The sequence below is a fragment of the Patiria miniata genome, unplaced genomic scaffold (assembly GCF_015706575.1).
Source record: "Patiria miniata isolate m_02_andy unplaced genomic scaffold, ASM1570657v1 HiC_scaffold_20, whole genome shotgun sequence".
In the NCBI taxonomy this organism is placed as follows: domain Eukaryota; kingdom Metazoa; phylum Echinodermata; class Asteroidea; order Valvatida; family Asterinidae; genus Patiria; species Patiria miniata.
The window spans coordinates 4,022,316-4,093,439 of record NW_024037059.1 but is presented as its reverse complement, the minus strand read 5'-3'; the positions used below and the strand labels follow the sequence as shown (position 1 = coordinate 4,093,439).

Genomic DNA, 71,124 nt, shown 5'->3' with positions numbered 1-71,124 from the left:
TGGTGCTGTTCTGATTTTTTCCTCCTGATTTTTAAGTTGCCTTAGTACATGTAACTGCTGTTTTGTTGTGTGCAACATGACAGAAAACATTGTAGCACAAAATAGAATGTTGAACTCTTTGGAGGCATTTGTTTCAGCCTGAGAAAATCTTGAAGAAAAAAAACCCTTATTCTCTCATGAGAAACGTTACAATTTCAGACCATATATTTAATAAATATTAGTCACAATATCACCTGTGACAGGTCTTAATCATTAACAGCAGCCATCCAGATACAGAAACAAATCAATCAAATGTTTATGAAAAAAAAAACCTGGGAAAAAAGCTAATCGTCTGACATTTAAAGTTCTACAAGAAACTGTCATGTTTGATTGGAAATCTTTGCTCTGATTGCCAAAAATCTTTTTACAGCTTCAAATTTATTGGAAGAAAAGATTTCAAATTATCTGAATTGTTACTTTTCAACAAATAAGGCTGATAAATAAGGCCAATTATACATACTGTGGATGATTAAGAAGTTACCCTCAACAATTACATTTTGTCATTGGTCAAGATAAACAGGAACTTTACTTTGCCACTACAAGAGTACCGGTACATGCACACAAAAACAAAACAATGCAAGTTTTTCTCAGAAACTTTTCGCATCATCATCAACTGTGGCGTTGGTCCCTGTTTTAATTACCCAATGGTTCCAGTATGCCATGTGGGTCAACAGAGGTGATGTAACAACTGGCCAACCCAACAGTCATCAACACCGACTCATGGGGGACTAAGCAAGCTGGCAAATGAGTAATATGTGTGCACAGGCCAGGAAGGATTATACACGTGTTGACACTACACCAGGGGCTAGTGTGCCATGATAATACCCTCCGTGTTTACCAACAAGTGTTGGCATAAGGGCTGGCGCTTACTGGCCAGAGGAAATTAAAAAAAGATAAGGGTGTTGGCGGACAATAGAGATGTCTGGTCCGCGTTGTGGTGTGAGGAATGCACTTTGCAATTAGACAGTGCATAGTTTGAGGGTTGACAAAGACAGAGTGATGATAAATAAAGACAACAATTGCCAAGTTTTTTGTTATTAGACCTAACGACTCCACCAAACATTAATTAAATCCAAATATTATCCAGCTTCTTCATTCGATGTTTGTTTCATAACATGATAAGTAATTTGTTGTTACTCATATGAAAAGTTATAACAGGCAGAAGGGACAGTTTGTTCTCTGCCAGAATTTTAGGGATGATCTTTCATAATATTACCAACAATGTTTTTTTTCATACCATTTTTAAAATCTTGGTGCAAAAGTGGAATTGAAGTTTTTTCCCCTATAATATGCCCTGCCCTATAAAAGTATAATGCAGCTAGTCCGCCTAGCAAGCGCAGTCAAGCTGCTGCTCCGGTACATGAAGATCACTAGATCATAGATTGCAGTGGTAGTGTGCAGGCCAGTAAATAGGCCCGAAACTGCCAACGCCGGCCAACTGAAATCATGCTTTGCATGCCCTAACATTTTTTGCTGTCAGCACATTTTGTGGGCCAGAAGGGTGGAAGCCAGGAACAGAACAGCAAGCTTGTATTTCTGTGAAATTCGGATGAAATTTGGCCCTAAAATTGCTCTATTTTGCAATGAAGCATACGTAGGCATGATTTTTCAAAATGGCGATGGGGATCAGGATTACTTTAAGGGGTGATCATCTTTGGATGGATTTTTCTCCCCAAAATCTTTGGTTAACCCCCACAAAGTTGTACAGAAAATGAAAGATGACGAAATAAGCTTTAACTTGACGTGTGTCTCAAAATACCTTGGACGGTGAGTATTTTTCCTGAATGTTTTTGAAGTGGGGGGAATTACCACAGGGGCCTTTGGAGTATGGTGAATTTATATTTACTGGTCTGAACATAAAAAACTCTACAACCATCAACAAGTTCCAGGGATTGGATTTATCTTGTTCATATAGCACCCTCTACTTGATGGACACTACCAAATACCAGGGACCGGCGGCAGGGGAATAAACTCAGTTCTCCGACCAAGACTGCCATGTTCAACTAAGTATTAAAGTTGAGGATGAAGGGAGGGCAGAGGGTGAAAGACCCCATACTTAAATCAGTATATTTTTCTACGACATGTATTTGCAATTAGGGATTGGTTTGTAGAGGCAAAGGGTTCAAAGGCCAGCACTGTTGCCCAGCATAATAAAACCACAAGTGACCACTAACAGTTTCAATAAAACAACCTGGCCATAACTACTGGCTTCTTGGCTGGGGATAATGAGCAGGGTGTTTTACTGCTTTGGGGGTCAAGGACTGACTGCCGAACTTTGTGCCTGGTGCCAGTGTTGTCACAGTCATCATCCCATGAGATGGCTGTGATGTCTCAAGAGCCACACTGATTTGCAGCATGACTTTCCTAAAAAAAATATTGTATAGTATTGTACATGTACAATTCAATGAATCTCTGTAGAAACATGCTGCACGACCAATTTTGTTTTCTTGGGGGGGGGGGGGGGGGGGGGGGGGCAGGAGAGGGGTTTGCAGGAACAATGGGAAGGGCTTATGAAATTTTTGAGTTGGAAATTAAGGCGATGAGTAGTTGTTTTATTCCACGTCTGAACTTTGACTTGAGATGTCTAAAATCACATTTTGCTAAAACCATATACTTTTGCTTCTGTAGTGGGTATAACATTTGCAGGGGCAGTTGAGATGAGGCACTGTAGAACAGGTTTCTTGCTCAACTTTGTTTATTACAAGGTGAATATATGGATTGGCATCATATCATGAGTGTCAAGTTTAGGGTATATTTTTTATAGTGGGGAGTTGATACTGATTCTCAAGCATACAATCTGACTGTTTTGTCAGAAAGGAGGTTGATATCTGGTGTCTGGTTTGCATAATTGCTTAGAGGTTCAACTGCCTAACCGAGCCCCTTCCCAACTTTTCATATGATTTATCTTTTACTAGAGCACATTCAGTTCTGAGAACAAGTAATGCCTAGACCAGGGCCCTGGAGCTACTACGCACAGAAAGTTAAGCCCCAGATATGCTTTGCAAACCCCACAAAAACCACAAATGGCACACTGTACGTTTCACATTGTGACAAGCTCTCACAGGATAGTGCTAAGCATGTAGGCCTAAATATGCAAATCAATAGACCTTATGCATAGCAGCCATCTTGGAGTGCAATACCTTTGTTTTGCTGGGATATACAATGTACATGAGTGAACCTTCTGTGCACTCACTGTTATTGAATCTCAGTAACAAAAGATGCCCTCTAAGATGGCCGCTACGCATACGGTCTATAATTTCTCTGCTTAGCAGCTCCACGAAATTCCTGCCCAGGTCCTAATTTCACAGTGCTGCTCAGCACAAAAAAAGTCTGGCTTATAAAAGCAGGTTACCAGCCAAAACTCCATGTAATTTTCATGCTAAGCAAACAACAGTTGAAAACTAATTCAGAGCAATATACATCACATGGAGTTTTGGCTGGTAACCTGCTGTTATAAGCCAGACTTTTTTTGTGCTAAGCAAATTTTTGTGCCGTGAAATTGGGCCCAGGACAGCTCACGGTCCTAGCAAGCACATCAAACTCAAAGCTCCGCCATCACTCACCACTTTGGTATGATGCGGGAGGTTTTACCTGTTTGTCATTCTGTCTGACTGCTCCACGGATCTTTCCTCCAGAGGACTAGCAGGAAACAAATGCAGCTTGACTCGGGCTTAACCGTGACTTACCTCAACAGCTTTACCATACACAATAGATATAAACTTACAGCTACGTGAAGCCCGACCCGTCATCGGTTGTGTTGGAATAACGGGGCTGTTACAGACATTATCTTCTAACTTTCTGATTTAACGACATGGACTTTTTTTTCTGTGTTCGATCTTACGTTAATAAAAGTACCGAGCAGGAAAAAAAACACGGCATGATACTGCCAGAAGAAATGATTTGCAAGTTTCTTCTCGGAATTACATATTTGTTAAGTTGAACAAAGGAAATTGACCGAAGCAATATTTGAATCTATCAACTTAACTATCCAGTCCAGCGGTCACTTTTTACAAGCCTATGGGTATCTGTGTCAAATTAAGGTTGCAAAACCAAGAAGCCATGATGTAAATTCGGTGACAAAATCTTATTTTTTGTATACATATTCAACACATCCAAACTGAAGACCAAGAAAGGCGCCAATTTCTTCAACATCATGAACAGATATCTACCTAAATGCCACAGTAACAAAAATTTGGTCACATTTTTAACAAGGCATTATGTTACTGTCCAAGCTTATTTATCAGTGAATACATCTAGAAAATTATCCTTAAGCCTATATTTTATTTGTCTATGTTTGAACAAAATGAAGGGCTTTCTCCATTATGGTACATTTTACCTGAAAAATAAAACAAGCCTGTACCTACTAAACGAGTATTTTGAACTTAAACCTGCAGTTGATGTGCAAAAAAAAGAGAAAAATTCGGAAAGTCGCACTCGTCAAGCATGCCATTTGGCCAGGGTTCTCCATCAGACATTCACAGCGCCCCTGATGCTGGAGAACGTGCAGCAGGATATGACATGCCCTTTCCACCTCGGCAAATTATTGAACAGATGACCCACAAATGAAATGATTCAATAAAACGTCACGCGAAGAGACACCAGGGAATTGTTGGCTGGTACTCCGCCTGAAATTGTCACTGTGTACTCGACTATCCTGGCTCCATTGCTCTATGCATTATCTGACTGTGAAGCGCGGACCAAGGGGTTTTTAGGTTCAATATTCCCCCTGGGGTCAACTTTTCAGGACAATTTCTTCTGAAGTCAAGATAAACAGATGTCATGTCTCCACATGGCTGGTTGAGATGATTGAAAGGTTTTAGTGAGAAGGGAAGAAATGGAAACAGAAAGTTTACATTAAAGTCCTTATTTGCTTAGGTCTTCACTGTAATGTTTTTTTTTCTTTTCTTTTTTCGCTAATCAGTTTTAAAAGGTTTTTGGACTGAAGAAAAAAACCCAGATGAAGGAAACAACTACAAGTAGCTACGTGTAACATGTTGATCAATTATCCCTACTATGTAAATTTCTTGTTTACAACTTTAAAATTTTATGAAATGGCAAACCTTCACTTCCGACACACCCAGGAATTGATATAAAACATTTCCAATCCAAGCATTTTCCTCAAAACCTTTCTACAGTACACTGTTGGAAAGCTCTTCACTACTCAACTAATTTCTTTTTATGTAAATCATGTACAATGTACATGTACCTGTTATTTTACTGTTGAATGTTACTTTTTATTATTTATGTATTCTTATACCTCTTACACAGTTTGTAATCTTGACTGCAGAAAGTTTAGATTGTTTAATACAGCTCTGTAAAGATCCCAAACTCACTCTCTACCCCATACTCCTCTTTCTCCAGAAACTGGTTTTTGATCAATGTCAAATACAAAAAACTTCATTTAATACAAGGGAAAACAAATTTACAAACGTCACAAAGTCACAGCATCATGTCCAACCCTTCAGAAGTAAACCCAAAAAAATCCCCTTTTCCTTTCCGAAATAACTGATCACGGTTACGTCAGGTGAACGGCATGATGATTGCACGCCACTTTTTTGAGTTCACACAATCGTGATCCCAGCATTGTCAACCTTGTTGTGTGCTGGCATCTGCTCCCGATAAATCCCATAAAAAAATGTGGAACTAACACTAACAGGTGGCATGCTTGCCAAAATAAAAGTAGCTTGCCTTTCTCCTGGGCTCGGCCACAGATGCATTTTGCACTCTGCCCCCAATAATTCACACAAAAATGGCTCCTTTCTTCCACTATACAGGTGTTTCTAAACTTTTAGGACGTCCCAGAAGTTGGAATTTATGGATGCTGTGTTTACGGACATATTTGGGGAGGTTACGCTCTTATTTATGGGTGCCATGCTTCACAATATTGTGTTTCAGTAATTTGATTACATCTGTTCTGTGCTGGAGATTATGCAATAAAATTGGTTCCCCAGATACTACAATCTCTCAGAAGTGGACATAATATGGTTTTCACTTTTCGAGTCAGGTGTCGCATTGGGTTAGATGTGAGGGCACATGATCCATAGCAAGCATTTCAGGATAGGTTTCTGATTGCTATTTTTGAACAGGAATCAGAGAGGGAAGGATGGAGGAATGACAATAATTGACAATTGAAGAAAAAAAATTAAAGATTGAAGATTTGTATACGTTTACTTCCCAATGTAACAATATTGTACGCAAATGAGGCATTTAAACCTTCACCAGTGAAATAATTTTCAAAAATTTATGAATTCTAGTAAAGATACCGGTAGCAATTTTGTTTTTCATTTTACCAGAAGGACTTTTATTTACATTCAATTCAATTCAATTCAAAATACTTTATTTATCCTATACTTTATGTAAAATATTCAATGAAACAACAGAAAATTACACTTCAAGAAAGATTTATAAGGCAAATCAAAGTATGTAGACAGGTACTGGTATCAGACCAAATGAGTGAGGTATAAACAAATTATTGATTGTTTGGGCATGTCAGAGTTCGCATCAGTCAACTTTGACATCAGTACCATTGTGTGCTGGCACCCGATGGCATACCACAGACAACCTGGCCGTAACTCAAAATATGACCATTTTATATGAGCCTTCAAAAAAAAGCTGCCCCTGAACCACGCACTATAAAATGCCCCATCACCAGAGACACTGGAGCCCATTGTATATGTTGACTCGGTGCCAAGAGAAATATACAGAGTTGTCAGTCTGGTGCACCTTTTAACTGCTTGGATCAGTTGTACCTGATCCGTTGTCATGGTAACTGACAAGTCCGACTTATAATGGAATCAAGTCAATTTTGTTCAAAATCAAAGTCAATGCACTTTGGTCTAAAAGGAACACATTAGGAAGAAAGAGCTCTAATGAAGTATTTCAACAAAAAGTTGCCTTTGACAAATTTTCTGTGGGGTCGAAGCGTTAGGCCGTCTAATTTTGTGTGATTTAACATTTTTGATTCCACAAACTTGGCAAAGGGAAAGACACATTCAGACACTTCAAAGCTCGTTACTTCACTTAATGTGTCAAATTGTCGAAAGCAACTAGTTATCAGTTGAAGTTATGATTGAAAAGGAAGAAAAACAACTGTAATTTTATGACTCATCTCTTCAACAATAACGTGTTTCTTCAGGAAATAGAGCGACACGCCTGCTGACATTCCCGATATTCGTATATACAATCAAAATCAATGAAATCCAGAAAAATTGCTCAACACAATTCAGGATATGTTATGCCACACAACAGATGATAGTTTCATTTCCTTGATAGATAAAACAGTCTCATGAAATACAAGACGACAAGACTTTTCTAAATGAAAGCGTTGCCGTTTCTGTAGTCTAGACCCCAGATATAAATTTACGGAAATTCCCAATTTATGCCTCAACTCGAAAGTTAGCTGTCTAGTCTAGAAACGGAAAAAAAATCTGGATCTCTTGCATCGCACTCACGAACCCACCAATCAACGTGAAGTCATAAGAGAATAACAAACTGTCAGTGTCAGATTAGAGTGAGATATCGCGCCGATCCTTGCGCTTTCTCTGATCTCAAACCAAGCACTCATTACCTCATCAGTGACGCATCCTCATCAAATTCGTTGCCGGTCGCAGTAATATTTATTCGCTCCGATGAAAATGAGAGAGGGGATAATCGGGCACATGCTAGAGTAATTAAGCTCCCTGTGTAGCTTGGGCCTGTTGATGTGTAACCTAAATACCAGAAGGGTGTGGGAACTCTGGAAGACGTAGACGAATTCTTTGGACCCTCCAAAGTAGAAACTCGTAGCTCAGCTCCCCCCCCCCTCCTTCAGTCTCTCTCTCACTCAGATGTGGATCTGCTGAGAGATGCAAGAGCAAGGATTTTCTGGGAGTAATTAGCCCGGGGTCTGCTCAAGCCAGATTCTTGGTGCCCCAGACAAGATTATTTTGGCAGACCGAGGGGACAGGACACGATCAAGAGAACTCGGATGCATAAGGTCCTCGATTTCATCAAAGGGTACACTGAAGGAGGACCGGGGAAGGGTGATCTGTATGAGACCATCAAGTGCGTCTCAAGATAAGCGCAATTACTGTACATCAAGTAAAGTTTGACAAAGTTAAAGTTGAATACTGCAGAGGTTCTCCAGCAACTTAATGAACGCCAACTTGTGTTTGCTGGGCTAATTTTCACCCATCTTTCAAAAACAAACACCCACTGAAATCCAGTGAATAAATGCGGGGGAAATTAGTTGTAAAGGGAGAAGTATAAAGATGATGACAGTTGGAGGTCGTCATAGTTTGAAAGTAGGCTGATCTTTACTTTGAAATTTGTTTTTCTCTAAAGGTTGCTTGCCATGCAAACTAAATTCAAGGTAAAACGTTCAAGAGACAGTAGCCTGTTGGCAAAACTTGCACAGTTATGTGCATTTTTAGCTTGCAGCAAGGACATCCACATCCAAACATGGTGTGATCTGTAATCTTACATGTATGGTCAACATAACTTGTTAGCATTTCCCGTTTTGATGTATAAACATAAAGTTGCTGTACCGGTACATCATTTTCGCCATTGAACTGTACGTTAGCGGTCTTTGAAATGCTTCCCAATTGTATGACCCCCCTACAAGATTCCCACCCCACCCTATGTAGCGTGCAAGTTATTTGCAGATCCCATGCAAATTATGGAGGCTTTAAATAAGCTTTTTCAGTTAAAAAATTTGGAAATAATGTAGATGCTTGAAAAGGCTTTGAAACTTGGGAGAAAACAAAACCCCAAATGCCTGTTGCTTGTAAACTTTCTACACATGTGTACATCACATGCACCTACACTACACATGAACTTGTACACATACTCACGTAGCATTCATTTTTGAGCCTGTCACCGCCCTAATAAGGAGGATTTGGCAAAGAAAATGCCAACTTGGAGGCTCAAGAGGAGAAGATGGATAAGACAAGAAGAAGACTGAATGACTATTTGAGGAGAGACGAAGAATGACCCCCTTCATAATTGCCCGAGATAGTGTTGAAAGAGGGAACGCAAAAGTTCTGAAGCAATCAGAGTTAGGCCACAGAGGTGGGGTCATACATACTTCATTTTAGTTTTTCCCCTTTTTCCTTAACGAATGAAACAGGAGGCACAAGACAAGACTACGTCCAGAAAAAAAAAAATTGTGAGCATTTTGGTAAACACTAAGCAAGATGTTTCTTATTTCTAGAACTATTATGAAACCTCTAGTTTCATCCACACAGAATTATGTACATTTCTGAGGGGGAAAAAAAAATCACTTACAGCACACCTTGTACATTGCCATGATGTAAGTGACAAAAAATCCTTCTTTTCCTACTTAACCTAAGGCCTGTATATTACATGTACGGCCGGGCAAGTTACGAGTCCTGCGGTATCAATAAAGACATATTTTTGCATTCGGCTCCCACAAGTCCCGTTTTCATTGCGACCCGTGACAGATTTACGCGCGCTCTAATTTGGCTTATTGGAACGTGAAACCAGGAACTAGCCCATAAAACACTACACTCTAACACCACATGCAGAAGACGGGGTACGAGACCTGGGCCGGAGATGTAATTGAATTTTGTCCCTCCCTTGTGATTGAGGAGTATATTGGTGACAGTTTCCTTTTTCTTTTCCTTCACTAAGTCTACATTTTCCTCCCCTCCCCAACTATGAGAATGACACTGGTAAGGTATCTGAAAACTAATAAACGGGAAATTTACGACTGTGTAAAAAGTATGGTATTTCGTCTGAAGACTGTTTATGCATTGCTGAGATAACATGGATTACGGACAAGGAAAATTTCCGCAAAAATAATTGCTATCAATAGTACATTAGGTTTTTTTTCCAATTTATAATGAAATACCATTTTTCTAACTTTTGTAGTATATTTAAAATTATCTTTAGGAGAAACTCCCTGACATTACTGAATCATCATCTTTAGTCCTTTACAAATCTTGACATCACATCAAAAGACAACAATTCAATTATTGCATTATCAAAAAGGAATGACAAGAAAATAACCTATAGGCCTAAAAATCCCAGAACAGAAATTTTTAATTTTCAGCTTTTAGGCCTATATACAAATCCATTAAGGACCAACAAATAAGAACACCCTTCATTTTACGATTGATCAAACCTTCTTTTTTTTTAGAAAATTACTGATCACGTTAAAGAAAGTTAAATAGAAACCAAAAACGTGGACATCACAATGTTCATCATTTGACTGTCAACCCAACAGCTACCAGCCACATTAACAAGGCCGCCATGAAGATATGCTGTCACAGCCTAAAAGGACCAAAGTAATTTAATACAGTCCATCATTTACTCTGTGTAAACACAATGTATTTATAATGGTGAATCAAATGTGAAAGTTGATACAAAGTAAGATAGGATTCATGAACAAAACTGAACAGCGATGGTAGTATTTCAATGTATGGGGACACCTCGCTTATCTCTTCAATCTTCCAAGCCAAAGTTGTCCCATGTTAATTACATGACCCTACCATTCCAGAAGTTCAAAGTTGTAATTCAAAATGCATATAGATTCATGACATACACACATTTTATACTCCCCTGAATGCCATATGGACACATTTTGGTAACATTGTGGTGGCCTGATCTACTGTCAGTGTGTTACAAAAAAAAACACCTTAGTCCATTTCTGCTGGCCACCACATATCGAGTGACCGTTAAATTCAGGCTTTCAGCCTAGTGTGTACTATATTTTCTTACATTGTTCTTTATTAACTGCCATATCAAATCAAATTTTGATCAACAAAAACAAAATGGTCAGGATTCTTTGTGAAGTTCAATGGGGTAAATTTTCAAACAACTACATCTTGAACAGAAACTAAAAGGGATACCGCCAAAAAGTCTTTTTGCTTTTTTTATTTACCTTTTTGAAGATGCACTGCCAAAACATCTGATGTGTAATACACAAAAAAAAGTAACGAAAATTCATCTTCTTTTACTATTCTGAAAATATGGCTAAGATACAAATGCACAGTATCGAAAGTCTTGGCACTAATTACTTAGGACCTAAAATATATAAGAAAACTTTTACAAATTGAAACCCTCTTTTTTCCAGACAAACCAATCAAGATACGAAACTTCACCAATAATGAAACTGAAGTGAAGGTTTTTTTCATCTACTCCTAAGCATTTTGATTTGGTTCTATAAAAAGCAGCAATTTCAGACCACAGACTACATAATGAGGCGAACAACTTCCCACTGAAAACCAATAATCCTGCCCGCAACTTCCCGGTTGCCCGCGGAGCGGTGCCCAGCGTGCGGCCCTATAGCGTGGCCATAACATTGGGGCCAGGGACAGAACGGAATGTCAAGACTGATTAGGGACGGAGAGGGTGGTAAGAAACATGGCCTAGTTTATTGTGCAAGAGAAAGTGTTCTTGCGTGTTACTTTTCATGTATATTTGTCTTGAGTTTTTTTGAGGGTAAAAAATTAAAGAGGTGTTTGTACAGCTAAAAGGTGATTTAGATTAAGGGAAAGTGCAAGGTCAGTTCAATGACTTACAGCGCGATTAAAAATTTACAGAAATTTTTTTCATCTGACCTTTGCGATGTAATTTACATACAATTCAATCAAATTTTGTTTATTTATCATATTGTAAAAGAAAAATTAGAAATCAATGACGTGATTTATCAAATATATACTAATAATATATACAAATAATACTGGGTACAGAACTAACAAGAAATCAAAAGTTGAATGCTTGGAATTCTGTAATGCTGTCCTTAAATTTTGCATCGTTTGTAATCTGTTGTTCAAGCAAAGGGGTTTGGCTAAAAATACCACAATGTGTTGAAAAAAGTCTTCCAAACATTTAATTTTTCTGAAAATGCGTAACAAATTTTACACATAGTACAGCACCATTAATGTCAGAATTAATATTTTCTTTACAATTTTTTTTATTCTTCTCAACTACTATGTTTATAGAAGAAGCTGTGCAGTCATATTTTGTAATACTTCTCGATTTCAACACTAAAATGCCTGGGATATCTCAAGGAATATTTCAGTTTTTCCTTGTGTTGCGATAGACAGTAATTACATTAAGTCACAAAAAAAGTTGTCCCAAAATGAAAAGAAAAACTTACCGCAACTTCAAAGTTTGACAGCCGCTGATCGGAAGATTTTGTTAACAAAAATTAGCAGCAAAATCCATTCGCACAAAACATCTTCATGAAGCAATCTTTGGTGACAACATCAGCAGTCTGCAGGACACTCCATATGGAAATACAGGCTACAGTGTTCTTGTGCTTTGCTCGCAGAATATGTCTGTCTCCTTTGACAAAAACCAAATGCCTCGGAGAGAAGTGTTGAGTGCTGAACTCTGTCCAAAAGTGTAGGGAAAATTTATGGCCGGGATGACCGTGATCGCAGTTCAGTTTCAGAGCGAAAAAACCACAAGTTCATTTAAGAAGAGGCCTTGTCGTTCTGTGTGAGGTCAATGTAGTCTTAAAAACGGCCATAAAAGATGGACAACAAAAACTGTACCACACAACAAGTACATGTATACACGGGCCAGTATGTACAAATACCTTCTAACCAATGTTGAAAAGCTGAAGTTGAAAGATCAGCGCAAATTTTGAGAGACAAAAAAGGGTTTATCAAATCCAATTTAAGCGCCGTTCTTAACTTCAATACTGTCGGCACGGCACGACTCCGAAACTATCCACTATCGAAGGTCCGTGGAATTTGTGAAATGATAATGATGATGTCTCAGCTAATGACGGCCAACATGCAAGCAAATTTTGTAGAGCACTCTTTCAATTACGTTTTCCATCACAGAGTTCCAACTAGACATGCATGCATTTCTTCTTATGGAGTTCATCACATGATTTCAACATATGCTCTAGAGTAGACAACTCAGCAGTCAGTATCCATTGTCTTCAAAACAGCAATCAAATTGGAGTGAAATACGCCCAGTGTACAAACACACTTGATATAAAAAGTTGTCTTCCAATGGGACTTGCTTCCAAGTCATGGACACACTGGCATACCACACGCAAGACGAGGCCCGAATGCTGTTATCTTGTAATGGGAGTGTTTTCCTGCCAACTCCGCAAGGCCGTCAGTTCGCAGTGACTAGTGGTCCGATGAGAGTAGGCTATGTTGGGGGTTCGGAGTCTGGGGTCGGACCCGACGGCAGGCTGGTGGCCTGTGCTTGTGGGTGGCTTCCCCACCGTGAGCCGGTCTCTCAGTCTAGACCAGCTGCCTTGTGGCAACAAACAGCCCCAAGCCGGAGGGGCAAAACATCCAAGATTTTGAAACTTTGCAGCAATCTTCAGTGGTTTTTTTTGGTGTTGTGAAGCTAGAAACATTTACTGTGTATACAACTGAGAGGAAGATACACTATGGGACTGTCTTCATCTGAAGATTTGTCTGTTTTTTACCCTCTTTTTGAGAATTTCTCAAAAAGACAACCAAAACTACATAATAAAATATGGGCACAAATCCAAAGCATTGCAAAAGATAAAAGGAAGTATACGATATTTCTATTGTGGTCTGCTAAAAAAGGGAAAACAAACAAAAGTAAAGAGATTTAGCCTAGGTTTTTTTCAGGGGGAAATGAAGTTACATCAGTATGTGATAGAAAAAGAAATGAATCATAGAAACTATGGATTCTGCCCAATGATTTCCGGAAATCCTTGTCTGTGTGGTCATAGAGTGTCAACTAAGTAAGTATCACAAAAACAACCTATTGGTAAATTTATTAGCCAACAGTTCTCTACAAGTTGTCATCAAAGGGTTTGCAGACTTTCATTTCAATGTTACAGCATGTAACAAGGTCATTGATAATGATGACCTCACTCAAAAATATCACAAGGGGGTCAAGAAAGTACATCCCAACCTTGTTGTGCAGTGTCAACAGAGGGCAGCGCATATCGGCCGCATCCGAAGGCCGCATGCACAAGAACTGACGTGGTGTTGGTTCAGGCCCGTGCTCGACATTCCGTACGGCCAGGTGTATGTTTGAATAGCGTGTTTGACTTTTATTCCCAAATTCTCGACTTTAATAATCCCGGCCTGACCTGCGTGTTGATTAAGGATACTGAGATCAAGGATGTTTGGTAATGAAGAGGAAATGCTGGATTAGCGTGACTAATTGATGAAACTTTTGAGACAGTTCAAAATAGATGAGGAACTTTATAAATAGCTCTAGCTCCAAAATCTCCCATTTTTATTCTTAAGTCTTATTCAATCCCTTCTATATATATATAATCACAACATTTTCCAAATAAATAAAGTCTTACTTTCAGCATAGCTCAGTAAAACAAGTCCTCAACTTCTGGTAGTTACAGTATGAACCCAAACTTGGAAGGCAAACCCAAAGTTGGAATGTTAAGTCTTCCATTCTAATTTGGTTCCTTATATAGGTTTTCTACCCATTTCTAGAAACTGAAATTTACATTTTTTCTACTTTTCCTGTTGGTCTTGGCTACTTTTTTTGAAAAATCCTTGACTGTATTTCAGTGTAAGAAACAGAGCAGTGACTGTATTAAACAACATTCAGCATAAATGTGCGCAGTGGATTGCCCCTTAGGAAAGCTCATCATTTTGGGGCCGTAAGCAACTAAAAATAAAACTACAGTGCCTCTATGTCAAATAATGCTCATTCAATGTAATTTTTTAATGCAATCCTTGAAAATACACCTTTGTGTCCCATTTAATTAACCTTATTTTGGTTAAATTGCCAATTTCAAGGATATTTTGGTGCCTTTTTAATTTTTTGTTGATGCCAATTTCCATACTCATGAGCAAAAGTGTAATGTCATTTCAGGCAAAAACCTCAATGTTACAGTTATTTCAGTACTAAAAGTTGTCCGAATTTTTTGATATTTTGCTGTCGGAAATTTTCATTTCTGTGGTGATTCGTTGTCGTGTCAGTACATGGCAGTAAGCCAGTGAGCAAAAATGTCTCACAGATGTTTTCAACGAGCAAAGTTTTGGGTTCACAATTTGAACTGAAACCTCCTAAACTGAACAGTGTCTTCCTGATATGACATCACAGCAAAATCGCCCTGAGTTTTCCAGAAAAGCATGGGAAATTCTAATGTTTAAAGAAGCGCACTTTTCAATAAAATGAACCAAAAAGGGATGTCAAATAGTTTTTATACATTTAAGAGGAGTCATGTCATGAACCCTGTAAGTACGTGCATAAACCTAATGGTCATCACAGACAGTATGTTATAGAGAAATAAACTAAATGAGAAAAATCCAATCTGACTTTTTACCGTGCAGGTTTTTAAATTTTTTTGACGACAGGTGCGGAATTGAACTTGAAGGAACGGAGGAAATGTAGAACACCTGTAATCAATTTAAATGGGCTAATCAAACTGTATTGCCCCCCCCCCCCCCCCCCCCCCCCAAATTAGTACACGGGTCAATGTCTCCTTGACTCCTTCCTCCCCACAAATACTTCACACCATACATACCACAGTCAATTACGAGGCCAATCAAATAGCGCGAAGTAGTTTATGTACTTCGCACTCTGGAACACAATGGACAGAACAGCAAATAGGATTATCAAAGAACCATTTTTTTTTAACAAGTTGAAGGCAACTGGGTCAACAGGTAATTGACTCATTGCTGTCTGTGTGTACATTACTTGGACATTTTACTTGGAATTTGTTTTTGTCAAGGATGTTTCGGGATGATTTTTGACCTGACCCCAGGCATGCTAGCCATCTGGTTTAGAAAAATGCTCTTATCTCATGAAAAACGTGGTCCATTTAACAGATTAGAAAGAGGACTCCCTGTAAAGGCTGTATAGGGGGAGGGCTTACGGAGTGCATACATTTTTGACAATTACTGTATTTGCCAGACCCATATTTTCTGAACAAAACAAATTTGCTTGGCACTGTTCGATTGGTTAATGTAGGTTCATATTTTCTTTTTCTCCCAACCTAAAACTCAAACTTTTAAAGCCCTATTTCATCCGCTGGTGAAAGAATTTAGTGCAAAATATTGTACCCAGTCACTTGAAAATGATCTCCAGAATGATCTCATTTCAGCAAAACTCAAGTTTTTTTTCAGGCATACCCAAAAAGGAATGCCTTAAAAAAACAAAGAAAAAACTGAAGCTTTAATTTTTTGAGACACAAAAATGTCACAATGCCATTTTAAACAATATTTTCCCCTCCCAAGAACCATCTATCCCCCTGGGGGCAATGCAAATCACTTCTGGTGGCAAGAAACAAGCCACGCCACACATCAGTGTTTGCATATTGGTCTGTCAGCGCTGGTCTCTTACAGGAGGGTTGCTCAAGGGTGGGTTAGCGTTGGGTGAAGCAGCGAAAATACTGGTAGGCTTGTCACGGGTCAATTTACACTTGACAGCCTTTTTAGTTTAACCATGAAGAATGGTGGAGCAGTATTTGCAGATTTTGATAGCATCATTGCCATATACCTACCTGCAGTTTTTGGTGTGTGTGTGGGTTTTTTTTGGGGGGGGGGGATTTTGAGTGGCTGGCTTGAAAAATTGCTGCAAGGATGTGTAGGTGTACATGTAGGTCTACACTGTGTAAAACTTAGCAAAGGTGTGTCTTTTGAACACCCGGCTTTGGGATTTACCACCTTTGCTGTCTAGCTTAAACCTAACGGTTGTTCATGCATATTAGGTCCAGAATTTAATACTTATAAATCTTCTTGGTAAAAACTTGTTATTCAAGATATGCTGGATATTTATAATGCTGGATATTTGGCACGTACATAACCTACAATCTTACAGTCAATTAATTTTTTTCCTGCTAATGCTACAATATCAACTATTAACTGTGAATTAATATAGAATTGTGTGCATTATAAATACTTTCATACTTATATAAATACTATATTTTTATTAATCAGGGGTGTGAGTGACCACTGATAAAAATTGCTGAAAACAGCTGGAAAAGGTGTAAAAAAGCTGAACTTTGGAAATCTCCTATACTTTTGTACACAGCAAGTGTAGCTGAGGGGAGCTGAAATCTAAAACAAAAAAGCTGAAATCAGCTTTAAAGCTGAGATTTCACACCCCTGTTGATACTTTCCTGTGCATTTTTCCTATGAACAATCACAAACATTGTAACCGAGCATCTCTCTATACGTGGAGCGATGTTTCTTTATCTATATGGTGAAATGCCTAGTGATTTGTAGTCAGTTCGTTCTCGTGATGAATGTGATGATAGGAGTCTGGAGGCAAATATTGAGCTGTGAAGCAGATCCATCAATGGATACCACCCCTGTGGAATTCTCAGGGGAGTTTTTCCAGATAAGAAATGGAGGGTTTAGGCCTATACTTGGACTGGTAAAATATACACTTCTTGTCAACACTTTCTGTTTCTCCAAAACTTTGCTTTTCTTTGGAGCAATACGATGAATTGTGTCACTACCATGCAGCAGTCACTGAGATTATGCAGTTTTTATTAGTTTGCTTTCTCAGGTTGCTTTCATTCTCCGTTTTCTTGCAAGTTTCTATTGTTTTGTATATCCTGTTTGCCAAGTTGGATTATCCCAGTAGAATTAAAGGATCATTTGCATGTTTAACCCAAACTTTTATTATCAAAAAGATTAAGATCCTACTGGCTGTAAAGATCCTGTGTAATTGTTCCGTCTGGCTTACTGTCATTTAAGAAGAAATCAACAAACTGAGGTGATTTCCAACGATCAGTCTGTTGACTGATTTTTGGAATACTGAGTTCTATTGACGAAATCATGTTTTGTGATCAAAAGGCTGTGAATGTTTTTTTCACTGTTTTCTCGAAAAAGTGTAATATCCACTGAGCTAAAAAACTTCAACAGGTTAGGTTTTGAACATTCTTCTTAGGATTTTGAGAGGTGTTATTATCGGAAACGAACCAAATGCATGAGGAGCAAATGCTGCCTTTAAACCAAATTATTTTGATGCACTCTCCACTTGGCATTGGGAGGTAAATCAGTCAACGCCAAGGGACAAGTTGAATTTTGCACCAATTCCCCTAAAACTGAATTTAGATACATTACTGCAAAACTAAGTTTCCAGGATAATTAGATTGTGTTTCCATTGACCACATGCACATTGTGAGTCATAATCTGAGGCAACACCCCTCCATTAGTATGAATGATGAGAGACTGCTGGGTTTTGTAAAAACATATACCTATCTAACGATCCCAGATCCCAGTTAATACCTAAATGTACGTATGGGCCCAGTGAATAGTGCTTGTTAAAGGGAAGATACAACATTTGCAAACATCAAAAAACAAAATGATCAAACTATCACGAAATATCTTACTGGATTGCTAGGGAATGACAGTCCAAAGCATCCTGTAAAATCGTGGCTCCTGGTGTGCTGACATTTTCTTTGCAATTGATTACACACCTGTGAAGGGGTACACGCCTTTTAGACTGATTCTCTGACCTAATTACAATCCCCAAAGTCTATAAATTGCTCCGTTTCATCTCGGGGAACCAGACTACAAAAACATGGTTGGTTTTCTTGGATTTTCCAGCATCTCCGAACCCAAAACGTGAAGCTACTCAGTTTTAACAATATTTGCATTAACATACTAATCCTCCAAATCCATTATTTCTGAAAATTGCAGCAAAAGCAAATGTTGTACACTCCCTTTACCTGAAGTCTCAGGCACATCTAAGCATTCACTGAAAAAAAAAAAAAAATTGTCACTGAATATTGCAAAAACATAAAGTACATGTGTAGTTGGGAGTGGTTTGCTGAGGTACGGGAAACCATCTTACTGAATAGCTTGCACAAGTAAGCCTCCTCTTAATTTCGAAAAAATAAAGTGAAGACACAAACACTATCTTCTCTGTCTTCAACTCCCCACCCCCTCCAGCAATCATCACTGAGGCGGATGAAAAGTTGACAGAGACAAAAATGAAGCAATCCCTTAATCTAAGAGGGGTTCATCCCCCGCAGAAAGATGCGGGGAGAAGAACCTCCAAGGAGAAAGAGGAATCTCAAAGAAGAGAGCTAGTCTTACATCTTTCACTGACTGCATCTTGGGAGAGGTGCGAGTGAGAACTCTGTAAGATTTTGTAATTGGAATTGGAGGGAGGGAGGGGAGAAGTTATTTTGCAATCACGGGTTTCGGTCGGCAAACATTCGTTACGATCTTTGCTCGGGGAGGGACACCGTTTACGTGGTGGGAGATGTGCTGCTGACAGGAACGTCGGTGGAGGTTGGGTATAACGGGAGGGTTTTTAAATATTGCGGCACGCAACGCATCTAGATTGAAACATGTGAATGGATGGTTCTTAGATGGATGGTATTAAGATACAGTGTATGATCAAACAACGTGGCCCAATTTCATGGCTCTGCTAACCACAGAATTCTGCGCTTACGATCACTGTTTTATGCTAAAAGCGCTAGCAGAAAAATTCACGTTAGGGGCCGCGCCACGTTAGAGACCGCACCACGTTAGCAAAAGGGTACCATTCCAATTTTCTGAGCAGTGATGGAATGATTCTTTAAGTGGCGGAACGTAAGAAAAGTTTCGATTTTTCAAATTGTTTGGAATTTTTTTTCAAACTGGGACACAAGTACATTGTAATTGGAGAAGGCCTCACTTCCTACAGATATGGCTTAAGTTTATCTAACACTGTCAAAGCCCGATCTGAGTTTTTGCTTCATTTCTGCCAACATTCTTTTTTGAAAATTGCCAGAACTGATAACATTCTACCCTGATAGAACAGGCTGTATTGCAATTGCCCCAAAATCCCAGAAATGGTGTGCCAAAAAAAAAGTCTGGGAGAAATTCCTTTAGCATGATGTAGTCTGGTCCACCCAGCCAATTTGAGGGCAAACCAACAAGCACATGTCAGTGCGCCCACTGTAGTCTGTCCATTCACACTTCATAAAAACTCATGCAAGGGCCCTCCACATTCAGACAACCCCCCAGAAAATAACCCCTCAAAGACCCTACATGTACCCTTGAAGAAACAAACTTGCTGATTTCTGGCTTTTGGCTGTAAAGTTGATGTGTGTTTTCTTTTGTCTGTCGGGTTTTCTAGATTGCTGGCTATCATAAAAAAAGTGGCTGGGAACAGTCCTAAAGAAATTGGCACAAACACGTTGTTAACATTCTTTGCGACAACAAAGAGGACCAACAGAAATTAATAGGAGGAGAGATATTGGTGGGGTTGGAATGTTTGAACAAAGTTCATGAACGGGGAATAAAACTTAATGCGCTGTCTAGCTCTGGGGATGCTACTGGCTAGGTGTACGTGTACTTTTTACAAACCCTAATACGTTCCACTGTCAATATATCTCACAATATTATGCTTCTCCCTACATGTTGTTTTACCAATTCGCGCCGGGATTATTTTGACATGACCGGACCAAGGCGCAGAATGATTTTCAGGAACCTCGATGCCAGACGGTTTCAGGCCGTCAACTGCGGGTAGCACACCCTGATATTTCCAGCCTCGCTCGCTGCGAGCAGGTCGCTGACGGATATTTCCAGCCTCGCTCATTGCGTGCTTATCCGTCATCCGTTCCAAATACCGCAAAACATTTGCGTTTATACACGTCATCTAATGCGAACTGGTTAAGACACTTTTATGTTTACGATGTGAATTGTAGTTTTAAGGGAGTTCAAGAAAACTGTTTCTGTACAAAACTGCCCAAAAGTACCGGTATGTCTTTCCATCATGGGAGGCCTGGGTTGCTGTTTTATTTCTATGAATCCAACCAATTTACACAGAATATGCTTTGGGGATTTGCCTCTACACTTACGAAACACCCATTATCAACTTGATGTTGGAAGGCTATTTACACAGTTTGGCGGCAATTGGCGCCGACCAGACAGTTAAAGGCTTTAAAGAACATTGTCACATATCACTTGCCTACATCAACAACGGTGTGTGAGCGATTAAATTAGTCACGCAGAGCCAAAATGTGTCAGTGCTCTGCTGATCTGAGTTGAGCAGGTCGCTGCAACCGATCACGGGGCGGCGGGGCCCTTTGAGGCCATGTTGCCAAGAGCAATAACAGGTATAAGTACATAGTACCGATTAGACCACAGGACCAGACATGATCATATTCACAACAGACGGAATACTCATCAACTGTTGCAGCAGAATTGGTGATGCTTTTAGATGGCAGGAGGGATAAGTTCAAATGTGTTGGATGCTCCGAAACTCTCAAATTCTAGTTTCAAAAATGCTGACAAACAAATCGGCATGACTGCTTGTGATATGACAAATCACCTTCCACGTACAACATGTACCTGATTTCATTGGATAACCTTTTATTAATTGCCCAGCATTTTTGTAAAGTATCTTCCTACAGCACCCAGGTACATAACAGGTTATGGCTAGGCATCCTTAACTTTTCATAGTGCACAGAAGTATTGGAATTACATGTATTTGACAAATCCAAGGCGAACACCACATTTTCTTCTGACCGTGGTCTGTGGAACACCAAAGGCAGGTCAAAACAAGGAGAAAGTTATTATGGAGAACGTGGGGCCTATCACGCAAAACTTTATTCAAAACCAACTCCTCACTTTGTCTTAAAAACTACCAACAATATACGCACAAAAAAAACTTTGCAATGTGCAGATTGTGGGGTGCAGCAGTAATTCTTTCCAAAAACTAAAGGAATATACATGTAGTCCACAAAACTAACTGGTAATCACTCACAACTTAAAATCATATTGGAAAAAACGACGACTACAGTTTGTATTATATAGTGCAGAGAATCAACTGTGGGAAATTTATTTGAAGCGTCCCTTCTATGTTTAGAAACTTTCCACAATGTTTCTAAACATTGGGGTAAAACAAGAAACACTCTGCTTAAAACAATCTCAGTGTACACAACTGCAGTTCTAAAAATATGTTGTCATGTCAGTACCCTTTCAATTTCTGGTAGGGTTCCAAAAAGTTGCCAGCTTTTTTAATGCCATAGGCCTACTCCAAAATCTGAATTTGGTAAGTAGATACAATTAATTCGATCTTGTGCTACAATCAACGAATGATATTAGACTAGAGAAAATGTATTATCTTACCTTTACAATGTACAGGTACCCAATTAACTATTTTGCTGAAAACTTGCCAAAAAATCCTTCAATTTCTTCCAATACTTCATGACAAAGATCAGATCAGATCAGTTACCACCCGAGGCAGCACTTTCAGGTCTTCAGCAATGATACTTTGGTACATAAATCCCACCCTACAATAAACTGTGATTGGTGGTTACATGCAAACCTTTAATCCCTTCACAATAGCACACCAGGGTGGCTTAATAGCCCCAGTTAGCCCCCCATTTACTGGTTGGGAAGTGTACAAGTCTTTACACTTGAACAACAAAAGGGGATCAGTGGGGTGTTGTAAAAGGCCCTTTTGGGTTTGCAGAGGGGCACACAAGGGGCGCAAAAAGGAGTCCACAAAGGGCGCAAAACGGGGTACAATGCCTTTGTGGCGGTGTATATAAACACAGGAAAGGGACACTGTGTCTGGACCGTAAAGTTTTAAAACGGTGTGTCAACAGAGGAACAACCAATAACTAAACAGGTAAATCTGTGGTGAAGAGTCAGGGTGTTTGTAAAGTTCTTTTTTAATGTTCATCTTTATAACACGAGGCGGGAAAACAGTAACAAAATCTGGGGAAAACTTTAACAGCATATAGGCCTACGTGATGAACTAATGGTCAGAACATAAAAATCTACGAAAAGTTGAACACAGAAATTGAATGGAGCAGGGTTGGAGAGCTAAAATTAAAAATTTTGATTTTTAAACCAATCAAATCTAAGAATTAACAGAATTTGAACTATCAATAAAGTTCTTTATAGAACTCTTTAGATTGTCTAACTTTAAGACACACTTTGCTTGCATTTGTTTTGTTTAATGCTATCCAGGAAAATGCATTCTTTCACATTTTAGTTATTTTCAATTTTCGTTTTGCCATTTTGAAGAAGATTTTTCGGTGCCTTTTTGGTTTTTATGCTAATGTGAATTTCCATATTCGTGAGCAAAACTGTGATGACATTCTGAGCAGAAACCTCAATGTTACAGCTATTTCGGCACAAAAAGTTGCTAGATTTTTAAAAATAAATTTGGCTGTCATAAACTTTGTTTTCTTTGATGACTTGTTGATGTGCAAGTACCCTATGGCAGTAAGCCAATGAGCAACCCTTTCCCACAAATGTTTTCAATGAGCAAAATTTGGGTTCAGAATTTGAACAGAAAACCCCTAAACTGAACAGTGTCTTCCTGAAATGACATCACAATAACAGCATCCTCGGGAGTCCGGAAAAGCATGGACAATTTTAAAAGTTTAAAGAAGTGCAAATTTTCAATAAAATTAACCAACACAGAATGTCAAATAGTTTTCATACATTTAAGAGGAGTAAAAGTTGCACAAAATGTGTTCCAAAGAAAACTTCATAGCAACGACCCTTTAATTTATGTATTTTATTTTTCTTGGGGGGGGGGGGTTTGGCTTGAGAACAATTCGCTGGGTCATTATTCTGCAAGTCGAAAAAAGGGAATTATTTCTGGATGATGACAATTCAAAGGAAGGAATAGTGACACCACAGGAGCAGAAACTGTGAATCCTTAGGGGAACTGGATTGTCCTGTAGGAAGGAAGGAAATCAGACAAGTATCTATCCCAAGTGATGCCCTCATATCCGTGTATCTCAACACAAAACACCTGCAATAATTGCTCTAAGTGATATCTGTCTTGTCTTGTGTCATGTTGTAAAAAAAACCACTACTCTACAGGGTAGATGCAAAAAGAAGGAAACTAACTTTTAACAGGAATTTTAACCTACTTACTTAACTTATTTGAACTGTTTTTTTTTGTATAATGTAGTGAAGAATAACTCTTTAACCATACGTGAAGAAAAAGTCTTTTAAAAAAATCACAAGAATAGTGTTATTATGCTAATTTGAAGACAAGTCACCAAAATCAGTCAAGCGGATGAAATAAAGTCGTCTGTGGACAAACAGGTTTGGCATATGAAATTTTTGAACTACCATATCTCAGAGACGAAATATGCATTTGCAACCATTTTTTTCGTCACTGATGTTTAAAGATCAACATTTTAACACCATTAAATTGAATTTTTGAATATGCTCAACAAGTAGGTGAAAATTGCTGTCAAAAGTCGGTTTCCTTCTTTTTGCACCACCCTGCATTTAATATCGAAAATATATTTGGTGTTGTCTGGCACACTATACTGACATCAGTCAGGGAGGAGGGGGCGCTGATGAGAGTGCTCAAAATTATTTCGTTTTGCAGCATTGAAATAGTTTTAAAAAAGCAGTATTGAAAGCACCTCTAAAGACTGACAAATCTATCTCTTTTTTTTTTAAGTCCAGAGAAACAGAGCCCCTTTTCCTCTCCTTCCTTCGAATTATCCTACCCTTTTTATACATCTGTAAAAAAAAAAAAAAACTTTGATTTGAATGTTCTCCTGATAGAGGAATGCAAGGCAATAACAGACCCACCCTGTGACCGTTTTGCTCAATTGTTGTGCTTGTTTATTAGGGTTATACACCTTCACAAAGTACACAAAAACGAAAGTGAAAGTAGATTGTACACTTGTAGATATCGCACAGTGGGTTACATGAAATGTTGGGAAAATGTTCACAAAATGTTTTGCCGTGGATCTTGGAACATTGACAGTGAACAACTGTGCATCCAGAAAGTTCAAAAGACAGGCCCACTTTTGCAGAGGTCTGATAAATAGTCTTTCGATTTTCACAAATACAATGAGAATAAACAAACCATCAGTTTGTTTTTTTCAATTTGGAGTAAAAAATACTAATAATCAAAATATACTTTGGCTGTACTAAAGTGCAAAACTGAAACGTCTTCAAAATAATACATTTCAAGTTGTCCAAATTTGGTCTTGGGCTGAGAACAAAATAAGGCCTAGTCTGTGGAATAAACAAGTTGTCCATGTATTTCTATGAAAGGTGTATGTACTGCACGTTTAAGCGAGTGAAAACACGCAGAATGCAAAAATTTACAGTAAACTGTAGGAATGTTGCCGTCCATAAATGTTCATCAAAATAAAAGTTATTGCAGCTTGTCAGCTTCTGTGGCAGATTTACATTACATTTTGTGCATGATATTGTAGATTTTTTGTATTTGTATTTTTTCCTAATATTGACCTTATCAAGTCTTCAAATTTCTACCCCCCCCCCCCCAAGGAAACTATTGTCATGATTCATGTGTGTACAGGCTTTTCTCAAAAAAAAATTCTGATTTAAAAAATAACAGTTCACAAAATTGTTTCGCATCCAATAATTAGCTGTACTCCAGGGAAATAAAAAAACCACTCACATCATCAAGAGCTGTCTGCATCTGTCACCGAACGACACATTTTACCTCATCGGTCGCCATGCTTATCCAGATGAAAGAATAACAGACTATCATTCAATTTGCGGAGGGTAACCGTAACAGTGTAGTTAGTTATCATAGTGCAATACCAGGGACGACTCTGTTTATATTCCCATAGGAATATTCATTGGTTCGTGGCCAAAGACCAGTGACTCGAAACGAGCCAAATTGGAAATAACTGCTTACAGGCTCGGGCTACAACTTCTAAATAAATAATTTACAGTGTATCGCTGGTTAGCCATAATGTTTATCAAAGGAACACGAAAGTTGTAAATATTTTAAACAGGCCATACCGTTTCACTAATCTTTATTTCATAGAGTTTTTCCCCTTTTATACCAAAATGATGCAAATACGCAGAAAAGAATTCTACAAAACGTCTTAGACAATGGTGATAAATTTGCAGTATTCAAAGCAAACTTTAATAAAAAATTGTGCCGCTTCAAAACTTGAAAATAATCTTATAAAATGTTAATGCTCATTCCAACTTAGTTATTATGTGATTTAATACAATTTGAGAAGTTCACGTGTTCCAGTACATTAAGAGAAAGTCTAGACTCAAGACTCGTTGAAGGCCAAGTATGCAAGCGTTCAAACTGGAATTTTACCTGCCAACTTTGACTCATTTCTGTTTTTTCTATACCGGTCTAAAAAAATCCCAGAGTGGCAACAATTGCAGAATCCTCATTTGCACTTAAGGCTGATTTCACGCCTGAAATACGGCCAATGAGTTCAGCCAGGTACCCCCTGTGCTGCCAGTGGCTGTTGGTGACCTTGTAGTAATTTCCCATAAAAAGAAAAATACTTGGCAAGTGGTTGCATGAGTTGATGATGAAGTTGGTACAGTGAACATACTCAGATTGTGTGTATCCGGACTGCATATGATTCATGTTGGGTAATTGTGTTCACCCGGAACTTCACTTTAACAGTTAGCAGCTTTCTCAATCACAACTTGCTTTTGGTTTTTAAAGAAGTTTGTGTATCCTGGCATGGAAGTAAAATGTTCTATTTTTTCAATTGGATTTAAACAAAATTATATTAATATTTTGCCGAATAAACAAAAATTAAATTATTTGCATTAGCACCGCATCTAGAACAGGCCTTACCTTTCACTTAATTCAACCTCAAACCCCCCACCCCCGCAAAAAAAAAGAGACAAAAAAGTTCTAACTATATTCTAACGTTTTCCTTCTCTTTTTCCCTGTTTCTTTAATGGTTTGCCTGAGCTCTGATTCAGTATATCATATTATGCGCACAGCATAGTAGTGCCACAATCAATATGTTTATCTGGATGGTATGTCATCATTAGTTCTGCACCAAATCACCTGCCAACCGGTGTCTGACAAGAAACATTCAAATGTACTTGACACATGTTTATTCATGATCTAGAGGCCTAAACAAACAAATATTTGGACTTCATCAGCAAAACTACAGATCATGTTTTAAAGGAATGTCACTGACAATATACAAGAAAAGGCGGCCTTTTTTTACTTCCATTCATAATGTGGAGTCATTCGGTTTGAAAATGCACGTCGGATGCAGATGCTATTTTGGATCACTGCTGTTGCAATTTATAGTCTGGCACTCCCAGTGGAGGCCGTTGCCGGACCCAGCCATTACCACTCTCTATCACGCTAGACCTCCTAGGATAACTAACTTGACTCCTGTCGCATCGGTTTAGCATAGTCTCTTGGAGTTAGCATCCTCCACATGTTGGTTAATAGATGGCCGCCATTTGTAAAATTCATGTTCCCTAATCATGTCTTCATGACTCCCTGCTCCCCAAACAGTTGAGCTGGCCGCTACTTTGTGACATTTCCCTCTTTGACCCCCCCCCCCCCCTCCTCCCCCCCCCCCTACCAACCAACTCTTGATGAGAGAAGTCTGGTCCAGAGTCGCCACACACAGTTAATGAATTTTTCGTTGAACTCTATATTTATACCTCTGTTTGATGGGGAAATCTGCTGTTCAGTTCTGGGTTCAATGCCACGAAGCAACAATGACTGACTGTATTGCCAATCAGTGGGCCGAGATAGACTGCACGTGTGGTTTGATGTTGGAATATTCATCTACAGATACCAGTGGCTTGTGCAGTGCATGCTCCCAATGAAAATGACACAGACTTTTCAAATGTAAAAGAGCCAAAATTATGGGTTCTTGCTTCCTAGACGTACTTTTCAGAAGTACAGGTACATCAGGTGGATAACATGAATGCAAATTTTTGCAAAATCAAAAAGTGCTTGAAATCCAAAGTTTTGCCATGGGGATCATCTGGCCTGCCAATGAAAAGGCAGGCCGACTGACTTGACATTCCTCTAACGACTTGTCATGCTCGTATAAAATTGGTCATCATAGCTGAATTTTCCTACATATTTGACCATGCTTTCCTTGTTTTTTTTCTTCAAAACAACTTTGGAAATGACCTATCTAACTTCTAAGCATGAAGTAAGACCCAGTAACTGGTGCGCTTTACTCCCTTTATTTTATTCAAATTTTGGCTTATGTTGGTTGTACTAGTGCCCCAACGAATAGTTGACCTACCATGTAAACAACAGTATTTTCACAAACATCCACCTCAAAAAGTTGCCAAAATCACGGCAAAGACTAGACAAAAATACCCTTATAAAGCGTCTCAGTACTGGCTGGCTTCTCGACGTGTCAAAGACGAACTGCTGGGGCTACAATGGTACTCAAAATCATTTGGTAAGCTGTTTGGCCAGTTTCTTGGTGCACCACCACACTGAACACACGCAAGCTTGGGTTGAAGAAACTCAACGGCTAGTAATATGATATTTTAGACAATTTGGTTACAAGTTCTCACCTTTTTTGTCTCCAACTTCCACAAGCAAACTGATGAGTCCACAATTTCATCCACTTTAATTCAGTTCAAAAACCTTTGGATGTAACGACTTGGAACCAACTCCGAATTGTCATCAGATCATCAGTTGAAGTGTTTTCTTCCAAATTCTCGGGGACAGAGATTCCTAACGGGAATGGTTCCCAGCTGTGTCTGCGGCACTGCTGTGGGAAAGTCTGCCTGAAAAACAGCAGAATTATGCCAGAAAAAGCAGGGAAAAAAAAGCTCAGTGGTTGAACAGTAGTATGCAGAGCATGCGGTGATGACAGATTCCATAAGACCAGTGATATTTGGGTAGCCTGGTTTGGAAATTAGTTGGTGGCAAGACTGCTTCATTGCATTGAACAGGGGTGCCCTAGCTGAAATTATTTGTTTTGGAAGTTTTATTTATTCAATACGATGCTGTTCTTGCAACTGTGTCAACTTGCAAGTTTAATACATGAAGCAGTTTGACCATTCAGTCATATAAGTTGTAACTAAAGAAAATCTCATGATTTTCCTTTTCACTTCCATTTTTCAGCTGATATCCACTTATACGGTATATTAGAAATTCTCCTTAGAATAAATCACCCCTGAAGTTGCACTTCTTATTATGAAAACCCAGAATTTCAAAAAAAAATAATAAAAATGAATATGTGGCAAATAGAATCTTTAAACCCTGCCACATAAGAAACATAGCCAATGGTTTATACATTTGTTTCCATAGCAACCTTTCAGCCAAGTACTAAAACAAGAAAAAGGAATCCCATCTGTTCCATCCCACGTGTAGGAGACTAATTAACTGCTAATTAAACATAACATCCAAATAAAGAAATCTGGTCATAGTTGTAACGCATACGCAGCCTAAGCACAATTTGTAACATTTGATTGTAATCAGGACCCCCTGGGCACAGCCCTACATGGTTTTAATACTGTACAAACAATCAAAGGGAATAATTGAGGTCAAATACCTCCAGACTATACTGAATGGGTTCTAGATCGTCAAGCCCCCCAGAACACCTTGGAAAGTCGGTCTTTATTTGTTAGACTTGGCTAAACAAGGCACGGCCTGGAGGGAATTTCTGTCACTACTTAGCTAGAAAATATTCAACAGATTTTTAAAAATAAAAATAATGCATCAACTATATTTAGGCCAGAACAAAAAATATGTTTAGGAAAAGTTTTCAACAGAAGACTGATTTTGAAATGTGGTTAAAAAGAGACTTTTAAGGTATTTTCAAACCCTTAGTTTTATTCATCTCCAGCTTTGCCTTTATCTTTGGTATGAAATCCTTTTATAGCCTCTACTGTAGAACACTTTAAACGCTGGTCTCTCAAACCTACAGATGATTGGTTTGAGAAAATTCCTAAAAACTCACCAGGGATTGACCATGGTCCGCCTTCTGTCACCTCCTCTCTCTCCATCTAAGCTCCGCCCCCTTGAGATGAATGCCCTCAACCTCTCAGCCAATATCAACCTTCTGGCCATACATGCAGTGGTTTTGGCACCCCGCTGGAAAGTTGAGAAACAAATACATCGGCCCTGAGGCCGGTGGTGGTGTTAGCAGCAGATCTCCAGTCAATCTGGACCAACAAGTCTGTGGAAATAATAATAATAATGGGAAATGTTCAGGGGTATATATGTAATGATATGGAGCCTGCTGAGTGCTTGGTCAACCGTTGGCATTTTTAGATTGTCTGGGAATAAAAATAGATGGTATCCATCTAAGAGGTCTTAGAAAAATAGTCTTTAGTGCGAATTTTGCTGAAACTATGTTGCAAAAACAACACTTATTTTTATATCAAAGAAATTATTTGAATGATTGTCAAACCAAAGTCAAAGAAAAGTGAAAACAGTTGACCACAATTTGACTTAAAAACTGAGACAGTTTTCTTTCAAATTTGTCTGAACTGTTTCTCTTCCCAAACTTCTACAAATAATTAGATTTGTTTTGTCTTTGGTTAGAAAGCATCTATTATTACGGACTGTTTGCATACATTTGGTTTTCAGTTTTTCAGGAGGGGGTTAAGGAAGTGAGAAAGTATTAATGAAACTAAATCTTGTTTGTAATTTTGCTGAAAACCTGAAAGTTGAAGCCAATGCGAATTGGTCATTCTAAACATTCAGGGTCCAAGGTGTGACATTATTCCTGTCCCTGTTACCTTGGTACTTTGTAATTTGCTATTCAAGTACATTAAGAATGACTTCAATTTTTATTTATTTCTTGGAGAACGACTGCATTAATAATAAGGAGTGCATCAGAATTATAAAATCATAGATAATGTATGTCAGATGTAAAAGGGACAGGGAAAACTGGACCCACATTCATGACAGACCCAAAAATTACAAAATAATCACAGTTCTTAAGGTAAACCGACAGCACAGGACATTCAGGGCTATATTTGGTCAATTTTAGTCTGGCTCCATCCGAATGACACAATATTCTGAGCAAAAACAAACCCGCAGGTGTCTAGGCTCAGACCATGACAGGACCAGTAGGAGGCTGACGCTATGCGTGGGTCTCTGGAGTAAAGGATGCAATGCCAATGGTGTCATGTCCTGTCAGTGGTGATGGTGTGTAATTGACTTTCACAGGAGGAGAACCATGCGTGAAGGACAGACTTGACTTGACTTACATCACAATTTTACCTCTTTTTTTGTGGGTGGTAGGCCTGGGTCAGTAGGATGCTTGTTATCCCTGACCCTTACACTACAGGCATCTCACCAAGCAGAGCCAGGCAGGAAACAGTGTGACAGTTTCTGTCTTGATAGAGACGTTTTAAGTACATTGTAATTTGTTTGTAACTTGAAAATTGACAACTTTATTCAGGGTCTCTCTGAGTTGTAAAACAATTTAAAAAAAAAAAAAAAAAAGGAAAAAGACATGATATATTCATATTGCACAAACTTGCTGAGTCACTGGAGCCTCTTTTCAAATCAATATAAATGACAAACTGCAAAGTGTGCAATATCGGGACAATATTTTCCACCTGAAATCTCAGACTTACCCGGGGAAATGTTCAGATAAAGTTCTAAAAGTGTTCAAATGTTAGACACAGTAATTACTAGCCCCCCAGTTACTACTTCCAGAACTGTAAGTTTTTTTTACAGTTCTGGAAGTCCCCAGTTACTGGGTCTAGTTCAAATGGAAGATTATCTAAGATTACAAGTTATGTTGTTTATTCGTTTGTAAAGTGCTGTCAGGATAGGCCTAGGCGGACTACATTTTTTCCCCAACGAATGTTGTGACCGATGGTAGGCCTATAGTTGGGGTGTAGAAAAGATTCCCAAAACTGGCCATCACTTTTCAATCTGTGCACACAAACCCTACGAGTACGAGACTGGTCTGAAAATTATTAGGCCTAAGTATTTTCTCAGTAAATTATCAATACTTCAATATTTTCCCTGCTAAATGTTATTTTTTAGGACATTTTATCACTTTCTGATTGCGGATAGGTCACTGAAGGGAAAAATTAGTGATGGCCAGATATGGGAATCTTTCCAAAGTCTACGGAGAGTCAAGAAGAATTTCAAAGTACTTTTGAACAAAATTGCAGATGTTTCTCAGTCCCAGAAGTCTTTTCTGCTTTTTTGCAATGACCGACCTCCATTGACATGATAATATTTGATGAAAAAGTGGCGTCAGGATGCAAACTTCTTTCCAATTTGTGAACAGTGTTATTGTATTGGTCTGTTTCACTTAAGTTCAATCTGCAGCGACAGCTGACACAGCACTGCGGCAGTGTTGTGTACTGTCATGTCATGAGTACTGTGCATGTTGTGTATGTCTATACAAATTGTGTGCATAAAATTTTGTTTGTCATGTGTTTATTTAATTATTAGTGTTATTTTTTGTTAACATGTTAAAACCCTGGCGTTATTTCATTGAAATCCCATTGGTATATAAACTCACATATGCTTTTTCTGTAAAATAGCAGATCAACACTTTTCTGGGTCATCAAAGTATAGAATAATAAAGTTTTCTGCTGACCTTTAAATCGCTTGCATACTTTCTGTTTACGATCACGCTGACAAAATTAGCAGTCTGGTTTCATACGATGCATTTAATTATTTCCCAATGGAAAGAAGTCTGGGTGTAAATAATATTAAAGCAAAGAAGTTTCGAAACTATAGAGGGCGCTATTCTTTAAATTAAAGGGCGATTTTGATTGGAAGAAAGTTTCTAAGCTATAGAGGGCGCTGCTCAATATTTACGGTAAAAAAATTCATACTGCCATTAAAGGGAATGTACAGTACATTTGTTTTTGCTGTAATTTTTTAGAAATAAATGGATTTGGAGGAATAGTATGTTAAAGCAAATATTGTTACACTGACTTGTTTCACGTTCTGGGTTTGTAGATGCTGGAAAACCAAGAAAACCAATTATGTTCTTGTAGTATGGTTCCCCGACCCCACTTAAGATGAAACGAAGCAATTTATAGACGTTGGGGAATTATAAGGTCAGAGAATCAGTCTAGCTGGCTTGTACCCCTTCACAGGTGTGTAATCAATTGCAAAGAAAATGCGGAATAACTAAATATGAAAAGTAGAAGCAATTTTTGAAAAAAAAGCTAGTTTTCTCCAATGCTGGTCGGCCGACCAGCGTTGGAATTTGATACATAAATACGACTTCACTTAAAAATGTCAGCACACCAGGAGCCATGATAGCACAGGATGCTTTAGACTGTCATTCCCTAACAGTCCAGTAAATAATTTGATCTTTTGTTTTTTGATGTTTGCAAAGGTTGTATCTTCCCTTTAACCTATGTTGTGCTCGGACCTCTTTTTAAGCGATATTTTGAGGCAAAAGTCTGATTGATCAATGAAGAGATTTACACTGCATCTTTTCTGTCCCTGTCTTTTTGTATCCCTACTTTGTCAAAACATTAATTTCTGACACAGAACATGCCTTACAAAATAATACAAGGCAGGACTCTTTTTTTTTTTTTTACAAACAGCGCCCTCTGTAGTTCTGATATTTGGCCATTTCTCAAATTGCGAATTCAGTGTAACTTGACTAGTAGGCTACTATTTTTTTTATCCTGGAACAAAAGACACATTTTGTGTAGTGGTATAGAGTCATTTTGATTTGGTGTGGAGTTTCTGGAGGCATTTTAATGTTTGTTGGGGGGGGGGGGAAGAGGGAAAGAATAAGACTATGGCATCGCCAGGATTTTTTTAGAGGGTGATTTGCCCTGCCCACCCCCATTTGACCTCGGGCAGAAGCCCATTTTGTTTAATGTGTATTAAACTGTTTTTTTTTCTTTTCCGGGGGGGGGGGGGGGGGGGGGGCCTTTGCCCTGTCCTTGCTACACCCATTCACCCTATGGGGGCACTGATAGTGGGAAGTATTTTATTTTTTTTCACTGTATGTTAAAGATGGTAGCGACTCGATTTAATCTTTGCTGTATATGAACTCATCTGTGGTAAAATGAACTGAATTAATACACGAGACAAATAGTAGTTTTTTCTTCTTTACTTCTCATTGACACAGCGATTCTGTATTCAAGCACTGTAGTTAAGACCTTTCCTGAATCCCACAAGTATACATCTGCTGAATGATCTTAGAACCGGTCTTTAGTTTAAAATAATGGTCTCTGACAACTCTGCTAAAATCTCTTTGGGACACAAAAATTCATAATCTGTAACCAATACTCTTAAAAACAGGGTTTTTCACAAGTAAGTGCTGTTGTTTTATTACTAAACACTTTGTAAACTACCTCCTCAGAAATATCAGACGTCCTCAAATGAAGTCTACACTTGTAATAGTTTTGCCTTAAAGTACTCAATCTTAAATTTTGCCAGCAATGCCAGTTTATGTGTGAAAACTGTGGGAAGAATTGAAAAGAAATGTCTGGACGAATAATTCAAAGATTCCACACAATTTCTCAATGGTTTGATTTAAAGGTTGATCGCTGGTAAAAAACAAAGGAAATTTCACAAGTTAGGAAATCAGAGTGATTTTTTTTTGTTTTGTGCCTGGTTTTACTAACAGACAACTATCAATTGGTACCCGTACTGAACATTCTTTGCATTCATGTTTTGCTAAAAATTTTACCAACTTCACTGAATATGTGATTTTTTGACAGTTCGAATAGTAAGTTTGTCTCTACACAGGTTTGCGCAAAAGTCACACAGGAGTACTTGTACAATAGTTGAGGAACGCAGTAGAGTTTCTACGACACTTTTGTGTGAGACTGCAATGCCACATGTGTCACAGTTATACTGTTTCTGTCCAACATGGAACTTCTTGATGTGCTTACGAAGACTGGTTCGTCTTGAAAAGACGACTCTGCAGGTGCCGCAAACATACGGCTTCTCTTTGGAGTGAGTCTTGCAGTGCTGGCGAAAGTTGGCGCTGTTTGAGAAGGCCTTGTCGCAGACTTCACAAACGTGTGGTTTTTCTCCCGTGTGGGTTCGTAGATGATCTCGGAGAGATTTCCCCCCTCTGTACGACTTGCCGCACATGTAGCACAAATACGGCTTCTCTCCCGTATGACAAAACTGATGATGTTGCAGCGCTTGCTTGCGTGGGAAGGTACTGCCACAATGATCACACAGAAATGGCCTCTCGCCCGTGTGGATCCTGCGGTGCATTTCCAAATTTCCTTTGATTGCAAAGGCTTTGTAACATACGTTGCAAACGAACAAACCCGTGGCGCGAATTCTGGCACGCTTTGCAGGCTTCTTTCTTTTCAGAGAGGATTTGCCACCAATTTTGGTTGTAGATGACTTATCTCCGACGGCAATTCCTCGCTGAAATTTTGGTGCGCTTTTTCGTGGGCTAGCTCTCTGATTGTTACCATCTAACGGCTCATTGGGGGATGGAGCTACGTTGCTTTTGGGAAGACCGTCGGTCTCTAGGACGGATATTTCAACAGTGCTGTCCCCACAGCCAGACGTTCCACTGATGTTGTCACTATGGGGGTGTTCTGTAAGACTGGCCGTTTCTTGGATCGATGTCTCACTAGTTTTGTCCCTATGTTGGTGTTCTGTGGGACTATGTGTCTCTGGGTCAGACACAGCCACAGTGTTGTCCCCACTGTGAGATTCCATACAACTGTGCGCAGTGCTGTCCCCACAGCCAGACGTTCCACTGATGTTGTCACTATGGGGGTGTTCTGTAAGACTGGCCGTTTCATGGATCGATGTCTCACCAGTTTTGTCCCTACGTTGGTGTTCTGTGGGACTATGTGTCTCTGGGTCAGATGCATCCCCGGTGTTGTCCCCACTGTGAGATTCCATACAACTCTGCGTTTCTGAGCCAAGTGTCCTGTCAGTTTTTTCCTCATGGTGATTTTCTAGATCGTCACGAGGACAGACCTCTTCATGCGCAACAAGAATAATTGCCTCCTCTTGTATATCGACATGCAGATGGCTCTTTAGTCTCTTGCGTTTCTGAATAGGATCATCACAGAAGCCACACACAAACGCCTTTACGGCAGTGTCCGCCTGCAGTATTATTTCTACAACATTTTCTTGTGGGATTGTGCGGCCACAGATATCACAGTAAACTGGTTTTCCAACAATGTGGTATTTTTTTACATGCTTGCGCAGGCTGCTTTTTCTTGAAAAGGCCACACCGCAGCTGCTGCAAACATACGGCTTCTCTTTGGAATGAACCTTGCGGTGTTGACGAAGATTGGGATTGGATGCGAAGGCTTTGCTGCAGATATCGCAGACATATGGCTTATCTCCGGTGTGTACTGTCTGATGTTTTCTGACAGATTGCTTGTCTCGGAAAGATTTGCCGCAAACACCACATGACGCCGGTTTCTCCCCAGTGTGGCACAACTGGTGTTGCTGCAGTGATTGTTTGAGAGAAAAGGCAGTCCCACAAATGTCGCACAGGAACGGTTTCTCTCCAGTGTGGGTCCTCCAGTGGATTTTCAGATTTCCTTTGATCGAAAACTCTCTGTTACAAACGTCGCAAGAGAAGGGCCCGTCTTTAGACATGTTTAAGGGGGGAGTGTTTCTGTAGTTATGTGAATCCCACGTTGTTACTTTTTCTCAAAAGTGCAGATGTACCCAAGACGTCAAGTCTGAAGAAACCGGTCTGGGAACACAGGACATTTCAGAAGTTCCTGGATGACTGAGCCAACTTCTTGGACCATCTTGAGACTTTTCGTCTCCATCCACTTTCGTCTCCAATCAAGACTTCATCACGCAAGGTTCAATTTTACAGCCATTCTTCTGGTTAAAAGACAAAAAGAGCAAAACAGAGAAAAGAAAATGCAAATTAGTATCGAAAGTCCCAAATTTTTGGACTAACTGACCCCATGCGTCCGGTGTAACTGAAGTGTGTTCCTTAACATTAACAATAACAATAACAGTTTATGAAAAAGCAGCAGTCGGAAAGAATGTATCATCCCGACGCCACATCTACCGTTGTGTACAGAGTCTATGGAGAGTTGAGTGCATATTCAAATAAACATTTTCTAACAAACTTGGATATGTTTCTCAATCCAAAATGTATGTCTTTTTCAACATTTTTGCAATGACTGACCTTCATTGATATAATAGATTTAAAAAGTGGCGGCAGGATCAGGATGCAACACTCTTTTCCAGCTGTCAGTGTCACTATGCCCGTGTGATTACGTCTTAAGTCTTTGATTGACATGATTGAAAAAAAAATGAAAACATGAAATTCACTTCACGGGCCCGTTGGAAAAATGCTTGTTAAATAGATAAGTAACCAAACAAATAAATAAATCAAAACAATGAAGAAGTCTTACCAGTGATGCCCTAGGCTGAAGGTTAAGTCACCTGGTAGTTTTAATGGGTAAATATTTCTATTTTTGTTGTATAGCTCGTAATGTCGAAGCTGTCCGCAGCTCAGAAAAGTGTAAACACATTTAGGCCAACAGCGCCCTCTTTTGCAAAATGCTCGAAACGGTGGCGCCCTCTTGCTCTCCGGGCGCGGCGCGGGCTATGACTTGAGTGTCCTCACCCAAGTAGTTTATTTAGTGGATTTAAGAAAAAGTAAAGTGACCTCTTCGGTTACATTCTTGCATATTAAGCTTGAGCATCCTAATATAAAAGAAAAGCCTTGTGGATTCAGTTAATGCGTGCGATGTTAAAAAAAACCTTTAAAAATCCATAACATTCCTGTTTTTACCAAAAAACCTGAGATACCAAGATTAGATGCTATGTGATGTTCACTGCCGCCATAATAGGTTCAATCATCTACCTCCATGGTTCAATTTACTTACTATTATTATCGTATTAAAAGTATAACATTGTCCTGAACACTCACAAAAAAAATATTGTCTTTAAACTGGGGAGAATATGCCTTGTTCAGAAACGAATTGAAAAAGGGGAAAATCGGTTGGATAAAATGGAAAGTTCTAATCCTTTGGTCTGGGTTTTCATGGTGGCGCCCTAACGTATCTTTGAGGGGCGGGAATCGAAAAATGGGGGGGGGGGGGGGGGGGGGTCACCACTGAATGCGTCTTGCACATCCTTATTTTTGGGTTGGCGCTTCACTTTTTATAAGAAACATTTTGCTTGTCTTTTTTTATTTCAAATTTTCACCATAAAAATGATGCACACTGGATTTTCTAATAATAGTCATTGATTCCTTTCCGCAACAAAACAAACAAAATAAAATTTCTGCTGCTTGAATGTTGCAAATAAATTAAAGTCTTTTAAAACAAATCTAATTCATAATTACGGAATCACATGTACCTTGGGGTGGGGGTAAAAAACGATGAGGAAAAAAAAAATGAGATGAACACCCATAATTAATTTCATACAATGCACTTTATTTTATTTTGTCAATGTTTTCCTTAGTTTGAACATCGTTAGATAATGAATTGTGGTGGAAAGAAATTCAAAAGAAAAATTGTAGTTCTTTTCAGTTCCATGGCAAACAAAACAGATTTGTTTAAACACTAGAATTGGGAATATTTGCAGACTTTCTGAAATGTATAACCCATTTTCATAATCCAGCTTTTTGCCGAATAAAAGCAAGGAAAAAAGTACTATCAGAGGTGACCCCATGCAATTTTATTTGTTTTTGTTGTTGTTGGGGGGGGGGGGGGGCAGCTCTTGCAATTTCTCATTCATTACTATCCCATCGCTTTCCTTAAAAAGAAATTAATCCTGAACATATTCTAAAGTACTGACTTATATTCAACATGTGAATACAACAAACTAGAGAGATGGTGATATTTTGACAAATAATGTGCTGTCATATTCACATTTCCTTAGAATGCACTCCATGATTCATGAAACTTTTATTGTATAAAATATGTGGTGAATAGTCAGAAAAATCCCATGTCTGAATACTGAAAGAGTGATAAAGAAAAAAAAGTTGCAGCTAGTAAGACTTCTATAACATCTACAAACCAAGTTAACAATGCGGGAAAAACAAATTGAATTACATGTATGTGATCCCTGGAAAGTCTGTTGAATCTTCTGGTTTTTCATAAAAATCATGGCTATACGTTTTTAGTCTGAGCTTTGGCAGTCATCTTGAACTTCTTAAGGTTGAGCATGACGTTTTAAAGTATGTCTCTTAAGAGCAGCCTTTCGAGAAAATGTCTTGCCGCAATCTTCACACAAGAACGGTTTGGTGTGGATTTGCCTGTGCTCCTTCATCGTTGCCTTCTCGGAGAAGGCCTGGTCACAGATGTCACAGACGAACGGTCTCTCCAAGGAGTGAAGCTTGACGTGCCTGGTCAAGTTGTTCTGGCGGCTGAAAGACTTGCCGCAGATTTCACACACATACTGATGATTTGTTTCGTGGACCACCAGATGGCTTTTGAGGCAAGTCAACACTGCGAACGTCTTGTTACAGATCTCACAGGCGTACGGCCGGTCTCCTGTGTGGCTCCTCATGTGGTTTTTCAAATTGTGGCTGGTGTAATAGCTCTTACCACAATCGCTGCACTTGTGGCGTTTCTCCTCAAAGTGGTATTTCATGTGGCATTTCAACAGAGATTTATGTTTAAAGGCCCTGTGACAAATGTCGCAGGAAACAGACCTGTCCTTGGGCGGCTTGGGCTGTCTCAAATGGATCTTCTGGTGTTGTTTCAATGAGCTTCGTAGTGTGAAGACTTTGTTGCACGTGGCGCAGGTAATCGGTTCCTTTCTGGCGTGGACAGTTTGCAGATGGCGGACCTGACGATTTTCCGATGTGAAGACTCTGTCGCAGAGGGTGCAAGGGACCACAGGTACATCCCTGGTGGGAGGGACAGCAAATAACGTGGATGGATCGGCATTATCGGGAATACTCTCCTCGGGCAAGCTGACCTTGAGTGCCGACATGAAGGACTGGCTAAAGATGTGGCTCCTCTGGTGCTCCTCAAGCTCTTCCTTGCTCATGAAGGCTTCCCCACAGATCTTGTTGCAGATCACAATACACGATGAGCTAGCATCCCCGGAGGTTGAAGCCATGATGCAGACAGATGGCCCTGTTGTACTTTCACACGCCTTGCGTTTATTTCAAAAGCACTGTGTTATGACGCCAACTTCCTCTGAGACTTCAAGCCAGCATCTACATGAAATAAAAACAAAACAAAATTGCTTTGCAAATCCGACTACATATTAAACTTTAAAGGACAGAATACTTTGGTTGGGGGCAATCGGTGGATCTACATTATCACGCAATCGCGCAGAAATGGACATGTGCAATTGGTCGATCCTGAGGTACATTTGACAGGTGCATTTGTCACGCCCCAACTATCGCATTGGTCCCAACTATAGTTGGGCCTGTCCCAACTATAGTTGGGCCTGTCCCAACTGTAGTTCCACAGTTGGGCTGGCCCAACTATAGTTGGGCCTGTCCCAACTATAGTTGGGATGGTCCCAACTGTAAGTTCCACTGTTGGGCTGGCCCATCTATAGTTGGGCCACTCCGATCTTTTTATTTTGCGGTGTCCCAACTATAGTTTACATTGATGTACAACTGTAAGACGTTCCCTACAGCTCTGATACACGTCTGACTTTACTGGGACCACTGAAATTAGTTATTGATGGGGCGAATCTATAGTTGGGCCACTCCAATCTTTTTATTTTGCGGTCCCAACTATAGTGTACATTGTTGTACGATTATAAAACATTCCCTACATTAATACACATCTGACTTTACTTGGGACCAATGAAATTATCTATGGGTGGGGACCATCTGTAGTTGGGCCACCGCAATATTTTTATTTGGCAGTCCCAACTATAGTTTACATTGATGTACGACGACTATAAAACATTCCCTACAGCTCTGTTACATACTGTCCGACTTTACTTGGGACCTTTGACATTAGCTATGGGTGGGGCCCATCTATAGTTGGCCGGCCATGGCAATCTTTGAATTTTGCAAAATGTTGCTGGACAATCAACCCAGCAGCTGGACAACTCATCCAACTAGGCAGTACCACGTGACCGGCCAGCCTTGCGGCATGCATGCACGACGAATACACGGTGCCAGCGCCGCGGAACATTTAATCCAACAAGATCTATCAAGCATGAAGCATCCGGCGCAACTCCAGTCCTAACTATAGTTGGGCCGACCCAACTGCTGCACTATAGTTGGGACAGTCCCAACTATAGTTGGGACCGATGCGATAGTTGGGGCGTGACACATTTTGGCATAAAGTCCCAAAACATGCAAAACATAAAACTTAGTGCCTTTTCGTTTTCATAAATGGAACGGGGACGGGGTCATAGACTACTCCTAGAACTATGAGGCTCCACGTAGTGGAGCCTCATAGGTTCAGAAGCCCGCAAAATTGTTGTCAGCACAAAACACTAATTAAGTACAAAAACGTCCATCCCAAGCAGGCCGTTTTCCACAGAACCGCTGCACAGTTTGCCCCTAAACTCCATACAATACCTCATGACATACTCACGTTATGTGCACCCAACAAACATCGGTGGATTCTGTCTGTTTTTCGGCAAAAATGATGAAAAATATGCCCTTTCTGCACTAAGCCAACCTAACACTTGAAGCGAGCACGCGTGCAGAATGATCGCAGTTATTTTCGGTTCGATCGCTCGGAGCGCGCCGCGGGGGGTATGGTGTAGGAGCGGAACGATAGTATGCACATGCGTACAAGTGCAAGTACGTACCCCCCGCGGCGCGCTCCGATCGAACCGAAAATAACTGCGATCATTCTGCACGCGTGCTCGCTTCAAGTGTTAGGTTGGCTCAGTGCGGAAAGGGCATATTTTTCATCATTTTTGCCGAAAAACAGACAGAATCCACCGATGTTTGTTGGGTGCACATAACGTGAGTATGTCATGAGGTATTGTATGGAGTTTAGGGGCAAACTGTGCAGCGGTTCTGTGGAAAACGGCCTGCTTGGGATGGACGTTTTTGTACTTAATTAGTGTTTTGTGCTGACAACAATTTTGCGGGCTTCTGAACCTATGAGGCTCCACTACGTGGAGCCTCATAGTTCTAGGAGTAGTCATAGACTACATCAAAGTACATGATCACATTACCACAACGCACGCTCCATGGTTGAACTGGGGCTCTTGAAAATAAAAATAGGGTTGTCTGCATAGTGCATGGTCTGTGCATCGGAACCGGGTACCCGACCGGCCGTGCAAGCTAATTGACTGAGTTACGGCGACCCCCAAAACACAGAAAGTACAGCGAGTGAGTACTCTACTGCGTCTACCTTTCTAGTACTTACATGACATAGGTCTGCAGCAGCTGGTAATGAAGTCTCGATATTCTTGAATAATTCGTTTGATGATAAATTAATAATAACAATGATTAAAGAGGTTCAGCAAAATGGGCATGACGGGACTGCTGGAAACCGGACCGAAAACGGACAACAGCGCCCCCTTTCGAGGAAGATCAACGCATTTTTTGTGTGTGGCGTCCAGTATATAAGTAGACAAGGCGGGGGGGGGGGGGGGGGGGGGTGAAAATCGACTATTGTAATTAATATCGTTAAATAATTACGAGGTGGAAGTAGGGCTTTTTCTTTTACGTTTTTCCTTATGCCTTGGATTCAGGGTCGAATCCTGCTTTGGCGAAGGGGCCGGGGGGGGGGGGGGAATTGGCGGGGGTAGGCATGCATTATTTTTTTTCTGTATTTTCCTACTTTTTATGGACAAGGGGGGGGGGGGGAGAAGACCACCTAAAAGCCCCTTCTCTCCCACCCTACAGTCGTTTCAACCATTTTTTTCACTGTACAATTGCAAGTAAACAGACCAGCTCAAGTGCATACTCACATATTTAGGGAATATGGAAAGGGAGGGGATACTGGTACATGTACAAGTACACAAAGAACATGATTAACAATGACAATTTTCATATAACATACTTTTATTTATTGTGACAATGTTGTGTTTACAAACACAATCACAAATGCTAGATAGTGTGGTAGAATAACATTCACTGGAAACATTTTATCACAACCAGCTGATATGGATGGCTAGCGCAGGTTCTTAAAAAACAGATTGTCAAATTCTTTATTTGTTTACATTTTTAAGACAATACTTTCTCCTGAAATTCATTTTGGTTGGGAAAGTTTATTGTTGAAAACAGGAAAAGAAAAAAAATCCTTTAGTAATTTTAGTGTCGTTTTGGGGGATTAGGGCGCCATTTCCATTTCTCCTTCCATTAAAGACCAACCTTGTGATTGTGTGTGCATTCCTTTGATAATGTAAACCGAGTACGTATGTATATTCTTAATTCAAAATGCATGATTGTGTAGGATAGAGCTGATGAGATCGTAATGCTCTTCTTGAAAATCTGAGAGAAGTTATCTCGAAAAATTTAACACTGTAATTCAAAGTTGGTCCATGCGTTTGGACTATTAAAAAAAAAGGGCACTGGATGTTTATATTTAATCATTTAAGACAATAGACCTTTATCATACTTCCACCATTTTAGTCATGTGCCCTGTAACAGTACTGAATGATAATGTTTTTGTGCAAAAAGGAACCAGACTATTTTTCCTTCCAGCCTCGCTTTGGTTACATTGATCTGAATGGGAAAAAAATCAAGATGGCCGCAACATGATAATGGTTTATAGAAGACTGTGAAGACACCTTCAATTTAGGTGAAACTTCAAAAGGCAAATTCCATTTCATTGCTATCTGAAGTCTCTATCATGAGTTTATAGGTAAAAAAGAGGAGTACATGTAAGTGGGTGAAATCTGACACACAATCACTTATTTGTTTGAATAAACTTGGTGAAAAAGTTTGATAAAAACTCCATATCTAAATAAAATCCTTATCCTTCTTATAAGGAATTTTGTAAAAGCAAGGAAGAAAAAAATTGCAGCTAGTAAGTAAATTACAAACCAAGTTGCTGTGTTTTGATTTAATATACAACAACAACAGCAACAACTTGGCTGTGTATCATAATAGAATTATGGTGTAAAATGCCCTCCTAGAATGTCTGTTTAAAATTGTAATGGCTTTTGCAAGAGAAATCATGCAGTGTCTTCAGACTGATCAGAGTTCTGGCTTTTGTCTTCAGTTTCTTCCGGTTTATGACGTCTGATGCGATGTTTGGCCAGACCATATTTCAGAGAAAACGACTTGCCACAATCCTCACACAAGAACGGCTTGACGTGGGTGTTCCTGTGGTTGGTCATTCCCCGCTTGTTGGTGAAGGCCAGGTTGCAGATGTTACAGACGAACGGTTTCTTCATTAAGTGCACCTTGCGGTGATGGGCAAAATGGGACTGCTGGCTGAAGGACATGCCGCAGGTTTTGCACACCAGGCTGTTGCGACTGTGAACAACCTGATGGGTTTTGAGGCGACTTGCCTGTGCAAACCCTTTGTTACAGATGCTGCAGACGTACGGCCGGCTTCCCGTGTGACTCCTCTTGTGGACATTCAACTGGGTAATAGTACAGAATGCCTTATCACAAATGTCGCATTTGTTCGGTCTCTCTCCTGCGTGGGCTGACCTCATGTGCTGTGACAAATGGAACCTGTGCTCATAGGCCTTGTGACAAATATCGCAGGTGTAATTTTTCTCCCTGGCATCTCCCAAATGGATCTTCTCGTGCCTTTTCATACTGCACTCTTGCGAGAAGGACATGCCGCAAGTGGGACACGCAAAAGGTTTCTCCCCAGTGTGGATTCGAATGTGGCGGACCTGATGTTTTTCTGTTTTAAAGACTTTGTCGCATACGGAGCAAGGGTATACACGCCTGCCACTTATATTAACGGGAGGTGTTGCTGATGCTGCGGGAGACGTTGCTGATACTGCGGTTGGAATGGTGTTCCGGAAAGTAGTCCCCGGTGGGAAGCACTTCTTCAGTTCGGACATGGCAGATCTTCTTGATTTGTGGCTCTTCTTCTGGTGCTCCTCAAATTCTGGATTGTTCAGGAAGGCCTTCCCACAGATCATGTTGCAGAAATAAATGCACGACGGGCTAGCATCTTTTGAGGTTGACGCCATGATGGACTGCAGGCAGATGTAGTTGTACAGATCTGCAATTGTTCAATGGGTCAAAGTTTCAATACTTGTCTACGGTATGGTACTGGTGTAGCTCTACTGAGTGGAGCGTTGAACTACGGAACCCTCCATGGGTACCATAGTTCAATGTTCCACTCAGTAGAGCTAGTACTGGTGGTGACAATACTATAGATTATACTGATTACTTACCCCTAGAACTATGGGTATTACTCGTAATAATGATCACTTTCTGATGGCTGTAGGCCTAAGTCACTGAAGGCAAGCCTGCCCTTGTGAAGGGGAAAAATTAGTGATGGCCAGATATGGAAATCTTTCCCAACATTATTTCCCAGGTCTTCAGGAGTTATTAAAATTCTCTCGAAATAACATTCTTTAACATGCTACATTGTTAATGCAAATTGCCGGTTACAGCATGGAGGAATAAAAACACATGGCTACATACAGTCAATGACCATGACAGTCGCTCGCCGGCGCGGCGCGGCGCGGCCATGCGCCACACACATGACACACGATAATCACAACTCGAACGACAAAATATTTGCAGTAAATCGAGTAACATTTTCCAACTTGTACAGATGCCCCAGGTATAAATAAGATGACAGTGTGACGAATGAATACCCACCTACAGCAGATTGTAAATTGGGCAAAATTGATATTTTAAAGCTGTATTTAACCGTGGTTTTCGGAAGATTTTAAGACAGAACACTGAAAATAGATGTATTACTTGAGTAGTCCGATCGGTAGAGGGCGCTATATATGCAAGAGCCGAGAACCCGAAATAAGGGGCGGGGCAGGAGGGGTGAGTCATTGGGGGGGGGGGGGGTTAAATTGTATTACACGCCAATCTTGTGGTTTATCAAGAAATAAATCCCGATTGAAAAAAAATGGTGAAGACACTATCCATCAGCTTTTCAAGGTGCTAAAGGACAGGAAAAAACAATAAATAATAATGTACTTCCAAATGTTTTTTTGTTGGGGGGGGGGGGGGGAATGGGATTGTTAACTTGTATAAGCCAGTCTTGTGATTTATCAAGAAATAAATAATCCCAATTCGAAATGAAAAACAAATGTGAAGACACTATCCATCAACATCTCAAGGTGCTAAAGGACAGGAATAAACAATAATCACGACAGGAATTGTACTTCCAAATTTTGCAATTGAAATTTATTTGGAGCAAATACTGTAAATATTCCCAATGTGTAACAAACTGATTGTCCGAAAATTAAATACTTGAATAGATGATATTCAAATTAGCATTGAAGCCAAGGCTCTCAGTGTGAAGCCATTGTATGAATTGAGGGCTTTTTTTTTTATTCCTCTCAACAAAAGACAGCACCGAGGCCCTTGCTTTCAGCGCCAAGTTGAAATCGTCTCTAGCAACCAATCTATTATATCTTGTAATAATAAATATTATACCTTTCAACTTGATTTTTAAGAATCCATGTAATTTTAAAAAGAGCAAACTTTACCACTCCCAACCTTAAAAAGGCTTCGGACAGACTAGTACGCTGTGCTGATGTTTGAGCACAATACCATGCCTTTAAACTCAAGATAGTAAGAAAAACTTGATGATTTAAGAAAAGAAAGGCGTTTCAGGAAAAACTATTCGGAGAAAAAGTGTGCATCATATCACTGTATCATCATCACTTGCCACACTTGCTCATGTGCATTTGTAGCATACAGTGAAAGAACCAAATAGACTTAAATCCTAATTATTTTCAAACCAAAAGTTTTAAAAATCTAGATTAAAATAATTCTTGATATTTGGAAAAACTGAGTCCAATTCTAGGGTAAATTGTGGTACTTTTCATCTGATATAATTGCACATGAAGACTTATGCCTACTTTATGTATGCACTAGTTTCAAATAACTGGGTATTCAATTATTTTAACTTGGACTAAAGGCAATCGCACACTATACGATCCGACAATGCCCTGACTGCTGACTTGAATGAGTCTTTTTCCCTTCCTTTTGAATGCCACCTTGTAAATTTCAGTTCTCAATTCAGATAGCACATAACACTGTCTCTTAATCATCATCAATGTCACTATGATGAAGAGTTCCTTTTTTCAAGTAAACAAGAGTGTGCCAATAAAAAAAGTTTTTTTTTCCGTTTCTACTTAGGCACGGAGCACTGAATGCAATCTTATTCAACCTCATCAATATACATATTGGTCATTCTATACACTTAAGGTCCAAAGTGTGACATTTGTTCTGTCCCTACATTGCCTTGGTACTTTGTAATTTACCATTCAAGTAGAAAAATGACTTCCAATTATTTTTTTACTTGTTGGATAGTTTGCTATTCATTGTCACTCTTGGAGGGTGACTGCATTAAGGAGTGCATCAGAATCATAGATGTCAGATTTAACAGGGATAGGAAAACAGTGGACCCCAAAAGTTTTAAATGACCAGTATGAGAATATTAAGCAGCAAATCTAAAAAACTCTGACAATCTCTTTTCTTAGACGTGCACGTCTTGATGCTTTTTAAGACTAGATCCCTGAGAGAAGGCCTTGCCGCAAACTTCACAGAGGAATGGCCTGTCCTTTGAGTGGGTCATCTGGTGACTTCTCAGCCCACTGCTGCTGGTGAAGGGCTTTCCACAAACGTCACACACAAATGGTTTCTCTCCGGTGTGACCTCTCTGGTGACTGGCCAGGCTGTGCTTCATCGTGAAGCCCTTGCCGCAGGTGTCGCACACAAACGGTTTCTTTGCTTGAGCGTCGTCACCGTGCTTCTGCACGCGATGGCTGCTGAGTTGGCTCCCACACATGTAGGCCTTGCCGCACGCGTCGCAAACAAACGGCCTCTCTCCCGTGTGGCGCCTCCTGTGGATGGTTAAATGGCTGCTGTGGCTGAAGGCTTTGTCGCAGAAGTCGCACTGGAAGGGTCTCTCGCCGGTGTGGCTGCGGAGATGGATCTCCATGGTGTCCAGGCGCAGGAAGGCCTTGCCGCAGACTGGGCACATGAACCATTTCACTCTGTCCTCGGCCAAGTGAGCCTTGCGGTGGCATTCCAGGGTGATCTCTCGCGTGAAAGCTTTATCACACAAGTCACAGGCAAACACTTTCTCGTCTTTGTGGGCTTGTAGGTGCCGCTCGTAACTGTATCTATAGGAGTAGACTTTCCCACAAGTGTCACAAGTCAGTGGTGTTACCTTACTGTCCCCTGATGATGAATTGGTGGCAGACATGGTGATTCAGCAGTTATGTATATAGATGCACTTCTTATCAAAACTGTGCGGTAGTGGCCCTAGGTTTGATACACAGTCCGACAAGACCTTTCCACAAAATGTCGCAGACAAATGGTCCTTTTCATCGCAAAATTCTGTAAATGACCTGGTAGAATTTGGCCCTCATTCCAGTTGTTTGGTTGGTGGTGTGGGTGCCCCTCTAGGCTAAGTTCCTTAAATTGTTTTTTTCCCAACGTGATGAGTGGAAGAAGGCCTTAGTTTCTTCTGAAAAGGTACCTTTTTTTGTCTGAAAGAAAAAAAAAAATGATATGAGCAAGCTTCATCCTTCATAGACCCTCTTCTGGAAAAACCAATGAATTGGACTTCATCATTTAAAATAAATCATGCTTGCCAAATGAGTTTGTCAACAATTGTGGTAAAAACTGGAGGAGGGAATACGTATGGTTACCCCCTAGAACTATGGGTATTAGTGTAATACCCATAGTTCGGGGGGTAAGTACGGTACCATCCAAAACACCACACCAGGTCAAGTCTCTCTCTTTCTGATTAAATTATCATATGCAGATTGATTCTTCTTAAATCAGAAAGGATAACATTTGTATTGTGTGCTTAATAAGTTAATGCTTAACTTGCTTCAAAGTATCGTTTTACAGATAAAAGTACAGATAGGATAATCACACTGCTTCAATCAAATTGTGCACAAAATCCCATAGCCATGATAGCGGTGCAGGCCGCAGGTTCAGTTTTATTTGCCGTGATCGCGCAGAAATATCTTTCTCCGCAAACATATTTATCACATAAAATAGACGGATTTTATGGGTTAATGAAGTCAATATTCACTGTAAAGAAACTCTTTCATTCTCGCCTTCAAAAATCCAGAATTTCGCCCAGCCTTTCCATTGATGTGGTGGTCGAATCGTTGTTTACTTTTATTAGCAATTTAAGAGCGCCCTCAATAGTTAACAAAGCGCAAGGTACACGTAAATGTGAGTTTTTAATCTTCGGCTTCGTTTCAGCTTCGGGATTAAATTTCATTGAAAAAAAATTAAAGGTCAGGTGCACTTTCGTGTTGTTTTCTCCCTATGGTAAACGATCATGTTATGGCTATTTAATTTATTAAAAAATAAAGAACAAAAGAATCTATCCAAGCAGAACCTTGTGATTAATATTTAATCACTCCAGAATAAATAAATAAATAAAATAACCGACCGTATGTTACATGTCGAAGGTATGTTTTTATTTTTTTCCTTTTACAGCATTTTTTTCTTCATTTCAGACAAAATCGTAAGACAGAATTTAAACATGTTGAAAAAAAAAGAAAGAAAAAAAATCATTAAAATTAGGACTTAAATGTACTATCCCTTTTGTAAAAATGACAACAAAATATTTAATCACAAATTAAGATGAATTTCTTCTTTTTTCCTTCATTAATGCAAAAGCAGAGAAGTTTGCAAGAAAATGTGGATTAATACCTTTGACAATTTTTCAACTACAGATACAAATTATGGGTATGAATTGTGACAATACATATTCCTGAGTAGCATAAATACTAAAACTTCCCTTTTCTCCTAAAATGCCATGCATCTTTTAGCTGAAAATTGCAATTAAAAGGATTTTTTTTTGTTCTCTTCAACACTTACTTTTCACAGCACAATATAAATACACTATAACAAATAGTTTTAAACATAATTCTAATGTGACACATATAAGAAAGAAATGTGTTACTTGTGCTGTGCACATCATTGTTGTTTTTAAATACAACTGCATAATTATACAAAGATGAGCACATTTTTTGTACTCATTATTAGATACACTGTATGCACACTTTATTGTACAGATATTCCCATTCATATATACAATGTATGTCCTTGTGAATTCCTATTTTTCATATATTTAAAAACGAAATAATCTTTCTCAATTTTTTTCTCAATAATGATAAAATGATATTATTATCTCCTGATAATTATAAAATTTGATTTATTTGATTCGTCAGTTTTTGTGCTTTTCCCAATATAAAAGATTACAAGACATAAAAGTGGACATAAATGGGATACAATTACTACTTTTGTTTTTGTATCAAAATACAAAAGACGTTATAAAATATTTTGCACCGAGCCAAACTCAAGGGAATATTGCAAATATTTTCTGATATCACGATCTTGGTGGGTTTTTATAGTACGGCGAATAGGTGATAAGATTGTGCCTGGATGATAAAAGCATGGCATTTGGCAAAGCAGTCAGAGTATGTCATGAGAAAGATATTTGGCTATAGGGCCATCGCAGATTTGTCCTTTAAAAAATATAGGTAGAACAAGCAATGGCAGCCATTTTGAAAATTGCTTGTTATTCTACCTATATTTTTCAAAGGACGAATCTGCAATGGCTCGCAAGCCAAATATCTTTCTTAAGACATACCCTGACTGTGTGCCAAATGCCATGCTTGTATCGTCAAAGGCACTTGTAATTCCCCCAAATATTCCCCCTATTTGCCCCACTATGATGCATTATCAAGAAAGTAAAACATTTATTGTAATTAATTACTGCATTACGCATGATACAAAATAACAACACTGCATGTAAGCTACAATCCATTATACTTCACACATTATCTGACAGAAGAACTGAAATTTGAAAATTTCACAGGTGATGCGCTGAGAACTACACAATACATGTATATCGTACATGTTCATAAACTATGCATTAATCTATAAATTGAATTAAAGAATTTAAACATTAAAATCTTGACTATTGTCGACTTGATTATTCTAATCTTGATTATCTTAAACATCAATCTAATATTAGTGCAGCACAGGAAATGAACTTCAAAAGCTGTTGAAATCTAATCTAATCCCAGCTTGCTTGAGTGACAATAAAATAGAGTAGAAATGTTCTGTATTTCATAATGCTGACATATGTTTGGGCAAATTGGGCAAATTCACATTGACAAAGTATTCATATAATTATACCCAGTCGTCTTCAGTACATATCGTACAAAAAATATATCTTAGCCAAGGGTAGTGGATGTTGGTTCTAAATTGCTTCCCGGACTCTGCACTATCTGGGCAAATTTGGACACATGATGACTGTATACTCATGAGGCCCCCGGCAATGGCGAAAGCATTGTGCAAGCTATTGTGATGGATTGTCTGAACAATAGCTAGCGCAATGCTTTCGCCACTGAAGGGGGCCTTCGCGATAGAATTGACAGCGGGCCCGGATTGGTCTATCAGGATATGAAGAAGATCAACAAAATCTTAAATAAAAGAACAACATAATTAAAGTGTTCGGTTGGACAAATGCCTATGCAAGCCAAAGCGAAGATGGCAAGATTGTGTACTTGAAAGGGAAAATATTAAAATGTAAGAATTCAGGTCAAATAAAGGTCGAATTGTGTACATGGTAATGGTTGACTTTACACAAAGGAAAGACAGGCCATGTAGTTTTAAATTTTGGGGTCAAACAAAGAAAACAACACATATTAGGTTTGAAATGTGACAAATGCGCTTTCCTCTAAGGATCCTTGAAAAATTGGCAATGATCAACATACGTACAAATGTATATACATACGTATATAACCAGTAAAAATGACCAAACATTAGTAAATACTTCTAGTTAGTGTAACACAAGCTTTTCTTCGGATATTGCCCAATGCGTACAATGTACATGTACCCTGTAAAGTTTCTATCCCAAGTGCTTGGAGTTGTGTTTCCTGAGTTCAGTTCAGATCTGGTCACAAACGGATGGTTCCTGTATGGTGTGGGCGCCCTCTTGGATGTCGAGTCGTGTTTCCTGCGTAAAGGCCTGGCTACAGGTTTCAGAGAAGAGTTGTTTCGGTTCAGTGTGGGACCGTGCATGACACTCCAGAGTCCACAAGTATGGGAAAGCTTTGCCGCAACGATCGCACACATACGGTCTCTCCGGAAAGTGGATCCTCTGATAACGCTCCAGGTTCCACTTGTGAGAGAAAACTTCGCAGCAAAAATCTCGGACATGATGTTTTACTTTGAGGGGACTCAAGTGAAGTACTTCTATGGAGAGGTCGTCACAAGAACCACGCGCCAATTGTTTAGCTTTCGAAGAAGTGACTTGTACTTGCAGCTGGGTCCTGGCATTGCTGTTTTGTTGAATGTCGTTTTTCTCATGAACGTGAACGACATTTGGGACAGGTTTGTCTCTGGCGCACACTTTCTCATGATGCTCTGCACTAGTTTCCTGGGAGTTTTTTCCATGAGAGCTGCTAGCAATTTGTTCCTCTTCACTGTGTGCATCCAGTTGGTGACGTTTCAGTTTAGATTTTACAGGGAAGGCCCTGCCACACAAGTCGCAGACGTACGGTTTCTCACCAGTGTGTTTCCTGTCGTGTTTCCGCAGATTGCTGGCTCGGGTGAATGATTTGCCACAAACATCACAAACGAATTGTTTCCCGCTCACACTGGTACAATGCTGATGCTGGAGATTGGCTTGAGCGGGGAAAACCTCGCCGCAAGTGCTGTAAAATGGCAGTTTCTTTTTGTCTTTCTTTACTTCGGTTTGTTTTGTGTCTTCCATGTGGGCAACTCTGTGCCGCTTCAGGCTGCTTTCCTGAGTGAAACTGTTGCCACAGATGTCACAGGAGAACAACTTCTTTTCGCCGGTATGGACACTCCGGTGCCATTTGAGTTTTGCTCGATTGGGGAAACTCTTGCCACAAATATGGCACGATAGAGCCTTCTTTTTGTCACCGTGGCGCACTCGGTGACGTCGTAGGCTGCTCTCCTGCGTGAAGGAGTTGCCGCAGGTCTTGCACAGGAAGGGTTTCTGTCCCGTGTGGATCCTCAAGTGAGTCCTGAGGCTGTTTGCCTGGATGAACGTCTTGTCGCAGACCGTGCACAGGAACGGGGCCTGGCCTGTGTGGTATCTGTGGTGACGCTGGAGGGTGGCCATCAGAGGGAACGCTTTGCCACATATGCCGCAAACGAAGGGCTTGTCGCTATCTTCTGATGCTGACATTGCGGACTATTTTGACACAAGGGCTCCAAAACACAAAAAGAAGGTAACTTCCTGTATGAAACTCTTGGATGTGGTTTTGTCCCTCGTTCTTATCACCCCATGGATGTCCAGTTTAACAGGTGCTTGTCTTGGTACAACTGAAGCGATTTCTGTTTTGGGAAAAAGATAAGAAAGTAAATTAATTTTAACATCAGGACAAAAACATAGCAATTTGTTACGCTGCTACCAAGGTCTTTTGTATTTAATTCTCCAAAAGTAAGACCACAGCCATACAGCCAATCTCCACCCAGGAGTAAACCTGCGATGGACTAGCATCCCATCCAGGGGGAATAGAAATCTGCTCAGTCATTTCGTGTAACTGAAACCGGAGATAAATGCCGGCCTGATGGGCCACAGTGGCTCCTGACACTGTGACGGCTTTAATTTAGATTTTTGGATTTTTGGATAGATTTTTGGTCCAGAACAGGAATAAAATATCTTCTACTCTGGCTGACAGATTCCAGCTTCACGACTGAGTCAATAATCCAATAACTGGTTATTGCTCATCTCATATGAATACATCATCATAAAATTGATTTTGTGCAAAGAGGACAGGGTGTTGATTTTTGAGCGATTTTATATACAGTAAAATCAAATTCCAAACACAGTTTTAAAGAACTATTGAAATGCATTGATCAGTGTGGACTTGCAACTGCATGGTTCCAAGTGAAAAAAATGGGTATATTTTACCAATGTTGTGGTAAATTATTATAATTTTATAAACTAGGCAGTAAGCTACAGTCTAGCCCCACTAGTGTGGCCGTCGGTATGCTGCGCTGAACCCAAGGCCACACACCGTGGTCTGCACACTACTGAGGACGTTTTCATAATTTCAACAGCGAATTTCTTACATATGGTTGTATTCTACGATGTCCCAACTTTCACTTCTGGGATGCTTGGGTGTAATGATGTTCAATTTTCCAAGATATTCTTGAATCTTTCTGGAGCCCATATGCACTCGTGAAACGTCTGGTGATGGCAGCCATTTTGAATGTGACAAGAGATGACCTCAAGCTGTGACGTCGCGTTTATGCAAATTGCTTGTCGAGCGAGGGCGCGAGTTGCAAATGCGACGGCTGTTTCCTGTACCATGCATTTATCGTCTGGGGGCCACGTGCACTGATCTCTATTCAGGATCTACGGCACAGGAAACAGCCGTCGCATTTGCAACTCGCGCCCTCGCTCGACAAGCAATTTGCATAAACGCGACGTCACAGCTTGAGGTCATCTCTTGTCACATTCAAAATGGCTGCCATCACCAGACGTTTCACGAGTGCATATGGGCTCCAGAAAGATTCAAGAATATCTTGGAAAATTGAACATCATTACACCCAAGCATCCCAGAAGTGAAAGTTGGGACATCGTAGAATACAACCATATGTAAGAAATTCGCTGTTGAAATTATGAAAACGTCCTCAGTAGTGTGCAGACCACGGTGTGTGGCCTTGGGTTCAGCGCAGCATACCGACGGCCACACTAGTGGGGCTAGCTACAGTCTAGACCCACTAACTGGGGGTTCAGCTACGGTCCGGATCATGCGGATGGAACTAAAACATTCAAGAACTTTATAATTAAATTATAATCATGCATGTTAACTTTGGATCATGTTTTGAATTATGTGACTCCTTTAAAGTTAAAGCTACCCCCCCCCCCAATAAATTATATATTACTGAAGCACCCATTCCAGACAATGTGAAGGTGTATTTATGGTAAGGCTTTGTTCGATTGTTGATGTTGCATTATAAATTTTTATGTTTAAATGCCGTCTGGTATGCGCACACGTGCAATACTATAGGCTAGATGTTCAGATGTTCCTGTTGTGTTGGGTTTACAAAATTACATACTCGCAAGTTATAAAATTAATTCCGAAAAAGCATGATCAATCTGATGCCTACCTAAATATTAGACAAACTAGTTATACGCTGAACCAATAATTAATACAAATTTGGAAAGTAGGCCTACCTCAAGTCGAAGTACAAAGATTGTTTTCCTTCCTCAACGTACGGCCCCGGACGAGGAGGAACGCTGATCGTAAATGTGAAGGATTTTTATTGTCGAAAGAGGGCGGTGTTGCACTTTAGCGGGCCGCCGAAACTTTTTAGTGTGCGGCGTAAAAACCTGGGCGCACTTCGATGTTTTCCCCGACTTTCCTCATGCAGTCGCAGTGTTACCAAACTTCTTTGCTAACAAACTTCAAATTCACTCAGTGAAATACTGGCACTTTTACCTTAATATTGTTTTCTGTTGAACCTTTGTGAACAATTTCAGTGACAGTGACCCATCCGTCTGAAATTAAAAAACGATGGCGTCCGGGAATTTGGCACAAATTCGGCTGACTTGTTACCTAACGGGGCGCACTTAATCACAAAATTCCAAGTTTACATTTCAGAATTTCTAAATTATAGCTATAGTCCATCATTTGTAATTTGTGCATTTTGTTCGTTTGAAGCAACAAAAGTGTTCAAAATCTAATGAAGGATACTGAGCAACTAACCTGATGAAGTTTCAGCTAAGCTTCAACTGTGCATTCCGAGAAAAGCAGCATTCTAAGATCTCAATTTCAAATCAAAAGTTACTGAATCATGTTTTGAATTGCAGCTATACGCGACGTCGCGCACTGATCCGACGAATTATAACAACCGCGCACGCGTGTGCGTCGTTCCAATACTTGCGCGCGCTGCGCTGAATAACAAAACGAACTACTAATTTAAATTTTCCTACGGTGCTTCTTAAGAATCACCGTTGGAAATGCCTTCTTTCGTTGATTACTTCAAAATGACAGCTTCCCAGAAAGAATAATTTCACAGGGAGTTTAGTTCCCTTACTATCTTTCAACTAAGTTTGTTTTTCAACAATAATTACGCCAGTTACTTTTCGGATGGCTGCAAATGATGGACTATAGCTTTAACCATTATTATCTCTACTCACACACCCAACTAAAAGTTTGTCTGAAAATTATTTTCATATTTCTGGGCGCATTTTCAAAGGATTTACTGCGCGACTTCGAAACGTAAAATCGGAAAATCACGCCGAAATTAATTTCTCTGCTAGCTTTGTAACGGGTGGATAAACTCGAGATAAACGGGAACGTTTAAAGCCACGATTTTTTTTCAGGCAAAGCTTTTGCTGTAAGTCTAACAAGACGCTATAAACACCTTGTTTTTATTTAACACCTTTTCCAGCTTGCATTTTTTTTGGCCAAAAGGGGAAAACTTACTTATAAATTCGAGCTGAAAGTGGCTTTTGTTTCATCCAATCAGCAACGAGTTTGCCCACGTGCTGTGGACAAATTCCCGCCGCGCCGCATGCGCAGGGTGCACGCGTAGTTCAGGGCGGCCATGTTGAATACATGCGGTCGTGTGTATGACTACTTCAAAAAATGTTCCGGATTTATCACGTTTTTCTTGCACACAAGAACCCATAAATGTGTCTCTAAGTCCATGCTACTTTTGACCAAGTTCCTGAGGATCATGAAACTGCCTAAAGCAGTCCCATTTTTGTTGCCTAAGAAGAGAAAACCCGTCTTCCTTTTGGCCTAAAAATGAAGTCAGCAGGTCCATGAGGTCTAATTCTACCTCCATGCATGGTGGATGTATGAACATGGAGGAATGAACTAGGTAGGTACTCTGTTCCGCACTTTGCAAAGCACACGTTGCGCCATGGGGGGGGGGGGGGGGGTATACTGCCATAAATGCACACCAAAAAGCACAGCCATTTTAGCTGGTCCAGCAAAATGAAGTGCCACTACCAGTAAAAAAGGAATGGGTGAGGGGGGGGGGGGGGGGGGGGGGGTGGTGGGGGGTGGGGGTGGGGGGAGGGGGGTGGGGGAGGGATTGGGGTGGGGGAGGGAGGGGGGCCTTGCAGGGGGAGGACTCGTGGGGGGGGGGGGGTGATTTGGGGTTGGGTGAGGTTGGGGGGGGGGGGGAAGGGCAGCATTGTGCATTACATAACTTATCGTGACCTTAGTTGTTTTTCCCCCCTTTTTTCCCATTAAAAACTTTAATTACTAATTACATATTATTACTATGGACCAGAGGCTGAATACCTGAGTGGGTATGGAAAGGATTATTTATTTAACAGGTGAAAATATATTTACTCAAATACCTGATGTGGACTCTCCAATATCATTTGTCAATTTTTTTTCTCCTGAGGAAAAGAAGCATTAGTCCTTTTCTTGTTTTATCCTTTTGTATATGTTGCATGGGCCAGATACCGGTAATCCTTACTTTTAGGACACCTCTATTTTGTACGAGTTCTGTTCAAAACCGACTTTTGCAGATGACTGTCCAGTACCAAAGTGATTTTTGCAGGCTAAAGAAGTCTTTTGTCTTCAGACAAACTCATGTTAGTTATAATTTTGAAAGCACTTTCAAAGAAAATGTGACTTTCCTACCCTTTTTTGCAGTTCGCCATCTTGCTTTTTAAATTTATTTTCTGTTTGTCATCGTCGTCTTTAACCCCTCATAAATCAAAACCCTGCCCTCTTTCTACAAAATCAAACCTGCTGATATTCAAGAGGTGTCATTGCCAAATGTGTCAATAAATATCAGAATGTCACTTTTGACTTTTTGAGTGTCATTTAGTCAGCTGTTTTGGTGAGTCTTTTAACCTTATATAGGAAAGGGGTCCTAAAAGTAAGGATTACCCAGATACCAATATCGCCTGAAAGTGAAACAAAAAAGGTCAGCATTGGAAACAATTTCAGCAATAGCTTAGTTAAAAATATTTTCACTAAAAGGACCAACCAAATTGCAGGTGAGTCCTTTTTAAAAAATTGAAACTTTTGCATTCTTTTCACAGATCGGAGTTGTGTTGGTGCATCATTACCAAAGGTGACAAAGGTGAGCTTTCCCTATAACGTGGCCCACTCCATCAAACCAAGAAAAAAATCCAGGCTAATTGGGACAAATTTAGTAATTATGATGCCATTACCCTTATTTGTCAGATAAATTTTTAAAAAAGAAGGAAACATGTTAAGTTGGTAATAACTCTGCAGTAAGTTGCAGCAATCTTTGTAAGAACGCAGAAATTCATCAGATTGTGATAAATATCTGGCACAAATGTCATTTTCAGGACACTCCCAACTATGATTGTTCACTATGACTTACTGTATGTGACGTTCTGTATTTGACATGTTGATTCAATATATGGAATTTGTTGCCAGCCATTTCTGCATAAGTTCCCCCTTTTCTGAAAGTCCATCGTTGAAATGGGTCTAATCATGGATTGTTTTCTTACCATAAGTCCTTTCTTCCCAGAAATTGACCCACAAACATGCATGTAAATCAAATTTCTGCAAAACCTCACTCTGAAAATTTCCTGCCAATAGACAAATTCAAGTTCCATCCTTTCTTAGGCAATATCTGTGGTTAGGCAGAGATGGCTTTTCAGTAGTCTTTCTCGTCACAGAATTGCCAGACAAATTTGTTAGTTCTACTTCACTCAGTCATCTTGATTGAACTTCTTAATTTATATCTTAAAGCAACACATTCTATCTGCTTGATTAAATATGCCTTATATTCACATGAATTCATTTATGTACGCAGGTAAGTATTTCTTTCACTTCTCTGTCAGTTCCTACAGCACAGCTAGAAACTATTAAATCGCCGTTCAAAAGCACAAGGGTTCCTTAACTTTAAAACCAATTCCTTCCCAGGAAATGGGTTTCATGTAATCTGGCCCTGCAAAACTTCACTGTGATCCCAAAGTCAACTTCTGTTTACTTTGGCAAGTGACTTCAATTTATTTGTTGGCAATATCTGTGTCTGAAGATGGCTTTTTCCCTAGTCTTTTTCGTTACAGAATTGCCAGACAAATCTGTTAGTCCTACTTAACTCAGTCCTCTTAATTGAACTTCTTAATATCTTCAAACATTCTTTATACGCTGTGCTGCATCCAACAGTACTTCAATCCCTTTCTGCCAATGAAAACCTTCTATCTACAGTACCCTTTGACAAGTAACTTCCATTTTACTTTGTGGCAATATCTTAGATTGGAGATAGCTATATAGCCTTTCCATTACAGACTTGCCTCACATATCATGACTAGTCTCATTTCAGTCTTCTTTCAGTTCTCCTTATAACTCAAGGCAAATCTCTGTAGCCACTCTAGTCTTTATCTGCTATATTAATTTAAATATGACTTATATTCACATGAATTCATTCATGTACACAGGTAAGTATTTTCCACATTTCTCTGTCATTTCTGCACCATACAAAGAATATATTAAATTGCCGTTCCCAGAGGGGTTTCTTAACTTCAATGCCACTTTCTTCCCAGAAAATGGCCTCCATGTATTCACTTCCTGTAAAAGTTCACTGTGATCCAAATTAAATTTCTTTTTACTTTGGGAAGTAACTAAACTTACCTTTCGGCAATATCTGTATTTTGAAGATGGCTTTTCCCATAGTCTTTCTCATTACAGAATTGCCTGAAACATCTCCTTTTCTGCCCTACTTCAATCATGTTGATTGACCAAACCAATCTTTAAAGGAAATTCTCTACCCACTTAAAGCTACTGAATTGAACACCGTCAAAATACACTATGATTTCCTGTAAGCCAAGCACTTTTACACAATGACCATTTCATAATCTCTGGCCATTCTCATTATGAAATTGCCTAAGGATTAGTCTCACTTCAGTCTTAGCTGATTCCCTGCAACCCCAATGGCATTCTCTTGCCACTCTAGTCTTCTGAATTGAACACAGTTTTTATTCCAGAAATTTCATAAAGGTAAGTATTTGCTTCATACCTCTAACAATTTCTACCTCAAGTCTTGATGCTTTACAAAAACCTTTCCCTGATGTAACACGACAGAAATAAATGTTTTCAACTTTAAAGCCACTTTATTCCCAGTTATTGGCCTAAATGTACATAATTATGTTCAATTTTTGCAAAAATAATAATTAAAAAACCACCATCTGCATCCCCTAAATTTCTACCAATCATAAACATTCCCCTTCCTCCGGTGAAATAGCTGTGCTTGGAGGGGTTTAAATGTCAACAGCCTTCATTTCTCACAACAAACTTATCTGATATACCTATTACACCGAAATTTTTGATCTTTACTTTCTTTTTTCTCCATAACAGGTGGTTTACTTTTCATTCATTCATTCATTTCTTTTACTTCCTTGAGATATTATCTTTGATCCCTTTCTATCAATAGAACAATTCAATTCATGGTTTCTCTGGCAGTATCTGTGTTTTGAGATGGCTTTGTCATAGTCTTTCTCATTACAGATCTGCCGAATAGAATTTGAGATTGTTCTTTCTTATTCCAGTCGTCTTGACTGATCATCTGTAACCTTCTTTAGCCACTTCCTTGTTTAACCACTTGTTCTGTTTTATAGCTGCTGAATTTGAACAGCAGTTTTTTCACATGATTTCTTATTTCTGGCAGGTAAGTATTTGCTTCTTATATCTGGCCATTTCTTCCAAGAAAGATGGCCACTCTTTCCCTACATTTGTTCTCCTTCTGACAATGAAAAGTTCTACCGACTTTTCCTATCAGGCAATGTCTGTGTTTTTGGAGAGAGCTTTTCCATAGCCTTTCGAATTTCAAAATTGCCTGACATTGCCAAATCCCCTTTCCCCCCCTTATCTTAGCCTAGTAATCTTAACTAAATTCTCTTAAAATGTCAAGGCATTCTCTTACATATCTGCTGACTTGAAAAGCACAGGAATTCACATTATTTCCTCTGTATCAAGTCTTTCTGTCATGCATGTATCAATTTGCTATTTGGTTGTACTATGGTCCGTGAACCTGGGAAAAAAATTGAACTTGATGACCCCCGCCAATCCCCCCCCCCCCAAAAAAGAAACCCCCACTTATTTGTTTTCTTTTTTTTATGGCTCAAAATTCTATACCTCTAGTCACTGTGTCTTAACAATGCCTTTGAGCTTTCTGTCATTAGTGTTATGACTGATATCGATATCAGATATTTTAATCTATAGGCCTAACTATTAAAACAAGTCATCTTTTTTTTTAGAGTTTGTCCCACTTCCTTTTTAAAACGGTTCATCCATTACACTTTTAAGTTTTTTGTTGGCTTTAGAATTGACGTGTGCTCTTGTACCCCCTAAATTTCTCCATGACGTTTGTTTAATTGCATTGAAAAACAGTACATCTAACAGTACTAATAATTGATACAATGATTATTTAAATAGCTAAACAATCATTGCTAGTACAACATTATTAATATTTCTGATCAAGTCATGGCGGTTTTTTTTGTAGAGACAGAAATCACAAAAAGAGACCAAGCTAATTAAGACATTCTATTTTTTGAAAGACATGATATATAAACTGGTTTTGGTTTCAACACTGAATTATTTGATCAAAACATTCAGCCAGACTCAATATTTTATTTATCTCAATGAACTGTGTACTGTTCTGGTTTATTAAATGCCCATATGCATGCAACTGGCATTAGTTTGATTGAACAAGGAGTCATTTGCCTTTGACAGCATTTGTTTCAAGTGTTTGAAAAAAAAAATAATGGCTATTTTAACCTCATTATTTATAGTGGCCACCATACATTTTTAGTCAAGTAACAAATGACATATGAAAAAAGAAAGTGATTTTCCCAAATACGTGTTATAAACACAAACTCTGTTTCATTGTATTTTTATCCATGATGGAGATGAAGTGAAGAAACTGCAGACTTGGAGCCAACCAGCCAAAGATGCCGTGGTGATCATTCTGGACGTGATGCCGCCCTCGCCAATTGCAAGTCATCTCAAGAGGCCGTGTCTGGAGTCGACACTTAGGGAAGAGTAAATCCATGGCAAGCATAAACAGAGAAATATCCAAAATTGTCTTTGTTCTAAAGAGAATTTTATAAGGAAATTGGCTTTCCTTGTATTTTTGATGATCTATCATGGCTATGACAAATTATTTTAATGACTTTGAACCAAATTTAACCAAACTCTGAAAGGTAGCTTTTGAAACGTTTGGGGATTTTTTGTCAGTTTTTTTATCGAAAGATATTTTTGTCACATTAACGTTCTCATGAAACATCTCTAAATTGCCATGGATTTACTCGAAACCAAATTATGCGGGTAAAAAACTTAAGCATTTGCTTATGAGCCAGGCACATGTTGAAGGATGATTTTGAAATGAACTCTCAAAAAGTATACAGACATTTAAAAACAAAAGCTCCCAAAAAATTTGGATTTTTCCCTGACATATTTGACATTGAACAGTTGATCATGAATTGCTTGAATCTGTGTTAAAAAAAATTCAGTCACAGCAAACATCAACATGGATTCATTCAAATTTCAAATGGTAAAAATATTTGGGTACACTTGAAGACTTGCCCTCTCCTTCTGACATGCGCCTGGCTCATCATTATTTCCAAATGATTATTTAAAAATACTGGTGTAAAAGAAAAGAAAAAAGTCAAATTTAAATGAAATTGTGAACAACAATTTTCTACAATGGCACATCATGACAATATGTAAGTAATACTCCGTTCAAATTAACTTGGCAAATAATGTAAAATGCTTATTGTGAAGATTGTGTTTTTTTCTTATGGTTGATTTCTGTCATTAAATTAAATTTTACAAATGCTTTTTAATTTTGTTAGTGTCACAGCACATACGCTAACTGTTCACCTAATGGCGGCCGAAGAGGTTGTGTGAAACTTTCCCAAAACAATTAAAATAAGTGTTCATAGTGTTAATAGACTTACAATTTTTCATTCAATATTTTGCATTCCCTAGTAGACTAACTGTTTCCGCAATTATTCTGTAAATGGCTCTGCTCAGTGGTATCCAATTCTTTTTTATTTCTCCCAACCAATTTTCCATTTGGTTGTTTTATAACCAAAAAAAACTCACCAAAAAGCCCTTTTCCCCCCTCTGTATTGGGTAGAACCCTCTGCGTCTGTAACATACAAAAAGATATCTTAATAATTGTCAAGCAAAAATGCATATGAAATGTAACATTGCACTTGGAGAGCACCAGAATTTAAACGTTTGACTAGTGTGACATAACTTGTGACATTTATAGATGTCAAAGTTTTATGATTGTGTAATTTATTGTTTTGAAAAACTTGTTTACTGTTTTAATAATTTATTTACAAATATTTGCAAATATTTTGTTGTAGTTTAATTCAAGGCTCTCTATTCCACGATGCCTTGCGTGATGTGCCATTGTGTAATGTGAAAATAGTGTGATTTGTGTGTGTTGTGTTCAAGTGCCTTCATTTTGTTTTGGAAGGGGGGGGGGTGGGCTGTCACTTAATTTAAAACAATAACGGCAAGGGGGGGGGGGGAAATACTACTAGCAAAGCTTTGCAACTGCAATAAATAAGCGACTGTTTCCAGTGACCATTGATGGCGCCCTTGTCCAAAAATGCAATGAAAAACTTGCGCGCATAAAAAGGCCGATTTTGAAAAATACTAGCACCTTTTTTTTGGGTAATTTGAGAGGCTTTTGGCACAAGAGGGTGCTATCACAAATTAACAGCGGCTTAATTTAAATATTTGCAGCAACAGAGGGCGCCATCTCATTTAAAAAAAAAAGGTCATTCACTGGAAAGAGGGCGCCATTACCAATTGTTTTTTATATCAATTTTTTTGATTTGACCGTTGATGGTGTCCTCTAGTTTAAGTGTTTTGTTTGAGGTTTTGACACAAGAGGGCGCCATCACAAATTTACGCCTCGCTAATTAAAATACCTTGGGTGGTAGAGGGCGCTATCACAATTTAAAGGAATTGGTCATCCATACAAAAGAGGGCGCTGCATTCAATACAAAAGATCCTAGATAGAGGGCGCTTTAAATTTTTTAATTTAAAAAAAAAAATTATAGCGCCCCCTTGAGTTGAAAACTTTTTTAAAATGTGGTAGCGCCCTCTATTGGTCAAAATATTTTAAGAAGCACACCGTTAAATTGTAATAGCGCCCTCTTGTGCCCCAAACCTCTCAAACGAAAAACACAAGGGCGCCACCACCATCCGTAAAATAATTTGCAGATTATCAATAGACGAACATCTTGGGATGCGAAGAAACAACTTTTTTAAGAATAAGTTAGAAGAGTAGAACTGTGGAAAACTAGGCAAAAGATTACTTTGCCATTTTCATATTTCTCTTTTTGAAGATTATGATGGAATTGAGACAAAAGTTTGGGATATCAGTTTGAAAAAAAAAACCAAAGAAAGTACCGTTATCAAGTAACTTTATTCATGGAGATTATGAGAAATGCTATGTTTGACGTACTCTACCTTAAGATTTTTTATTTTAGATATGCTGAAAGTTGCTAGCGATGCGCTTTCGAACACTTCTCATTTTTTTTTGTAGGCAATATGAGTCACTCGCTGAAACTTGCCCTGTTTACAAATTATTTCATGTCAAAATTATTGTTGGATAAAAACTTGGGTTCTTTTTAATAAATTGAACTTACAATCGTTGATATATCGATAAAAGCCAAAAATGTATTGAAGTTTGTGTAATTGTTGACTGTGTTATTTAGGTTGTTTATACAAATAAATTAAGAAGAGTTACTTTTTGGCAGTCGTGGTCATTCATTGAATTGTGGTTTGTTTCGGAAATGAACCACTATGGAACTAGTAGGAGTCGAGTCATATCCGAAGCTGTATGCATATTGTTAAGTAATAAAAAAAATAACAAAGCTACACTGCACTTAACTAATGAAATGCAAGAAAATTAAAAAAATCCAGGAGTTCACTTTTATCATCGAGGGCGCCCTCAATATGTGGCAGGTATTTCTTTCGCGCCGTGGTCTGAATGGCTTGGTTAAGCATGATCTACTGTGCTTTTTCACAGGTAATTATGACCATTTTCATCAACATGTTCAAAAAATAATTCACTCTATCTTTTTAACCTTTGTGTGGTGAAAGTGAGGCTCTAACTTATGAGATGGTTTTCTTTTTGGGGGGTTGGCCATGCTCAGACTTGTCGCTGTGCGCGCCGCTAAAGTAAAGAGGTGGGCCTACCTGCAGTAGCAATAAGCAAAGTAGCCCGTATGCTGGCCGTACCGGTATACCCGTGCAGTCACTGGGTTTTTTTTTTGGGGGGGGGGAGGGGAGGGGATTATAATTGTTGAAAGCTGGGAAGGAATGTCACTTCCAGTAGTGCACTGTAACGTTTGGGAGGTAGGCCTACTGGTGCTTTCAGTTTCAATTCCTTAAACATTAAAAACACAATCCATAAAAACTAAAGGGTGGCTGAAATGGGGGGGGGGGGGGGCCCTCATTTGCATTGTTACTATTAAAAGTGTGTTATAACGAGACCAATATTTCTCTAAAACCAACAAACTCATGAGGTTTTTAATGTTTTTTTTCTCAGATTACACTGTACGTGCACCTCCTACTAGTTCAAGCATCTTTGATTGCTACATGATCATACACAGCTCGATGAAAAGAGTGTGAACTTGCCCGTGCTACGAAGTGATGGTATACATGTACGCAGACGGCAAAATTTAGGTAAGCATGAGGTATCTACATTGATCTCTTCCCAACCCCTCCCCTTCCCCTCCATCAAAACCAAGAAAAGCATGTAATCCCAGTCTTAAACTCCCAGGTCCTCCATATGCACCAGTGCATGGCACAGTGTAGAGGTCTTTCCTTAAAACTATCTTGGTCTGCTGTGCAAATTAAAATGCATACTTGGCATATTTACAAATTGCACATTATACCGCAAGTGTAAAATCTAATGTAAAATCAGGGAAATAAGCCAGCCTTTGAATTTTAACATGTCACTCTGGCTTGTTAAAAAGTACTTTTTGGACTTATCCAAAAAGTTCGAAAGTAGTGCAGAGAAGTGGTCCTTTGCATGACTACAGGAACAAACCTTGAGAAACATCCTCAAACTTCCTTGTTCAAGTGATTTCAATCAAGGCATGCATGGTTTTGATGGAGGGTTTTTCATAATAAGAATATAGTTCTGGCATTCGGTGGATACATTTTCCTTGACATAAAAAAATTATCTTGAAAATGAATTAGACTGCAGCAAACTGCTCACTGACTGGATTAACCTGGAATATACAAATAAAAAAAGTAGAGCAGCCTGATATAAAAAACCCTGCTGTCATTAGAAAAGATTGCTCCAGAAAAATCTGTAAGAAAATCTGAAATAATTTTATCTTGCACGAACTTAACTGAACCATTGACGGCAGTTTAAAACTTTTCCAATTCCAAATTTTGACTGTTGTCCTGAGAAATTCTAGATTTGAAGTTTTGAGAGATTCCTTCCTTGCAACAGTTGATACTTTGTGTAATTCAGCCAACACAGTGTGCTCAATCAAATGTGACTGTTTTAATTAGTTGTCTGCTACAGCATTTACGGTCTTATATAAAAATTAACCAATTTTCCACTGTTAGGAAGAGCTATCATCATGACATTTGAGGTGAGTTTCTTAAAATCTTTTGACTCAAGGGTGCATGAATTGGTGAAAATACAGAATTGGTCAATTTTGCTCAAGAGCTAAATGGTAAAAAAAAACAGGGCTGGTTTATCCATTAGGCACGGTAGACACTGTGCCTAGGGCCTACAAAAAAATTGAGGGACTACATGTACACAAAATTTAAGGGGGCTATGAAAAATGTTAGGGCCTATGAAAATACCTGAGTGTACACACACAATCACCAGTATCCCCACCGGCACACAAGAAAAGGTTCTAAAAAGATTTAGCATCTCTCTCTCTGAATATTTCGATTATGAGAACGCTTTAAACTAGCTAGTACACGGGCCTGGCTTTCTTACAGCTGAGCATCAACATCAATGCAAGGCTCCAGCGATTACCAGCGCTATATGAGACGGTGCTGGTGACTAGGATGGAGTAGGGCCTACAAAACACTGATGCCTAGGGAGCACTTAATCCAGCCCCAAGTACAATGTTCAATTTCTTGTTTTGAAATTGCATCTGAAATTGCACAACATGGTTCCTAAATTTTTTTTTGAGTTCTAAGTAAATTTTAAAAATTATTGGGAAAATACATCTAAAGGAGAGTAGGCCCCTACCATTAATTACTACATGGTAGTCCCCAATATACAGAAAATTTGAATATTTGATCATCACCTGAATATTTGAATAGCTTTTTGCCGGTTTGAATATTTGAAAACCGAAAAACTACACACGTAGACACATGACTGTGATGTTATTTTATCGTAAAGTTGGGGTTTCTTGGAAGGTGCCACTGTTTTTTTGCCAATGGTTACTTTTTTTGTCGATGGCGTTAAATCCTTTGACAGTTGTAACTTGTAAAATGCTCTGCATGCAACCATAGCGATCGTCGCATGCAAATCTAATGGGCACCCTCCGTGTGCAACTTCTCACTGGCGCAGCACGTAAATACAGAACTCTGGCAGTTTTTAATATCAGAATATTTGGTCAAATAAATTGAATACTAAATGATTTGAAACTGGACAGCCTTAGAAACTGAAACATTGGCTAATTATTCGGACAGTAACTTATTATACCTTTCCAAAACCAAAGATACAAATGGTTTACTTTACTGGGACCAATGCACGTACACAGGGAATTGTGATTCAGAAGATGGCTTTCATGTACACAGAAAGGATTCTTTTTAAAGAAGTGTCATTGCTGAACTCCTTTTTTTTGTTTTTCATACAAAAATATGGCTGTGGGGTCATTTTCTTAGCAGAAAAAAAATTATGAAATTCAAAATGCAAACTTGCCTTGCAGTTGTGTGATGGAAATTGCGGTGGCCCTAATTAAAACATGAAGACTTTGCTGATGCAAACTTGAAGCTGTGTAATGCAATTGCAGTAGCTGTGAAGTTCACTTTTCTTGGGGGGGGGGGGGGGGGGGGGAGAACCAAGGACCTGACTTTTCAAGTTCTTTGTCCTCAAGTCTGAGTCACAAGTCAAAGGTACATGTACGGTCATAAGCCCTACTAATTGACCTAATTTTGCCCAAGGAACAAATGATTCTATCTTTGAGTTCTTATCAAACCATTCATGAATTTAGATTAGATTTTTTTAGATTTTACTGGCCATCAATAGTAGTGACCTCAGTGGTGGTAGTGGTTATGAGGAATGTCATTTCAAGGTTTTGGAAAAAAAAATATGGTTTCTAGTTTCAAAACTTTCGCTATACATATTATTGGATACATTGCTGTGGAATCTCAGTTACAAGAAGTTCAAGGGCATTGAAAAGGTCACAGATGATATCACTGTTCATCGTCACTCAAGTCTGAGCAACATCAATACCCGTACGTCTTTGATTGAGCAACATCCATACACGTATACATACAGTACAACTTTGACTTTGTCAGATTTGAAATTGTGCCTAAAACTTGCGTCCAGTGGCTATGGAAAAGAAATTTAAACTTATTACTGATTGCAGTAAGTTTACATCCAATTTGTGCTGAGATTTCAAGTTTGAAACAGAAATCAAGGAGTCCCATTTTAATTACATGCATATTCTCAATCAACTCAAGTTCTGGTTCTAGATCTTCTCAATGCTTATTGCTAATAGGTCACTCAGTATAGACTCCATGCTGGAACTGAATAAGGAATTGTTCTGGCCTAGAAACCAAATAAGCCAAGAAATGTGCATGCCTGCGCTAGTAAAGCATGTTAACGGGGTAGTGCGCGCCGTCAAATTTCACCTAAATCTGCAAAACCTGTATTTTGTTAATGCAAGCGGCATGTACATGAACATAGGCAAATGGCTCAATAATATAGTCCCACTGTATCCTTTTTGCGCAGTGTTTTGAAATCTAAGCGAATCATGAATGTCCAAAATACAGTGTGCACGAGGTCACATTGATTAAGTTGTACAGTTTCCATTGTACAACATCATTGAAGCTTAAAAGTTACTTCTCAGTCAGAAATGTGGATTGTTCTTGGTAAGTGATATAAACTTTGCAAGATGGTAGATTGGAAATGGGAACTCGTAAAAATAATTAAATTATTCATCACAATGTGATTTAAGCTGACTTTTAATATTCAGTTGTTTTTTGTACACTGTAGTTTGTTTTTTCTTTTTTCTTTTCGCAAACAAACTTTCCTTAAATAAAGACAAGCTTACAGTGATTTTGTAAGTTAAAGACATGCTTGCACTTAAGACTGCTTCATGAAAATCCTGGCAAGTTCCATGCAGGAATGTGGAGGGACACATGACCCAACAATCGAAAATCATTCCGAAAATTCCTCACAGACTTCCTTACAATAATTAGTAAAAAAGTTTTCTGTGTTAACATTCTTTTAAACAGCGAAGTCATATTTGACCCAAATTATGTAACTAAAGTAATGTGAGTAACCTTTTTGTAACACTTGCTTGTCCAATTTACATGTTGAAGTGTTTCCATACCATTTGATAATAGTCTTCACACTTGGTTAAAAAAAGAAAGAAATCAAAGCCTTACAACAATTGCAGTAAAAACATGCTGAACATTAAGTCAAGTTACCGTGGAATCGCTCACATTGAAAACGGGTTTGGTTACAATTTATTTTTTGTTACGAAAGTTGTCTTTTATTAATTAATTAATTAATTTAAAGTATGAAGGGTTGGTTGGATAGGGGTGGGGGGGGGATGAGAGGGTTGGTGGGGTTCTACAAGTTTTGGAAAATACAGGGTGAGTCAAAAAGAAAGTTACCCAAATTAATATTTTTTTACCTTAAAAAGCAATCAACTTTGAAACACCAATGAAGTATATCTGAAAAGAGCATTTTCTTCCTCTCATCTAAAAAAAGAATAACTGAGATCGATTCATGCTATCAGGAGTAATTATGAACGTTTAACTAAAAGAACAAATTTTTATAGCTGTCCATGGAATGCCATTAGAATCGAGTATTACAGATTACACGTCCACATTGGTTCGTAGAACGGTAAATGATCAGTGGTGGAAAGCCGAGTTTTGTGATCTTTTTTATTCAAATAGACATAACTTGGGAATAGAGTATGCAAATTATGTGAAATTTTCAAAGTAGAAAGTCATTAAAATGTACTTTATTCCTATGTTTTTTTGTGTGAAATGGAACAAGCCAAATATTTTAAAAATCTGTTTCAAATTGGGTAGCTTTCTTTTTGACTAGCCCTGTAGTACCAATAAGATGGAATAGGAACCCAATGTCTGTTATTCATTTCCCAGATACATGTACATTGGTATGCAGTTTCAGCAAACAGTCCTTTGATTTTATTAAAGTCGGGTTGGGGGAGGGGGGAGGGAGGGGGTGAAAGGGGAGGGGTGGATTGATGTTGATTTAATGACCAATTTTATTTTATCATGCATTCAGCAGCCATGTTAGAGGCGAGTTTTGGTATATTAATTCGTTAGCAACGAATGTGCAAGAGGTCTACTTGTTCATCCCAGTTGAATAAAAGCACACACCTCAAAGATGGCTGCAGTGCAAACGGTCTATAGAACACGTCATATGATTTGGTGAAAGTATGATGTGAGGGTGTTTCTCTAAATGAAGGGTCCAAGAAGTGACAACAAAGAGTCAGTGTTTCATGACATTAACCACAAGTCGAGACAATCTTTCCTTTTTTTTTTTATAGCTATTAAATTCAAGTTGAAACGTTCAACTCAAATTTAAGTGTTTTGAGCTAAACGAACACTTTTTCTTGCTACGCAAGTAGTGTCAGAAACAATTGTTTACATGTATTTGTTGGGTTGGCTAAAAAGTGTTTGTTTTTTTCTTTTATAATTACTCCTGATGAAGGAGACATTAGTGAACAAGCGTGGAATCCAAAGTTATAGAATGACGATCAAAATTTTTTTCGGTAGTATTGCTTGTTAACATTCACAACGAGAACCTCGATGAGAAACTTTGTTCTGCGAAATCCGTTTCCCAGTTTTTGATAATAAGTCTACAAAATCTTAGAAGATATAAACAAAAAATCATAATCCCTGTTGCTATGCAAGATGTTGAAATAGGAATAGCATTCCCCCTTCTTTTTTCTTCTTCAAATTTCAACCAAACAATATTTTTCTTAGTGAGAGAGCATCTCATTTTGAAGGGAAAATATAGCAAACAGAAATGTATCAAAATGCAACAAGAAAGCATGTGGCAAAAGGTTTCCCTAACCAAATGCTTACTCCTAGAATTCTAGTGACTTTGCCTGTACAGCTGCACATCTTTAGACAGAGTTGGCAAGACGATTTTTCACCATCTACTTAGCATGGGATGAGTCGGCATGGAGGACTTGTACTTCTTGTGGCGATGGTCATAGAAGACAGGTCTAATTCCCTGACCCCCAAGAATTCTACAGACTTGGCCTGTACACCAGCACATGTCTTCATGGCAAGACAGTTTCTATCCCGGCTGGCAGTGGCTCATATCTCCTAATCATGAGCCTG

At 39.1% G+C, this 71,124-nt stretch overlaps 3 protein-coding genes and 1 long non-coding RNA gene across 5 annotated transcripts; 1 reads left to right on the top strand and 3 right to left on the bottom strand.

The window, feature by feature from the left end:
• Nucleotides 1-33,676: 33,676 nt before the first annotated feature.
• Nucleotides 33,677-42,024, bottom strand: LOC119727228 (zinc finger protein 665-like). The gene is made up of 4 exons (XM_038199093.1): nt 41,853-42,024; nt 38,704-39,715; nt 36,492-36,522; nt 33,677-36,224 (listed from the first exon to the last, which is right to left on the bottom strand). Exons 2-4 carry the CDS (start codon nt 39,613-39,615, stop codon nt 34,279-34,281), a joined length of 2,889 nt encoding a protein of 962 aa, XP_038055021.1. The 5' UTR covers nt 39,616-39,715; nt 41,853-42,024; the 3' UTR covers nt 33,677-34,278.
• A 1,320-nt stretch (nt 42,025-43,344) lies between these two features.
• LOC119727227 (zinc finger protein 431-like) lies at nt 43,345-48,089 on the bottom strand. Its single transcript, XM_038199092.1, has 2 exons — nt 47,075-48,089; nt 43,345-44,621 (listed from the first exon to the last, which is right to left on the bottom strand). Exons 1-2 carry the CDS (start codon nt 47,802-47,804, stop codon nt 43,609-43,611), a joined length of 1,743 nt encoding a protein of 580 aa, XP_038055020.1. The 5' UTR covers nt 47,805-48,089; the 3' UTR covers nt 43,345-43,608.
• Nucleotides 48,090-49,015: 926 nt separating this feature from the next.
• LOC119727205 (zinc finger protein 850-like) lies at nt 49,016-55,347 on the bottom strand. Of its 2 annotated transcripts, none has more exons than XM_038199067.1 (2): nt 55,327-55,347; nt 49,016-52,942 (listed from the first exon to the last, which is right to left on the bottom strand). In XM_038199067.1, exon 2 carries the CDS (start codon nt 52,791-52,793, stop codon nt 51,525-51,527), a length of 1,269 nt encoding a protein of 422 aa, XP_038054995.1. In that variant the 5' UTR covers nt 52,794-52,942; nt 55,327-55,347; the 3' UTR covers nt 49,016-51,524. The 2 variants fall into 2 exon arrangements, with proteins under 2 accessions (XP_038054995.1, XP_038054994.1); XM_038199066.1 differs by lacking the exon at nt 55,327-55,347 and adding an exon at nt 54,795-54,893.
• A 784-nt stretch (nt 55,348-56,131) lies between these two features.
• On the top strand, nt 56,132-61,957 carry LOC119728569. Its single transcript, XR_005271078.1, has 3 exons — nt 56,132-56,449; nt 57,633-57,673; nt 61,473-61,957. It is a non-coding gene; the product is annotated as an uncharacterized LOC119728569 (long non-coding RNA).
• The last annotated feature ends 9,167 nt before the right edge of the window (nt 61,958-71,124 follow it).

What these genes read in the sequence shown, in the direction of transcription:
- LOC119727205 (XM_038199067.1), bottom strand. Translation starts at nt 52,793, where the DNA reads ATGTCAGCATCAGAAGATAGCGACAAGCCCTTCGTTTGCGGCATATGT.
- LOC119727227 (XM_038199092.1), bottom strand. Translation starts at nt 47,804, where the DNA reads ATGTCTGCCACCAATTCATCATCAGGGGACAGTAAGGTAACACCACTG. An exon ending in GCATCAAGACGTGCACGTCT is followed by an intron (nt 44,622 to 47,074) that starts AAGAAAAGAGAT and finishes GAACAATTGCAG; the next exon opens with ATCTGTACAACTACATCTGC.
- LOC119727228 (XM_038199093.1), bottom strand. Translation starts at nt 39,615, where the DNA reads ATGGCTTCAACCTCCGGGGATGCTAGCTCATCGTGTATTGTGATCTGC. An exon ending in TAAAACGTCATGCTCAACCT is followed by an intron (nt 36,523 to 38,703) that starts TAAGAAGTTCAA and finishes GTTAATGTTAAG; the next exon opens with GAACACACTTCAGTTACACC. An exon ending in AGTTACACCGGACGCATGGG is followed by an intron (nt 36,225 to 36,491) that starts GTCAGTTAGTCC and finishes TGCACTTTTGAG; the next exon opens with AAAAAGTAACAACGTGGGAT.